The 72,089-nt window shown below is 39.6% G+C and overlaps 1 protein-coding gene across 1 annotated transcript; it reads right to left on the reverse strand.

Moving 5' to 3' along the window:
* Positions 1 to 3,734: 3,734 nt before the first annotated feature.
* LOC121296230 (fatty acid 2-hydroxylase-like) lies at positions 3,735 to 48,440 on the reverse strand. Its single transcript, XM_041221572.1, has 7 exons — positions 48,049 to 48,440; positions 13,872 to 13,964; positions 9,562 to 9,704; positions 7,856 to 7,962; positions 7,035 to 7,207; positions 6,441 to 6,693; positions 3,735 to 5,715 (listed from the first exon to the last, which is right to left on the reverse strand). Exons 1-7 carry the CDS (start codon positions 48,322 to 48,324, stop codon positions 5,636 to 5,638), a joined length of 1,125 nt encoding a protein of 374 aa, XP_041077506.1. The 5' UTR covers positions 48,325 to 48,440; the 3' UTR covers positions 3,735 to 5,635.
* Positions 48,441 to 72,089: the final 23,649 nt, after the last annotated feature.

Here is a 72,089-nt window from a genome sequence, read left to right on the forward strand (position 1 = left end):
ACTCAAATTAGACTTTACATGTAGAATCTACACAAACTACTCCACACTGATAAAGTTACAAAATGCATATAGAATGTAAATAAGCAAGAGTTACAGATAAAAACAGATTAAAATCTCAGTTACATAAGTATTCCACCCCTATGCTACTGCAGCCCTAAATCAGCTCAGGTACAAATGATTTGTTTGAAAGGTCACAAAATTAGTGAAATGGTTTTAGCTTGTGTGTACTCAAAGTGGTTTAACTTGTAGATAATTTCCCTCAGATATATAAAGACTTTCAAGCTGCAACTCACATAGTGATCCAACAAAGCAACCATGAAGACCAAGGAGCTTTCGAAACAAGTCAGGGATAAAGTGGTAGAGAGGCACAGAGCAGAACAAGGGTACAAGAAATTTCAAAGGTGCTGATTATCCCTCTAGGCACAGTAAAGTCCATCATTAAGAAGTGGAAGATGCATCATACCACCCAGACACTACCCAGATCAGGTCGCCCTCCCAAACTGAGCAGCCGGGCAAGCAGGAAATGTCACTGGGATGTTTGGGATGTCACTCTGAAGCCAACAATGACCTTGAGAGATCTGCAAAGTTGTGCGTCTGAGATGGGAGTCAATGTTCACACATCAACAATAAGCCGGTCCCTACACAAAGCTTGCCAGTATTGATGGGTGGCAAGAAAGAAGCCATTACTCAAAAAGCCTCATCTTAAAGCATGTAATTATACTGCAGACATGTGGGAAAAGGTTTTGTGGTCAGAAGAGACAAAAATTGAACTCTTAGGTGTAAATTCCAAGCATTACGTCAAACATTGCACATCACCCAGTCAGCACCATCCCAGCTGTCAATCATGGTGGTCAGCATCATGTTATGGGGATGCTTCTCTTCAGCAGGGACTGGGGAGCTTGTCAGGTTAGAGGGGAGAATGGATGATGCAAAGTACAGGCAAATACTTAGGGAAAACCTGTTTGTGTCAGCCAAGACTCTGAAACTGGGAAGGAAATTCACATTTGAGCAGGACAATAACCCGAGGCACAAAGGCAGTCACACTGGAGTGGTTGAACAAGAAGAGAATTAATGTTCTTGAGTAGCCCAGTCAAAGTACTGACTTGAATCCAATCGAAAATTTATGATGCGACTTGAATATTGCAGTCCATCCATGATCCCCAACAAACTTATCAGAACTAGAGCAATTTTCCTGTGAAGAATGGGCAAAAATTTTACCATTCTACTGTGCAAAGCTAGTAGAGACCTATCCAAAAAGACTCATAGCAGTAATTGCTGCAAAAGGTGCTTCTACCAAGTATTGACTTAAGGGGTTGAATAATTATGCAAACAGTACATTTCATTTTGTACATTTTCATGCAAGTTTTGTTGACATTTAGTCTCCTCCTCATAAGTGTTCAGTTTAACCACTACAGCTTTGACTAAGAAAAGTTTGATTGAAAAACTGTGCATACGTTATTTGTAATTCAACAAAATGTGACATTATTGGTAGGGGGTGAATACTTCTGCAAACTACTGTTTGTGGGTGTATACTTAAGCAGCAGACTCAGCCACAGAGTTTCAGCAGTTTGTGCACTTTTATTGAACACAAAAACAACACAAAGCAAAAAACTACCTCCCATGTGGAGTGCTAAACTATACATATTCTTCTGTTCTAACTATATCGGAGGCCCCCAGTAAACATCACTTGACAAACAATGTGTGTTTGTCCTGCAGGGGCAGAATCCACTTGCAAGATGTGCATGGGTCGGGTGAAAGCCTGACATTAAGGCTGACAAATGCTGAACCGTCGAGGCATCGAGGCCCTGGGGCACCAAGGGTGTCGAAGTACCGTGGAACTGGGGCTATGGGATGTCGAGTTCACCATTGCGCAGAGCTGACGAGCCTTGAAGGCACTGAAGCGACAAGGCGTCAAGTCCTTGAGGCACCGAGGGTGTCGAAGCTCTGTGGTACCGAGGCTCTGGAGCAGCGTGGCACCAAGTCACCGAGGGTGCCAATGCACAGGGCTGAAAAAGAGTCGAGGCACCGATGCTATGGAGCACCAAGGCATGAAGCCACTGATGTCAAGGAAGTACTTGAACACCAAGGGCGCTGAAGCACCAACGCTCTGGCCCAAGGGTACCACGGGCGTCGAGGCCTAGACACTGGGGCGCCGAAGCACTGAGCACCAAGGTACTGAGCTGTGTGTCTTTGTCTGGGCTGCTTGCAGTCACACACAAGGAACAGCACATAGTCTACAAACAGTTACAGTGCAGCCACATAACCAGTGCAACACAAAGCCTACAGTGGAGTGGAGCACTCTCCAATGTCGTCTGGATCTCGTACAGCACACAACCAGTGCAGTATATATTATTATTATTATTATTATTATTGGACCAACACACGGCTTTTATGGGTGAGGTTTGAATGTGGGTAGGGTCTGGTCAACAGTAGGACCAGGCCTAGAAGTAAGCACACGTTTTTTTTTGTTTTGTTTTTTTCACTCTTAGCAGTAATGAAAAAACAGTAATAACAAACAACCTGTAGGGGCATTATGCTGAGCACAGCGAGTGGGCGTGCCGAGGTGTTCGAGTCACCAGCGGCGGGCAGCAAAGCTGGGTTTCGCTGGAGTATCACGTTCTTTCTCAATGTTACTTTCAAAACAGCTGCAAAAAGCCGAAGAAAAGGTAGAAAACACATGCAGCAAACTGCAAGGTTAGTCAAAGCAGACTACAATCGCTAGGCGATGTAGGCTATTAAAGTTTTTTTTAATTTTTATTACTTATATATAAACAAAATGCAGTTGCGTAGCGTTAGCTCAGTCTTCAGCTGCAGAGTTTGATTCCGGGCAAGTGGCGAACCGACTTCCACTTCCAGCAATACAATTTCAAGGTAACTACAGACAAACTGTATAGAGAGAAAGTTGGTTTAAACCTTGTTTACTCATTTGAATTCAAGGAAAAAAAGAAATCTCCGTGTGGGGAGTAGTTAATCAGGGGCGGGACCGAGGACATGATGCAGTGAGGGTCTTAACGGCAGTTTTGATTTACTGCTCAGTAAATACCTGACAACCAGACATATCACCAAGTTACTGTTTTGACGATCATCTTCGAATTGAAACGGAACTGTGAAATGTTTACTTGTATTAAGTGGAATATCAGAAGCTAGTAACAGAGCAACTCAGTTAGCGTTAAAGCCTTTACCCACTTTTAAAACACAAAAGTTTCAGTGAAAACGAGCACGACCCTGGTGAGTGTTTTAATATTTTTCTGTTGATGCTTGAATCAAAGTGCATTTACATAGGCGAGGGTCACGGGAACTGGCTAAAGCATGGCACGATGCACTGTAGCTCTGGCTGTACAAGTGCACATCAATCCTATTCTAATCAAACCCTGCTGAATTATGTGGCAGTCGATGGCTAAATTGAGCTCAATATGCGAATATCACTTGACCAGATCTGTATTCGAACCCAGACCTCCAGTCGTGTAAACTAGTGAATTAGTCACAAACTTCCATGAATTAATCTCATTATTATTGTTCTGATGTTATTGTTTAAAAAAAAAAAAATTCAGAATGTAAAAATGAATAATCACACACAAACACAATGAACCTGCATTCACACGTAGGTTGTACAATCTTACGACAGAATGACGACACAATCTTAATAAAACAAATTCGAAATATACATATTTATTTACAATTGCGGTTTACCTTTTGCAAAGAAATTATGTTCCAAAAAAAAAAAATATATATTAAAAAAATATTTTGTAGTAAACAGATTATCAGAAAGTGATGTGAAGCTGTTGACAAATGACATACATTTACAATAGAGCTTTTGGAAATGTACACAACCAAAAATCCACTATGAAAGGTTTTTTTTGTTTGTTTTGTTTTTGTTTTTAATGTTAGAGCTTGGTTAGCCCTGATTTAAAGATGAAGGCTTGGTTTTGAAAATGGTGTAAAGGTAGACTCTCACTTTGCACTGAACATGCATGTAAGTGAACTTCAGGTTAAAATCTTCTACCACTTCTCAGATCTCAGCCTGGCTGTTTCCTAACTTTGCCCATTTTCTATATTTTTATTTTACTAAAAATATGTGGATATTTTCATCTTATTTCCATCTTATGCCCCTCCTCCATTCAATTTGCTCTAATGTTGTCAGTTTGACTAATAAGCAGATGCTAAGTATAGCAGAGGATGCATGACTAGAGAAAAGGAACAATGCAAGGTCCAGTCCTCACTGGGAAACACATCACACATGAAACGCTTTCAAATTTAGTTTAAGATTTAAGTAACAATTTCATTTACAGCTTATTTGCCATTATAAAACTCGGGACAAAGAAATAAAAACCTGTGGACATTTTTGTTTTTTGTTTGTTCAGTTTCTGCAATAAGCAACTGCAACGACCTTGCATTCAAATCCAATGCAGGCAGAGGGGTCAGCCATTTGTGTCAATTTCCCTGCAATAGCATTTCTCTAAGAGCCGCTACCTAGGACTACCTCTTGCCTGAAGAAGTAATACCCTGAACAATTAAACAATAAAGGTATATAAGAAATAAAATAGTTCAAGCCACCACTTTCCCTAAAAACACTTTCACATCATTTTGTAATTCAAGTTAGATGTAATGCAGTGTTGGGGACAGACAGCTCCTCAACCTTCAGGGGTATAGTGGGCTAAACTAGCCTATACTTTATATAAAGGAGATTTAACTACATCAGACTCCATGTCCTCTGCAGGTCTCTGCAGAATGTCTCCCAAAAATATCCACAGATGTTATGGCTTCTAATTTCCGACGGTTGCACACCCTCCCTAATTCTTAGTAGACACCCTTTCAGGGAAACGCACATCCACATAGAGTAATGATGCCATTCTGCTGCAGCCTAACAGAAGATGCAGTGTATGCTCTACAGCAGTACTGCTCAACATGCTATACTTTCAATCTTACTCAGTAGACTATTGTCTGTGCACTTTTGGCAAGTCTAAAAGATATAACCAAACAGTAGAACATAATGCATCTTAAATTAAACAAAATACATGAACAGATTGGTCAGAAATGCCCTATATCATGGGTATCAGTTCTTTTTTTTTGGGTGGTTGACATAACACGGGCTGGCTCTCATGTAGTGCCCTGAGAATTCAGAAACTTGGCACATATCCTGCATAGCCTTCAGAGTTGTGTTTCTTTGGTACTGCTTGTTTTCTGTATAAAGCCATGTTGCAGAGCAGTTGTCAGAGTTCTTTATCTACAGGGTAGCTGACTTCCTGTTTAACAATGTGTCCAGATTCACCACCACCACCATACCTTTATATTCGAGTGATTTCACGTTTGTACTCTCATGTGTAACCCAGTGGTTCAGTGTTGAAACTTTAACAGTACTGTAAACAAAAATAATTATAAAGAAAACTATTTTTAACAATAAATATAATATTAGACCCCAGTGGATGGGAGTTAGCTAGGATTGAAAGTGATTATGTGATAAAGAGAAGAGGAAGCATTTGAGACAGGAGAAAGTAGTAAATGCAAAGGCATGAACAGAACATAGATGGGTATCTCCTCCCTGGTCCAGCTCTTAGGGATGCCCGCCCAGTGAGACGAGTCGCTAGGAGGGTCTGGAGGAGGGAGGGGCTTGAGAAGGAGGCACAGTCCCTGGCAGTCAGTGATCTTTCCCGAAGGTCTCCTCTGGAATAAGGCTGTTGAAAGGGTGATCCCAAAAACGGGTGGTGATTCCAAAACCTGCCAAGAGAAACACACAGCTTACAGACAGCCCGCTGCAGGAACCTGGGCATCTCACTTTATTAAAGATTGTTATTCAAGTCGTCTTTGATGGAGTAAAATGAAGTTCTGTATGCAAGTAATCTTTGTAAAACAGTTGTTAAAGAAACAACAGTTTCATATATCAAAGTGTTAAGATATCTAGCATGAAATAACTTATTTTCTTTACTGGAATCTGTCTTGCATTCATTCAAATATAATGGCAGAACGACCTGACGAATAACATTCCAAATTATGCCGCATTCCTAAGCAGATGCAGAGCTTGATCTAAAGTGAATCTCTGAATTCATTGTCTAAGACTTGAACATACTTCTCCCTAGTTATCCTTGTTATTTAAAACACCACAAAAAAAGAATGCTGCATCAACATCAACATAGTGGTGTAGTTATTTTACTCATGAGGATAGCCATGAGAACAGCCCAGTGGGGTCTTTGGCTTTTCTCATTCGTGGAATAACTACAGTACTCTATGAACAATCATGGTGTATCCTCTATTTATTCAATTGATAAAAAAATATATTTTATTTCATCATTACTTATTCATCTATTTACATTGTTCTTTCAATAACAAATGGTTTGTGAAATGGTGTATAGTTAACTGATTTCTGATACAAAACATGTGAAGAGTTATATCATAAAACCTTACAATGATGCTTAATATTAAACCTGCAGAAAGCAGTGTCTCACCCAATCTTTGGTGCTCAAAGTGGTGTTTCACATGGTAGGCCTTGAGCCCATACATGTAGCTTCCTTTTTTTGGGCAACCATAGTGCAGGTAGTAGTGGATCATGTCATAAACCACATAGCCACAGAGTCCCCCCACAAAGATAGAGAGGCCCATGCCCAAGGGCATCAACACACGGACGAGGATGTAGAAACCCCCTATTACAAAGGAGGCCGGGATTGGAGGGAAGACCAGACGAGAGCCATCAAACGGGGACTGTAATGAGAGATGCATGGGACTGAGAAACATCCGGCTGTGAGTCCACCTTAAAGTAAGGGTGTCCAGTCAGTCCTGTAGGGCCACTCCACTCCAGGTTAAATAGTGAGAGCATTAACTATTTCTATCAACAAAATAACTGAAAACAATATATTTTCTTGTGTACACAAAACACACTAGGGCTAGCATCCTTGTTGGTTAGAAAACATTTTTTCACAGCAGCAGTGCAAAGATGCCACGTGGCTTTTGTTAATTATAAAAAATAAATGTATAAAAAATGCTCCCCCACCTATGTAACCCTCTGGTGCCATGGCAACTCCTCAGCCCTGGAGATGGCTTACCTTATGGTGCTGGCCATGCAAGAGGAAGTGAATTGTGATGAGGTAATAATTACTGGCTGGAGGTCTCATGTGGAAGAGGAAGCGATGGATAAGGTACTCTACTAGAGACCAGATGAACATGCCCAGCAGGAACAAGAAGGGGAAGCTGTACTTGTGCACGAGGATAGTGTACTCTGTGACGGACACAACATGAACAGACAAGGGGACTCAATCAAGGAGTTATGTGAGCACACATGGGAATGGAAAACTGACTCAAAGGCAGCTAGCGTGACCAGTGAATTACTTGTGAGCACGACGATGTATTTTGGAATTACTAAACCATGCATTTACTAAAAATACGGGAGGGAAGGGTTCATAGTATTTCACTCTGTAAATTGCAGTTAAACTACAAGACTTGAAGCAAACCTGGTATTTAGATGCAAGCCTTTTAAGTGCAGTTTTATTTTGAATTGTGTTATTTGAAATAGGGGTTTTTTTTGTTTGTTTTTAGAAAACGGCAGGCAGAGGTGCTGTTTCACCCTTTGAAAAATGTCACAACATCACCACGGCTGGAGCCTCATCACAAAATATTGATAATGAAATATGAATCCACTAACATGAAACCCAGATGAGTCAGGAAAAAGACATGCAACACTAACATTAATAATCCACTCTGTCCCGTACTAAAATAGATATGCAATCATAAACTCTTCAACTAGACTCAGGGTCCCTTTTATCTAATAGATTTTGGTTGAAGATCTGATAACATTCAGTGTCAAATATGCAAAAATGCAGACGGGGCAAATACTTTCACGGTACTGTGTATATATATTTTAACCTACCTGATGTAAAAGTAGTGAAGAGTCTTGTATCTCCCTGGGCCAGCAATGTAAAGCAGTACCAGCTCAGGTATAATACCATGGGTAACCAGACTGCAGGGACCATGTACCTGTACATGAGAGAGAGGAGAGGAGGAGAGAGCAGATTTAAAAACTGCCTCTTCATTTAGATCTTCATATACAGAAGATGGACAAAAATATTTTTTTAAAAGTGCTGTTATTTCTATACTGTTTGAATTATACAACTGTTTCTGGAACAGACAAAAAAGTAGTCAGTGTTGAGGCAACGTGAGAACTGCGTATATCAATATAACACCACAGACAGTACTTCAGTGAACATAAAATAAGTAATAGTCTCTGGTGTGTTTTAGACACTAAGAAAAACACTAATTTGTTTTATTCCAGGATGTTTTATCTGATTATTGGACCAAAGCATAAAAATAAGAAACCCTACACACAACTGAACAGAACAACATAACAATAGACTGTTTCACTAACATGTTTTACTTTTAAATATTTATCATGTTTTTGATGCACATTATTACATAGTTATATCAGTTTAACGTGTTCGCAGATCAAACAGACATTAAAACAGTGAATTTAAACACAATATCACAACAGGTAAATATTACCTGTGTGTTATTTTTACAGTGAATTAACAATTTTGCCTCCTAGTTTATTACGATTTGTTCCATCATCAATCAACGATATAGTTTGTTGAATTAATTGGAATCACAATGTTAAAATTACCGAATTAAAAAACAAAAAATAAATAAATAAATAAATAAACGAATTACAGCTGGAGCCAGCTTTTTGCTTTTGTGCGCCTCAGTGGAACTCTATTCTAGGCAGGTTGAAACATTCGATTACTTTAAGTCTAAACAAAAAACATACTTTTTTAAAATGTGCTTTTGCATAATTGGTTGTAACTGCTGTATTTTATATCTATATTTTTGTGCAAACTGACTTCAAAGAGCCCAGTCTAAGCACTTCAGACCATGAGATCAGCAGCACATTGTATTAACATGATTTAAAAAAAACAAGAGTTTTGTTTCACTGGAGCCGGATCATGAGGTTTGGCTGTATAAAGTGAATCAGGCTCCGATTCTACTCACCTGTCATTATCATCCAACAGTAGAGCTGTACGTACCGCAGCAAAGCAAATTAACCAATGAAAATCAACTATGTAAACGCCATTCACTTGCTGTATTTCAACCCGTTATTTTTTATTATTATCAGAAGTGCATACTATACTAAAAAAAAAAAAAAAAAAAAAAAAAAAGAAAAAGAAATGGTAGAGGACACCAAAAATCCATAGTAATCCATAGCAAATCGCACCTGGCTTATGTGTGAAATATTCATAGCAGATTAAGATGTTAAAAACTGTACGTTGTGTTATGTTCCATTTATTGTTGTTACACTCTGCAGTTATCAATGGGTCTTTTGATACTGTATCCATAAACATAAGAACTGCATTTGTCCTGCATTATGGCAGATTTGCCAAATGTGTGATTCCTAAAGATTTTTTAGCAGTTGATTCAGTATAAATTTGGTGATTCTCTTAACTGTTTACATTGTGTAGTACAAGTGTATCAAGGCTTGCCAGGATGTTTTGCTGTTTGTCTACTTTATTCACCACCCAACTGGAAATTTGACAAATTGCACCCGGTCTAGCTGAACCACACTCTCCCCGTCACCCCCTTTCCTACCAGGAGGTTTTGGAGCAGGCCTCGATGAAGTCAGAGTGGAAGAGGCGAATGGGCCGGTCGACGGGCTGGTGCACCCACTCATCATACTTCTCCCCCAGGTGTCCTACCTGCCACAGCAGGGGCTTTGTCCAGTTCACCAGGTCCTGTAGAACAGCAAGCCCGTAGCATTGAAGGGGTGGTAGAGTGCTTTGACCTCCGCATATGCAATGTAAATGTTAATCGTTGTTAACTAGAACTGGATGGTTATGGCTCACAGAAAATACAATGTGCTGTTTTGTATTCATATATAAAAAATGAAACTGATTCAGGACAACCAATTTGATAAATACATGCACTAGAACATAAGCTGAAGCGAGTTATCTTGAAAAAGTTTTAAAAGTATACATTTTGGTAGGTTTACAATATTTAATTTGACCATTCTCTCAAAATTATGAAATGACTATACTATAGCATGTGGTACTGAATCAAAGTGTTTAGCTAGAACATGAATGCAACTGAATGACATTCACCCCACAAAAACACTGAACTTAACAACTTTAGTTTTTTGCATGAGTTAACTTAAATCAGTACATGTTCTCTTTTGAGAATGGCAATAGGCTGTACTATATTGTATACAGTGGGAAGTTCATTAGTGTCCTCATTACTGTTTTAGTGGTATACATCAGATACAAAGCCCTAAAAGCCAGTCCAGTTGGCATTACATGTTAATATGTTTTCACAACATTATCAGTCCTCTTTTGGATGTCAGCAGAGGGCGCTATTGTTTTGATTTACATTACTGATTTCAGTATCCCTGCTGGGATTGAGAATACAGTTGGTACCGTAAATCTGGCTTAATGTTCTTCATTCTAAAAGTTTCTATACATTTTTTATAAGCATGTTAAGAGCACCTTGGTTTGGGTCAACAGTTCTAGTCTTCAGTTTTGTCATTGTTAAGAACAGATGCTGGAGATGGTTGAAGTCCATGCATCTCCTGCAAAGGTTAGTAAAGGCAGTACACGGCTTGTTTTGTTCTAAAAGTAGCTCCAGGGCAGTGACTGATACAGCACTGCCATTATCAGTTTATAGCTCTGCAATAACAAGACTTGAGATAAGGACGTTAGTCTGTGGGTAAATGACCAGAAGAACTGTTACCTCTCAGCAATTCAATTCCAATATACAGGGCCTCCCTCACAGCACACTGAACAGGTTATCAAACTCACTTATCTTCTAAACAAAAAAAAGCCTCATTTAAAAAATGAGCTCCTTTCTAAATGGCTTGTATTTAAAATAAAGTGAATAGGTTTTTAATACTGTTGAATTCTCACAGTAACCTGGAGAGTCCACTTCTATCCAAACCCAGACATGTAAAACACTGTGTTTTGAGAGTCATTGCTCTTTTCCAATTCCTAATTGGTGTAGAAACCATGTTTGGTGCAATACATGTACTACAAATAACGCATCAGACCAAACTGCAGTTTATTCATTCTGAAAACAGAATCTATTTCTCTACAATGTCAAAAATTGTATTTTATATGCTGCCTCCAAATCATAATCAAAAACTTTAAACACTCAATCTTTAAATAGACTGGGCGATTACATCAATGGGGCATCTATCTATACAAATATCTTCACTGCTGAAGGTTCCTGTAAGATTTACTGTTAATTCAAATCAGCTTGGGTCACAAAGCATTTTGCTGTCCCAGGGACTTTACATAAAATGTACAGTTTTTTTACTTGCTGTATTTGATATTTCATATTTCACCACAGTATGGGAATACTGTCCTGTTTTCAACACTTATGTATACTTTGCATCTCAAACCCACAACACATGACTACAGGGGTGTCCTGTCACGGTCCTGGAGGGCCACTGCTCTCCAGGTTTAACAGGTAACATGATATAATTAACTACTTCAGGGTCTGGATGGATGTTTCATTGGTCCAATTAAACAATTTATAGAACTGAGCTGGAACAAAGATCAGGAGTGGAAAGCCAACTTTGGCCTTACCTGCACTGCTACAACACTGCCTGTCTACACAGAGTTGTAGGGTGGATATAACCACACTAAGGAACTGTTCCATGATGTTACTGAAGCAGGTCTGGCAGTGACAACTGAATGCCAACTTGTCTCTTTTTAATAAACCAGATTCCACTCAAACACTGCATTCAGCACCATTGCAGACTAACCGTCTAACCTGTTCCACAAGAGTCCTAAGGAGTGACAGAAGTTCAACTTTAACCCAGTTTTAGTGAAACTTAGATAAAGCAAAACTAAGCAGACAAACATGTCAGCCACCGCCTTCTTTCAGTTTGAACTGGATTTATAATGATGCATTTATGGGTGGGTCTGAAGAAGCACCTGAAGAAGGTTAAAAGGCCAACCACTCTATTTCAAGGTCTTCATTCAAAATCGCACACCATACTGGAAATTCAACATTCTGGGTCATTTTTATGGTCTCAACAGCAGAGGTTGTTAAGGTCTTTACATCAAAATGCAATTTGCACCAGTTTTTGGTGAAATGAAAAACAAACTGGAAAGAAACAAACTTAACTTCTGTGTCAATTACAAAATTAACATTTTTATTTTACTTTCACAAAATAAGTTTAGCATTTTGGCTCTGTGTGTGAATAGGGGTGTGCCGATATTGATATTTTCCCAACTAATTTCCTTTAAGAAAATCAAAGTGGTTAGGTATTAATGAAATGGAATAAAACGTGTAATTTACTTAAAACAAAACAATGCAATCGGCTTCTCTTGTTTACTATTAGTATTAAGTATGAATCAATAGCAATCCGACAGTGCTATTTAAATATAGACCCTGCTGTGATCAAACTAACTAAAACTTATTTATATTTTATAAGCAATTGGGGCTCCCTAGTGGCGCATCCAGTAAAACCGCTCCACATGGTGTGCAGTATGTGCCCTATATTCTGGGGATCGCAGGTTCGAGTCCAGGCTATGTCACAGCGACCGTGACCGGGAGTTCCTAGGGGGTGGCACGTAATTGGCCAAGTTCTGCCCAGGTAGGGAGGGCTTAGGTCGGCAGGGGAATCCACAGCTGATCGCAATAGGGTGCCTGTGGTTCTGCAGTGGAGCTGCCAGATTTGTGTTGTCCTCTGGCGCTATAGGTCTGGTGGCCTCGCTGTGGATCCACAGTGCAAAAAATGACAGATTGGCAGGAACACATTTCAGAGGACAGGTGCTCCAGCCTCTGTTCCCCAGGCTGGCAGGAAGGTTGTGAGCAGTGAGCTGAGGATACAGATAATAATTGGGCACACTAAATTGGGGAGAAAACTCGGATAAAAAATTGGAGACGACAAAATTTATTTTAATTTTTTTTTTTTTTTTTTTTTAATAAGCAATTATTTGTTTTACCTTTTCATCCTTTTGATATTCCTTGACGTTCCTTAGAAACCTGACTACGATTGAATTCAATTCATTAATTGTGCCTACTGTTAGGGGAGGATGAACCCAGGGTAATTGTAAGTTTCCCAACAGATATGACATGTTAATGATCTACACATGGGAATGTGCTGCATCATTAGTCTATTCTCAGCAGCGTCCGTAATGAGGCTCAGTCACGGTAAACCCTAATCCCCTCATATTAAATTCTGATGAGCTTACACACATAAAGCTGTTACTCACATAAAGCTATTAAAGTTGTACCTGGCATTGCAAATCAGCATGTTCCAGCATTGAGACATCCTGCTGCAGCCAGAATAAAAGCCCTGCTAGAGTTCAACCCATTGACTTTACCTCCCTTGAGTCCAACTAAACAACAGGCTCGTTTGGACCTGTAGAGCCTCCACATACCTCGCCACCTCGTGCAGGCTTTCCAGCTGTAAAACTCTTCTGCCTTTCTATGATCACCTCCCCTTTAACAAAGGGGACTAAAACAACAGGAAATCAAGGGCACAGATATTTTCCTGTAAATTAACATTTAGAGTACCCAATTATTTTATCCCTGATTTTCTCCCCAATTTGAATGTCCAATTCCGTTTCCCTGACTACAGTAACATGTCACAACAAGTCAGGGGAACTGAAGGTCAGTGGTCGTCCTCATTAGCCATGAATACACCCAGTTACACCCCGTGACATTAAACCCCGAAAAACATTCACCAACTTTCCCATTTATTCCTCCTCATAATAGAATAAAGGCCACCTCCCAAAAGAGTAGTGTAACAAGAACATGTGTCACTGGAATTATAATTATTAATGGTGTAATGGGAAGTATTTGTAAGATGTGCAACCAGTTCGAGTTTCTGTCTCTGGTTCCCGATTGAGATAAGGATGTTAAGGTTTGTAGTGACTGTAGCTGCGCTCCCTTACCGTCTCTGTGTTGACGCTGCTACACCTGCTGGCTCCTGTCTGGTCTTCCTTCATCTGTTCTGACTCTGTGGCTTTCCTTCTTTCTCGCACCGTCTGAAACAGAAATATATAGCTCTTAATGAAGTATTCAAACAACTGAAGAGCTCTTTGAACAAAGAAAAATGAGTCTGTGTACCCATAAATGAAATTGAAATTGCTTTAGAGATCTAGTTCCAATGCCTTCACTATTGAAATGATTCCTGTATTAATAGCAATACAAGATAAATTGCTTGCATATGCTATCCCAAGATGTACTTTAAACTACAATGGTACACCTTGAATAATAGTTGGTAACACTTCATGCAAATTTAGTGTAGATAAAAAGCCACATCATGAGAACCTCAGAGGGAGTGGGCTAAAGATAATATACTGAACTGGCACCAAGTTGCTCAGCCTGTGCTAGTGTATCCACACTTGCTGTGACATTAAGTCACCTGCCTAAAGGGGGCACTGCTGATGCCCATATTAGGACACCATTTAGGAGTACATAATGTAAAACACTGTGCTTGTCACACTTGATCTTGAAACACGTCAGTAGCCCTATGAATGCTTCTGTACAGATAGCCAGGTAGGGCTTCTGTAGAATTCATGCAAAATAAGTACCACCGCTTTAGTATTTCTGTGCTGCTGGGGGCCTTGAAATTGAAGAATGGTCCAATTGCCACATTCCTGAGTGATTTTTACTGTATGTTTCTTCTAAAGTAGAAGAGATATCACTTTCAAATTGCTTAGGCGTGCTCATAATTGAACTGCCTTTCTGTATGCAGCTCTGCTACTGTCTGATTTAATGACCCCGCAAAAAGGCTGCAGGATGAAAGTATTGAAAATGGCCCCACCTTTGAAGGGCTAAAACCCCTTGTGGGACACAAGTTAACAAACTGACCTTTAGTGGGCTTATAGATGTCAACTGCGGTTGAGCTGACATGGAATGACCCAATGTTGAATGGAAGTGTAAAAAGCAATGTGGGAATGTAAAATGCTGTTCCAATCAGCACATTTTACATTTCATTTTTAGGACCTTATAGTCCCCCAAGTTTTTTTTTTAATTTTTTTATTTAATTAACTATTTGTTAGCAGTAAAATACCCATTATTATAAAGTACTTTCATTTTACTACATAACATAGTACATTTTATATATTATATATTATATATAATGTTAACTGCTGTTACTGCTGTGTTTGGGAAGCCAGCTGGCTTGGGAAATAGATCCACAATGCCTAAATCACAACAGAAACCTACACCAGCAAGGCACTGCGACCAACAGCACCATTCCTGCCAACGACAAATCAGTCATAATGTTTGGCTGCAGAACTAATTATGAAACCCTAACCCTATGTGACAACACACATTGTTTCCACCCCTCATCTTCTCCTTCACTGGAAAGGAACGCAATGCACTTAAAATCCAATTTCTCAACTGAAAGGGAAAACAGGTTCTCCATGTGAGCGCCACAGGAATCGACACTGGAATTGAAAACGCTTCCACGTCCACCCTTCTGCTTAGCATTCCTGCACACTGAAGCTGGATCCAGCAGCAGCCCTTAGCACAAGTCCCTTGAGTCTATTCAAACTGTGGATGTCTCCCAGAGAAGCTGGGCATGCAAGAAAAAAAAAATTGTTCACATAAAACATATTGAAACAATATACACTGCTGTGCAAAAGTCCATAACAACCTTGACTTGCATAAAGAAGTAAAAACATTCAGCGATATAGCTCTCATCACTTGATTGTCAAGGTGTGGTATCCGAAGCATAATCAATAATTACAGAGAAAAAAATCATCTGTAATTGACAAACCTAGTACTGGAAGACCCACAAAGCTATCTAACAATATTATAATACCAATACTTGAAAATAATATCCTTAAGGAATAGAAAGAAAACAAGTGTTGATTAATGACAGAACTGGCAGAAGGCACACATGTCCCTGTCCATCATCAACAGTCCAAAGCACCTTTGACCATTGTTCCATAGTCCAATTTCTGTGTTCTTGTGAATATTTTAGCATTTTAGTCTTGTTCCCCTTTCTTAACAGAGGTATTCTTACTTACAACACATCCTTTAAGTCCTGATTTCAAGAGTGACCTTCATATTGTTGATTTGATGGACAACGACACCGGTGCCTTATGCCAGTTCTGTTGTCAATTCAACGCTTGTTGATCAAAGTGGATGTTTTGAGTAAACTGTTGATGCTCATATGCATCAGAGTAGAAAAATGCAACATGTCTAAGACTTTTGCACAGATGTTGGTGTGTATATATTTTTTATTTGAAAATTTATAGTATCAAATTTAATATCTTATTTTTGATCATCATGATGCCAATTTTTGATCACAGCTGTATATTTCCCCATGGACCGAACCATGTTATTAAGGAAATCAATGTTTTGACACCTCTGGTGTAACCACAACAAAACTTATTATCGGCAAAGATTCACTTGTAACTTATCAGCAGGGCAGACAAACCCTTCTGCACTCATTAGACTGCCACCAGAAAGTCAATATCAGCATAAGCACATAAGTGGAATAGACCTGCATCATTTCTTAACATTAGCACACTCCATTACAGCAGTTTGAGTCCTGTTACTTTGTCCCACTCTTTCTAGATTAATAGCATGGCTGAATCCCAGTCCAATAGGATATATTTGTGCCTTGTGTTATCTTTTTTTATTTATTTTTGCAATGCTCTGTGTTGCCTATAGCTGTAAAACTAACACAGGCTTGCCACATATAATGTCTGAAGGGAAGGTCCTGTTTATTTAGCATACAATTCCACTGGCTTATCAGGCAGAGGAAATGTATGCTAGTAAAGGATAGACATTATGGGTAGGCATCCAACGCAAAACACAAAAGGTACAAAAGGTTTTCTTGACCCGTTCTACCCAACAATTATTAACAGTTTTCCACAAATGTCATTTTTTCAGGTCAGGACAATAGAAAAGTACTGATTAGCATCTTCTGACATCAATGGCATATTTTTTATTGTGAGCATGTGTAATAATTAAAGCAATATATAGATTTCTGGTTCACCGGTTTGTAAAAATCCAACTAAACACTATTTTACTATCTCAGAGATGACTTATTGTATCTTGTGATTGTTCTCGGTTTTTATTACACAATACACAGTCAGCCTTCAATGATATAGAACACAGAATTATAATTATGTACCTTTGTCCCTTTAACAAGGTATTCTTGAGGCAACAAACAGTAAAAGTTTCCATAAAAATTGCATATAGCAAACGTCTTTGAATCATTTTTATTTAGTGGTGTCTGCAGCTTTCCTCACAGATCTTTGAGTGTACCTTAATCCTGACCTGAACCAAGGTAAAATCTAATGAAACAGTGGTACAAGTACATAAGAACAGAAGAAAACATACAAACGAGAAGAGGCTGTTCGGCCCATCTAAGCTCGCCCAGTTACCAGTAGGTGATTGATCTCAAAACTTTGTTAAGTTGGGTCTTAAAGGATCCAAGTGATTCAGGTAACTCATTCCACACTCTCACCACTCTGTGTGTAGAAGTGTGTCTGTCTCTCTGTGCAAAGTCTTTTTCCACTTCATTTCCAAATGTGTCCTCTGCCAACGCTGTCTGTGCTGTATTGATAGTTTTGGTTCGGGTAAACTTTGTCAACTACTTTTAAAGATCTTAAAGACTTCAATCATGTTCCCTCTAATTCTTCGTTGTTCAAGGCTAAAGAGATTGAGTTCTTTCAGATGATCTTCATAGCTCATTCCTTTAAGCCCTCGGATTAGTCTGGTTGCTCTTAGCAGACTCACTAAAGGGCCACAATGGCCCTTTGGTGCTGTGGTGACCAAAACCGGACACAGTACTCTTAACTGCGGTCTCACCTTAGCCTGTGCAGAACTAGAGATATCTTAATTATCTTAATCTTAATTCTTCTGTATGGGGTTTGTTCTTCCAAGTCACAAGATCATAAAGAACTTCAGTGAACCATGCATTCAAACCATGCAAGCCACTCAGCCTCTACACAGTGTAAAATCGATAGTTTGAGGAGGCCTTTTGAAGTAGTCACAACATGCTTTTTGCATTCTAAAAGATTCCAAAACTGGAAAGGATACCCTATCTCCATTGCTCCTAACCACCCATCCAAGCAGATTGTATTGGCAACATTTGTTACCAACATTACTTGTGCATGTCAGTTATGAAAACCTGCAAAGCTATTGAAAGCTATGCATTGGAAACCTGTAGCCCACAAGGCAACCCAACTACTGCTACACAAAGCCTAAAAAACAGAGGCAAACATTACACATTACTAATATTACACCACTATTAATGTACATTAAGCCTGTGTCATAAGTTCACCTGTTGTGGCATTTTCATAGCCTTTACAGTGCTCACTAAATAAATGTGGCGACATAACCTCTTGAGAGCGGTTCTTTTGCAACAGTGGAGGAGGGCATTATTAAGGCCTGTGACGGAAATATAATGAGTTCTGGTTTGAAATCTCCCTCCTGACCTGTGAGGGCACAAAATAGCGAAAGGAAAAGTTTGTTTTGGACTGTAAACCAGTTTGTTTGGCTCTGTGCATTACATATTGTTGTGTATTTTCGGAGTGTTTTCTTTTTGGTCACAAGACCTGGATTATAATTAAAACCCCTTCCCTACCGGATTACAATTGTTTGTGATTACTCCTGCACTGCATCACCTCTACACCTGTTCACAATCACCAGCCACTTTGCCACAAGGCCTTACTGGAAATGAGATGCTGATATTGCCAGGTTATTGCAGGGAAGAACAGTGATAACAATTCTAAAGAAACTGCAGCATTTTTGTTACAGTGTGCACAAAGGAGGTTTGGATAAATGTTCTAAGCAAATTGGCAGCTATCTGGGAACAAGTCTCCCTGGAGACGGGTCCAGAACACAAAGCTGTCTACTGTATATTATTTCCAACGCAACAGGACTGGGCTAACAAAATAAGAATACAGTAGGTCCCTTTGTATGCTAATGTACACTGTGGGATCTGATGGGCAATAATGGCAGCTTTTGTGCATTTCATACAGACGGATGAGGCCTGCCCAGTACCAGTGTACAGTAAATGGGTTCAATGTGTGTACAGTCCACAGGCAACAGAAGGGCAGTGGGAGGAGGCTTTGCATTGTTCAAATACCAGAGTAGACAGCAGTCTTACACATTCCAGTACAGACTAACACCATTTTCTAAACCCTGCTGAATACAAGAGGTACCATTTTCAAAAGACATACATTGAGAAGAATTACCGTACAAAAGGACTACACACTTCCCCACAAAGTACAATATTCCATCATCATTTTTCAGATTTAAAAAAAAAAACCTACTAAATAAATTTACACCAATGTCTTCAAATGTACAGGTGAAGTTTAGTTTACTCACTTTGTGCCCACAGGTCCAGCACAGGTACATTTGTGGTCAATTTGCAGTTGTCTTCAACAGATTTTCAGTTAATGCAAAACGTGGCAATTTACTACACTCCACCTGCAAATCTGTAGATAACAATTGTAAACCATTTTGAGAATAACACCATTATTTTAACTCTTTCACACATTCGCACATACAATACAAAAAGCATTTCAAAAAAATAAATATACAAATGCATGACATCAAACACAAGCCTTTTAGTTACAGAAAACTGAGGCAACATTTAGTGCCAGCTCAAACAAAAATATGTGTACTTTTCAGACAACTGATACTTGTTTGCCAGAGTTTTTAGGTGTAGCAATAGCTGGATTGCCTTATGAGCTACAGGTTATTTAATTATTAGGGAGTGTGCGGTTCCTAATGTATAGCTTTCAATAGCTCAGTAGGTTACCATAACTGTACATGCACTAGGAAACAAATGAAAACATTACCACTAAAACCTGCTGTCCGCTCAAACAAATCAGTTTTTGGGATACCCACACAATGAGACCCACAGTTTACTGTCACCCACATAACCTGTTCTCTGATCTCATGTTCCATCATTTTAAAAGACCCACAGGTGCACCAAACACCGCTTAGGAAAACAATTAGCTTACAGTAGATGCAAGCCAACATTTTTTACTTGGGAATGGCTGGCAAGCAGACTAGTGCCTGCAATATGGCAAAGAGGGTCCAGTGGGCAAGGAAGTTCCTCTGGAGTTAAAACTATCGCTGTGCAACATAAACAAACTGGAATACAAGGCTTGCAAGTTGATTGCACCCAACAGCTTGAACTATCAGTCTACTGTATATTGAAAATGTAGTACATTGATCATTTAATCAAATTAAACTGTACTATAGAAAATTGGGAAGTTTGAGTACTCCAAAAGTTAGTGTTTTTTAGGATTAGGTATTAAACTGTATTTGTAGAGGCCTTCTTTACCCAAAATAGCTCTCACATAAGCAGTGTAGTGGTTATCACAGTTCTCATCCCCAAGCACTCATGTTATAATGTACTCAATTTTATTCCTCACCCGTCCTCTAAGCTCTGGGCGCTGCAATAACACATTATTGTAAAATAGTTTCTATATGTTATGTTCCCCCCTCCCTTCCCCTTTGAAGATGTATTGTTTGACATTTGCAATATTATTCTTTCCTGGTTAGATAAAGGAATTGTTTGACTGAACAGAGGGCACGAACTGGTGTCACCTTTGTAACACTGAAGCTTAAAAGCACCATCTTTCATGAGGGCAGCAACAGAGGCTTTGTGAGCACAGGCTAACACAGTGTTTAAAAAGGCAACATTTGTTTTTTTTGTTTTGTTTTTAAAGAACAGGGGTGGAGATAAGACTCTCGTTGCATAACAGTTTGATCCTATTAATACTATTTGAACATTCACTTTGATGGTCACGACACTTGCACAGGACCACAGTTGGTGTCCAGAAGGGAGATTTACAAATGGACCCAGCTACAATAGCAGCAATGTTGGAGCGCAGGACTGGAGACACCAGGTGGGTATGGCGGCCATGATGGAGCGGATGCACACCATGTTCCTGGAAGCCAATATAAGGGGAGAACCGGGGGTGAAACCAACAGTACCCCTGCCAAAGGCAAGGGTGGTAAAGATGATGCTGGAGTGGTGGGCTACCCAGTTGGGCCCCAGTTTGATTGGGGGAGGCCCAGGCAGCTTGCCAAGCCCTGACACATGAGGGAGCTCTCATCTATGACTAGGTGATGCAGGCCATTCTCCAGCAGCTAGACATCACCAGCAACCATCAGGACTGCGACCCCGCATGGTGGCGCAACAACTGATGGATCACGTGATCCAGTGTCTCGGCCCCGGCACCAATAACGCAGACAAGGTGACAGAGTTGATTTCTATCAAGCAGACACATTTGATAAATACACTGGTATTTAAAATATAGTACGCTCCAATTTTCATATTGCTGCCGTCACTAGCCTTTGCCTTGTAAAATCTGACAAACTTCCAGTGTAAAAGGTCAGAAAAAAAAAAAACAAATTCAGAAAAAAAACAACCCCACTGTCCTAAGAAGGAAAAAACCATTTGAAAACTACATTAATATTATTGTCTTTTCACATGGAAATAACTCGATCTCTCTTTTTTTTAATTTGCTGTTGGTTACAATTTATGAATTTCATGCCCCCGCTTCAGCGTGTCGCGGCTGAAGAGATGAATTTCACTTTTTGCTGTCATATTTTAATCAAAACTTTGCATAGCCACTTCGATTTGCATAGCCACTTAGACTAGCATTATCTTCAGTGAATACAACTATATCGTCATTTTTCCAAACAGCACATTCGAGGTAGCCGACCCTTTCCTGCAACGGAACTTTCGACAGCAACAACTCTGGTTGATAATTTTATTTTACGAATCCATACTTGAATATGTATAATATCTCTTTCATACATGTATGTGGATTCATTATTAATTGACTTCCTGCCCACATCGCAACTAAGACATGTAGAATATATTTCATACATGTATAGGCCAAATCAATCTACGTGTCACGTCGCAGCTAAAAATGCATCACATACTGGAGTGCTCAGAGAAGGGTTTCGCCCATGTGGATTCGCTTACACTTATGCAGTACATTACTAAAGCCCTACTTATTTCACTGCCACGAAAAATGTGACACAGACCTTGAAAACTGTCTATTTTGTGTAATTTTACCCTGCACTTAAATCCAGTTAAGTCATGAGTATTGGTCCAGGTTTCTGGTGTGTTTATAAGCTTGTTTCAATCTCAAAAAGAAAACTGGACAAGATTTATTGATTGACACTTAACAGCAGCCAATAACCACGCTGGGCTCTCCTCACTGACTGGTAGGGAGGGTTTAGTATCCTAGGAGATCGTCGGTGGTTGCTATGGAACTCCTCTTGTTGCTATATGACGTCTGCCATCATCCCAAATACGCATATAAGAGCTGTGCACCGACAGCACCTGCAGCTCACTGACTGGCTTTGCAGTGGTGATAGCCAAGAGGAAGGCTGTCTTCACAGACAGATGTTTCAATTCTATGACGTGTATAGGCTCAAAACGTGGCTTTCATGAGAGCCTCCAGTACAACATCAAGGCTCCATTCGGGGAAACCAGCCCTCCTGGGAGGGCGTAACCACCGAGCACGGGTCGCTAGTATATACAAGCACCCAGGACACTGTCAACGGGAACATGGAATGCAGATATGGCTGCTAGGTATACTTTCAACATAATCATGGATCGACCCGCCTAACAGATCTTGCAGAAACTGCAAAATAGATGCTATAAGGCAACAACTGGGGTCATGAGCTCTGGCCATGCTCCAATTTTGAAAATACTTCCATATGTGGCATGTAACGTCCCTGCGGAGGAGGCTCCAGCATTGTGCAGTGTAACTGCATCTGAGAGCCCTAAGGCAGACAGACCCACAGTTGAGTCTGCCCGGTCCTGGGTGACAGAAGGTGCCTTGCGCCTGACTGAGGAGATCCATGCGCAGCAGGATACCCCAGGGCTAGCCTTGCAGCAGCTAGCAGAGGTTTGAAAACTAGAATCTCCTTGGCCACCTAGGGGCCACCAGGAGAATTGTCGTCTTGTCTCTCCTGACCTTCTCGAAGAAGGCATGGAGCAGCGGTATCAGCGGGAAAGCGTTTGGGCCACCCATGAGCTGCTCTCATCTCCCATGCATTTATGTGCAAGGATGTCCAGCGATCCGACCAGGGTCCGCGAACTTCTCTGCCTGCCCAGACCGCCCCCCACCCAGAGTTGGATGCATCTGTCATCACCAATTGACAGTTGTGTATCACTCCCATCCTTATGCCTTTGCTAAAGTGAGAGGCTTGCCTCCACACCAGCGTAGAGCTTCCCAGCATAGGCGAGACACAGTCAGCCGACGGCATCTGTCGCGCTTTGGGTGCAGCCGAAAGGCATTGAGCTACATTTGGATCAGGCGCATGTGGGGTAACCCTTATTGGGTGGCTGATGAAGCTGCGGCCATCAGACCCAACAGTTTAACACAACACCAATTATACTGTGAACCCTTGTTTAACAGGGCCAGACAGTTGTGAATGGCAGCTACTTTATTGTCTGACAGATAGGCTCGCATCATAAGGGAATCCAGTTGGAGACCGAAGTAGACCATACTTTGCACCGGTACAGAGGCGCCAGCATCTCGTTCTCTCCCGTACCAAAGTACAGGAGGGGAGCATTGCGGATACCTGCCGAGACGCCTTGAGTTCTCCATAAGAACTCTGCAGCAATTCCTCAACTGCTGGTCCAAAGGAATGGTCAGGGGAGGTAGGAGTTGCTTCTGAAGGAATGAGACACCTTCAGGAGGCCGCGATCGAAATCGCATAGTGGTCCTCCTCAGCAATGTTGACATCCAGATCTGTAACATATGGGGCGACCACCGGTGCAGGCGGGGTCAGCGTTATCGGGTCAGCTGAGCCTGCTGTCTGGTCATGGCCTCCCAGCGCTGTGTACGGCTCAGCCATGCTAGCATGGGACATTATCCAGGACATGCAAGTGTGGACTTTAGCCATGCTTGATGTCTGCACAGTCCCAAGGGTGTTATTTAAACATCGGAAGATGCAGACCTGTGTATTGAAGCATTCAGGCACCAAGGGTGCAGAAGCATTGAGGACACAGAGAGGTAGAATACTGTACTGGTGCACCAATTAATCGGGTTATTGACATGCTGTGGCGCTAAGCACCGAGATGCACCTAGCCTTAACCGCGTGTAGTCAACACAACCTGGGGCAGCGCAAAGCATACACCAGGGTGGATACACAGGCTCAAGTGGCTGCAGTAGGCAATCAGGAGAGCTGTACAGGAGAACGCACGGTGTTGCACCATGGTGCAGAGCGGCGATGACCTGGTACAGGACCACATGCAGTCACACAACATGGCAGCGCTTAGCGCATACCAGAGTGGAGCACAGGCTCAAGGAGGTATGTTAGTCAGGAAGAAAAATACACTGCCTTTTTTTTTTTTTTTTTAAAACTGTAAAAGGCAGGAATAGGAAAAAATAGAGGCTTACACACACAGCAATTCAGCTATGGGAGAAACACATTCACCATGCCAGGAGGGTGACCAAGCGCGCCAAGTAGGTAGGCTGAAACAAGCCGGCTGATTCAACTCAACAGCAGGACACATCAGACCTGGGTCCCGGTTTACATCACATTACTACTACTTTTTCTTTTTAAACTGCGAGGCAGAAAAGAAAAAAACACATACACACAACAGCAAAGTTGTGAGGGTAAAATAGCAGTCACCACGGCAACACGTGTACTGTTTTTTTTTGTTTTGTTTTGTTTTTTGAACCAGAACACGCATCCATCCTAGCAAGTACTAAAAAGTATTGCAGGTACAGTATTTGAGTTCAGACAGGGGGTGCCAATACTTATTTCTGCAACTCAGGAAGTTCCCTGATTTTGAAATATGATGGTATCTTATTTTTAAGAAAGTACCTCTACAAAAGGTTACTGTATTACTACTGTGTCAAATGCTATTTGGAATGCTATCCGATATATCTTTCTAAACCTACACGACACCCTGCTCGAGGAAATGATTCGGATTCAGTAGTGTCCTCTACGCTAGCCTCTGCTGCACTGTCATTTATGCTTTTGTGATATTTATAAGATTCTCGCAAAATCTGTTAAATAAAACAATTTATAATAACAGGACTAACAATTACTCGCAGACATTTGTTTGTAAAACGTGTGGATTTCCGTTTACCCTGTGGGGAAGATGCAATGACCTGCACTATAGCGGTGTAAAGCGAAGTAATCTGATCAGCGAAGTAAAGTGAGAAAAAAATGACAATAGACACACAGCAACAAACTTCCATTTCATGTTCCATATTCCATTTCCCCCCATATTCATATTCCATCCCCCCCCCCACTCCCCCTGCCTAACATTGCTTCAAAACTAAAAGGTAAAACAAAAATTTAAAAAAACTTTTTTTTCTGAAACAGCGGCACCAGCATGTGACAATGTAGTAAAGTTAATATTACTTCGCTCAAGACAGATGGTTACAGCTGGGACTGATTTAAAACAAAATAATATGTATAAAATACGTTAACAAGGCAGGTTAACTTCATCTCTGTATCATCATCCTGTATTTGTTCCAAGCAATAAATATTTGGATTATTATTGTTAATAGCCCTACATACTATATATATATATATATATAATATATATAGTATATATATATATATATATATATATATAAATTAGTTTAAGGATTTTAATTTTTAAAGGTTCATTTGCCGGGGAAAACCAGACCCACAAATCTGGGTGTTTAACCTTACACCTTTTTTCCCCTCATGTTACTTACTATGTTGCACAGCTAAGCCATTTACAACACACTCTTCTACACGTTACAGCACACACAGGCTTACACAGTACCTTTACACAGACTGCCCAGTACAAACATTTGGTTTCTGTTTAAATACCTAACTGCTGATTACAGACAGGTGACATCAATTTAACTAAATAAAACAATTACACCTGTGACTGCAAACACAGCCACACCCACACTTCTGGCAGGGACAGAAATTAAACCTATCCCTGCCAACCACCACCAACACATATTTAAAATGTCTGACTAATATATATATATACATATATATATATATATATATATATATATATATATATATATATATATATACACACACACACACACACACACACACACTGCTGTGAAAAAGTATTTGTCCCCTGTCTGATTTTCTGCATTTTTGCACATTTTTCACATTGAATTTGGCCAGATCTTTGTGGGTTGTAGTAGTATATAGAGGGAGTCTGAGAGAAAAAATGACACCAAAGTTTGGTGCTTCTTTCATTTGTTTGGTGTACAAGGATATCAAAAATGCAATCTTCAGGTGTGAAAAAGTTATTGCCCCCCTAGATAACTCAACCCAATTAAAGGGATAATTAGGCTCAGCTGTTTGAATACTTTGGTTAACAATCAGGCCTGATTTGGGCCAGCCCTGTCCAATATAAATCTGACTAACTTTGGCCCTTACCATCAGAGTGAAGTTGTCAGCACACAGGTTCTAGAGGCATATCATGCCACAGTTAAAAGAAACTTCTGAAGACCTCTGGAAAAAAAGTTGTTGATGCCTATCAGACTAGAAAGGGTTACAAAGCCATTTCTAAAGCTCTGGGGCTCCCATAAACCACAGTCAGAGCCATATTGTCCAAATGGAAAAAGTTTGGGACAGTAGTGAATCTTCCCAGGAGTGGCCATCCTGCCAAAATCTCTCCAAGAGCAAGGCATAAAATTGTCCAGGAAGTCACAAAAGAACCCTAGAACAACCACCAGGGATCTGCAGGCCTCTCTCGCCTCGGCTAAGGCCAGTGTTCCTGACTCCATCATCAGAAAGACACTGGGCAAAAATGGGATTCATGGCAGAGTAGCAAGGCGGAAACCACTGCTCACTATGAACATGAATGCTCGTCTCAAGTTTGACAAAAAGTACCTGGATGATCCTCAAGTTCTAGAACAATGTTCTATGGACAGATGAGTCAAAAGTTGAACTTTTTGTTCACCAAGTGCCCAGTTATGTCTGGCGAAAACCAAACACTGCATTCCACAGTAAGAACCTCATACCAACAGTCAAGCATGGTGGTGGTAGTGTCATGATTTGGGGATGCTTTGATGCTTGAAGACCTGGACAACTTGCCGTCATTGAAGGAACCATGAATTCTGCTCTGTATCAGAGAATTCCACAGGAGAATGTCAGGCCATCCGTCCGTGAGCTGAAACTGCAGCTGGGTCATGCAGCAAGACAATGATCCGAAACACACAAGCCAGGCTACATCAGAATGGGTGAAGAACAAGAAATTTAAAAAGTTTTAGAATGGCCTAGTCAAAGTCCAGACCTAAATCCCATTGAGATGTTGTGGCAGGACCTGAACCGAGCAGTTTATGTTCAAAAACCCACAAATGTCACCGAGTTGAAGCAGTTCTGCATAAAGGAGTGGGCCAAAATTCCTCCACGCTGTGAGAGACTGATTAACTACAGGAAGCGTTTGGTGCAGTTATTGCTGCTAAAAGGTGATGTAACCAGTTATTAAGTCTAAGGGGGCGATTACTTTTTCACACAGGGGTATTGGGTGTTGCATAACTTCCTTTAATAAATAAATGAAATAAGTATCAAAATTTTATGTTATTTGTTCACTCAGGATTCCTTTTATCTAATATTAGATTTTGGTTGAAGATCTGATAACATTCAGAGTCAGAAATATGCAAAAATGCAGAAAATCAGACAGGGGGCAAATACTTTTTCACAGCACTGTGTCTGTCTCTCTCTCTCTCTATATATAATGAGAGAAAGGGGGGCAATAGGTTTGCACATTAAACGTCAGTATCACAAAGTAGAATGACTGATTTACAGTATGGGGAACAACTTATTGTTTTCTTAAGATACACGGGAAAATGGAAGTGTGATATACTGGGTCCACAATCTGACACTCAAAATAACTTGCTAAACACTAAATGGTGGTAAAGTGTCATCACAATCCCATTTTCCAGATGTATGTGACATTAATACGTATGGATTTCACCCCCTACAGGCGATAAGAAGGGTGTTTTATTACAAAGCGGTTTTCTAAATGTTTATTTTAGTGGTTTCAATATGTTTATATTGTTCTCATCTTAAAATAAAGTGCTCTTGCTTCCTGCTTTCTTATTGGAAACAGAACAGCCTTTTAGCTATATAATTAAGTAAAGCCCTTCGGACAAGACAACAGATCACATTTAAACTTGGCAACTTTGCTGTGGCCAAACATACAAGACACTTCTTAACAACTGGTAACATGTGAATCAACCCATCTATATTGCTCCTAATAAATTATGGAGGCATTTTTATCACTTCCATTGTAAAACAAATCTAAGGGTCTTTGTACTGCCGTGTGTGATAACTAGGCCTATCACATACCAACAGTTTAATGAGGCACCCCAGTAGCAAGACTAGAGATACAATTACAGAAGTTAAATTGCTATTGACAAACTTAGAACTGCTTTTTTCATCATTTGGGATTGCTCAGAATATACAAGTCAGGCCCATTTACTGAACAATTGTGAAAGACCATGACACGCTGCGTGAGGTTCAAGACTATATAAAAAGGCACACAAGAGGCAGGAGTCAGGAAATGTCATACCATTTAATGAGAATTCAAGGTTGTAGGTGTCAGAAGGCACTAGTGGAAATTTACCAGTGGTTTCAGAGTCTGAAGAAGGTGCAATGTTCTTACAACATGTCAGAAATTGTGTGGGCTTTTCAGGACTAAGTTACAGTATGTCATATATATATATATATATATATATATATATATATATATATATATATATATATATATATATATATATATTGTAAGGTACCAGGGAGGGGGTTAAAATCCTTCCCTGCTAAAAACCTTGTGAGAATGCACATTTGGGTATTATGGGGTTTAATTGTGTAATGGTTTAATTGTTTAGTAATCCCCTGCACCTGATGGTAGTTGTAAATTAGAGCCAGGTGCAGGGTATTTAAGAGAGGCAGCCAGTCTGTTCCAGGCTGCTGTGTGTAGGGAGGCAGAAGGTGTGGTCTGCTTCCAAGCAGTCAAGGTAAAGTGCTGTGTTAAACCTTGTGAGTTGTGTTTGGGTTACAGGTAAACAGCTTAGCTGTCCTGGTTGAGTTAGGTTCCAGACTGTATAGTTAGTGCTCCAAGAAGGAGCTAGGTGTTTGTTTGTTTTGTTTAATTTATTTGATTGGTGTTTATTAAAAGTGTGCGTCAGCACTTAAATCAATTCCATTTCTGTGTCCTGGGTCTATTTTAAAAGGGGCAACGAACCGTGTGAGTGCAAGGATCGTTTACAATATATATATATATATATATATATATATATATATATATATATAAAGTATACTTATTATAGCGTTTTAATTATTCTATAAATAATAAATAAAAAAATCTAAAGGGGGGAAAAAAAGACGGTCTCTCCCACAGAAAAACTGTTGCCACAAACAGTTTGAAACAGGTGTGCTGATTTAAAATGCTAAGTCACTGTGACAAAGTGCCCGCCCCTGTGTATATTATCTGTTATATGTTGCGTGTGGTGTGTTAAATGTTGGTGTATAGTCATTGGTACACAGGATATAAACGTGCAAGTAAAAAGTAATAATGTGTGAGCACGGGGAATTGCACTTTATTAATTCACGTGCAGCTGTACCAAGACTTGTTTGATAATCAATCATTCAATTGGAGTCTCGGTACAACTGCACGTGAATTAATAAAGTGCAATTCCTCGTGCTCACATATTATTACTTTTTACTTGCACGTTTATATCCCATGTACCAATGACACACCACACGCAACATATAACAGATAATATACACAGGGGCGGGCACTTTGTCACTGTCACTGAAAAACTAAATCAGATACTTAAAAACAGCAGCAAAGCCACAGATAACCAGGCAGCTTCTGCTAGCACCCTGATTCCAGCTATTGAGTGGGTGGCATTGTTATCCATACATCCCAATAGTCCCAATATGGTCAGGACAGTTCCAATTTCCTAGCAAATGTCCCACGTCCCGATGCATAGGAAGAACATCCCGATATTTACACATAGAAAATGTTTTATTTATTCTGCACAGTAGAGTTAATGAAAATCAAATGCTGTGCTCTTCGTGCAGCTGACCCATCTGCTGATCACTAATTTACCGGTATACAAAGGTAAGAACGCATCACTGTGTCTGCATTTACTGTCATGCTGGTCAGGTGGTGTTGAGTTGAGGGGATACGTCTATTATTATATGATAGTGTTTTTGGCGTATCACCCCTCCCAAGTGTATGATGCGTATAAGTGTGCAAGCACTTTGTGACTGGTAGAAACACGCAGGGCTTTCTGGTTGACACATACAGGGAGCTCTGTGATAGGGAACAATGGGGCTCTTGTCGCATCTAATAGCTGGACAGCATGTGGTAAGTAAACTCAGTCTTTTGATTTTATTTAGTTCCAGTTTGTCAGGACAACACTGGGAACTGGTACAGCCCAGTACTGCAGCTTGTTAGACTAGGGTTAACAATAACCGCACAGGGCAGAAATATCATTATCTGTTGTTCTGGAAGTTAAGACATGGGACATTCCCAATAAATCTGTGTTCTTCACTTGATACAAATGCATTCAGACCAGCTGTCCCTTGTTCAATGTTCACAGATGAAGCTACCAACCGTCCCAATTTTCCCAGGACAGTCCCCTTTTTAGGGAGCTTTTCCAGAAGCTCCATGGCACGGACAAAATGAGAAGGAGGCAAGCTGATTTTTATTTTATTTTATTTTATTTTTTTTTTTTTTAATCGAAAGAACAGGGTTTTACAGGGTTAATGAAAAGAATAACGTTTTGCTGCTGCCACCAGCCTCTCATCTACCCTCCTCATTTCCCCCCCCCCCCTTTTTCCAGGGTTTAGGCTTCACAAAGGCAGTAGCTTTACACATAAAATGTGTGCTGTTTTTAAGCTAAGGCAATAATTAGGCACCCCAAACATAATGATTTCATGTGGTACATTTGATTTATGCCTAGTTTAAAAATTTATACAAGTTTTAAAAATAAATAAATACATAAACAAACCTGGGAAAGTACAGAATTAAAATGTTTGGCTAACATACTTGGGTGAAGTTTGTATACTTCTTTAACATTTCAGTCTTTTAAATGACATATTCAGTGAGGCTGTCTCTTAGACTGACCTGCCCAGCAAGTTCTACTTAAAACCCAACATAAACAGCTCCTTCCAGGTCAATATTTAACTAAACCATCCTCTAATAATGACACCAACTAAGCCACAAGCTGCCTTCATCCTGCTGGATCTGTAAATGCTGGGAAATATTTTCAAGACATGAACCCTTCTACCAGCTCCTGGTTGCTGAGCAGACACTTCACTGGGTCTTCAAAATGAACACTGGGTTTTCGTGTTTGAGAGGGAGTTAATCACAGATTCAGGTAGCAAACAAGGTCAGAGGTCCGTGCATATTAATGACTTCATCCCAAGCGTGGGGAAATAAATAGAATTCCACAAATGTTTGTAAGAGGGTTGAGGGAGATAGAAATCTACATTTCTGTATTCCCATGCTAATCATAACCCATGTTTATTTAACAGACCGATAGATTTACCTAAGCTTACACCTAGAGTAAGTAAATATTTGTGTCTCGTTAGCAAACACTGATAGATAATACACCGACGTAGCCAGAACATTTTTGCTAATAGCTCTACAAACTTTCAATTTTTGCCAAGAGTTCCTGTTCTGATTCAGTTTAACTATGGTCAAAAGTTATGCAGCACCTCGAATTTTAGAATATATAATAAATAAAATACATAAATAAATCATCTTTTTATATAGCGCCTTTCATAGTGGACCACCACCACAAAGCGCTTTACAAGATACGAGACTAGGGTGTGTGAACTATGCATCAGCTGCAGAGTCACTTACAACAACGTCTCACCCAAATGACAGGAGGTGAAGTGACTTACTTACTCTGGGTTACACAAGCAGTCAGTGGCTGAGCTGGGATTTGAACCAGGTATCTCCTCATTACAAGCCTATTTCTTTAACCACTGGACCACACAGCCTTGAATATTTATATTACACACGCACGCACTCACGCACGCAAGCACGCATGCACGCACAGTACAAAACTACAAAGCGGTATGTAATTCAATATGTTTAGGTAACATTATTCAGCAGGTTTCATTCGACTTTATTAAGCAAAATCATGCAAAACCTCAATGCTTAAGGTTTAAAAGTTCATAAAACGTAACCAAAATGCATGTCCCCATATTAGCTTATTAAATAGCTAATATTAAAATACATTTTCATAACTTACATGAATAAAGATTAATATTCATTAACCAAGCTGTGTTTATTTTTTTCCTGAAAACACCCAGATTGAAAACTATAAATCATTGGTTTAAATAAAGCTTAACAGTTTTATTTATCACAGTGTGGCAAAGTTGAAAAATGCTTAGAATGAAAACACTATCTGTCGGCTATTCACACCTTACAAGAACAATGTTTCACAAGTTGGATGGTGCAAAACGCCCATGTTAAAAACGCAGATAATGCATACGATTTCCAAAGGAATTAACTATAATTTTAAACTACTGCCACCTGTGTGTATACAAGGCAGTAGTGACTGAAAAAAACTGCCTTTTGCCCATCCTACCGTTATTTCCATCATGTACCATTTTTTAAAAACTATTAACTATTCTGAAAGCACAAAATAAACAATACATTCAGTTGTATTACAGTTACAGGCAAACTTACAGGCACCAGGTAAAAAGAAGCTAGCATAACATTTAGTCTTTACTTACAATTTTTTTTTTTTGTCAATAATGACCTAAAAATATGTAGCCTGAAAAAATAAAAAATAAAAAGAAGAGCACGGTATCACGCATCCAGTAAACGGCACTGCTGGCAAAGCAACGCCGATAACAGGACCAGCTTGTCTTTCCTTGCGATGCACAGCAGTTCTGAGTTACCTTAAAATAAGTTATAGGAACTCTGGAAGCCACACTCTCCAGTATTGCTTTTCTGGCTAACTATCTGAATAGGTCCATGTTTATAATGCTCTCGAATGAGGCAATCTTTTGGCACTAGATCACATTAAACAAAATTCTAATCATGCACATTTGACCTAAGTCATACTGTACTTTGTGTAAATATTTGTTTTTAAACTATGGAGTCGGCGGTGAACGTATATCCCATGTACACCCAGCCAATCAGATTAGCAGTCACTTAATAGGCAAGCGGGTGGAACGGTTTCCCTGTCTGAGATGGGGATATCCAGCCAATGGGATCACTGCTATCCCCACTCCCCCCTCACCCAGAAAATCTCACGGACCCCTAGCAAAATAAATACATAAATTATTTAAAAAAATAATAATAATAATTAAAATTGCATGACTCATCCTCTTGTGGCAACAGTCCCAGTCGGGCACAGTGTAGCTACACTACTGCTGATACACACAATCTACAGAAATGCTAAATGCATGTGTCGTTCATTGAAAAAACAAAAAGATCTGTGGATAAAACGCACCTAAAAGGGCAGTTACTGATTTAAATACAGTAACTGACCAACTAAACTATTATCTGAATCGATTATCATTATATGTTTGCAACAGTAGGGCAGGCAGTGGTTATTGCATGGTAAACAAAGGGGACCAAGAACAAAGGTCATAGTAAAAAGTTGCTGTAAAGGTAATTTGGGAAAACTTAAAAATAAAACAAGTATAGTGAGGGAAATAGCTTTACTTACTGTGTGAGGCGGTTACCATGTTTAAACCAAGCCACATTCACCTTTGTTTTTAGTGGGTTTTTTATTGGTTAGAGAAAAAAATCAGTCCTTTGTTGATGTAAAACAAAAGTGGGGAAAAGAGAAACCAAATAAGATCACCCAGTTGAGCTTTAATACTTCTAATAGTGTCCAGTCTTCAATAAAATTGTGCCAAACTGGCATTTCAGCCCAAAACCCCTGGTCTTTCATCTTCTTGCTCTCCAGCCCCTCTGCTCCCGTCACAGATGGGCTTATCTCCTTAAAGAAATGTATCTAATGATTTATTTATTATATATATATATATATATATATACACACACACACACACACACACACACACACACACACACACACACACAGTACTGTGCAAAAGTTTTAGGCAGGTGTGAAAAAATGCTGTAAACTCTGTGGATGGGGGCATTGTCATCCTGGAAAACCCCCCTCCCCGCATGAAAGTAATGATGCAACACGGGGTAAAGACGATCCTTCAGTAGCATTAAGTAGCAATTAGCATTGACCATGCCTTCTAAGGGAATGAGTGCACCCAAACCATGCCAGGAAAATGCGCCCCACAATGTTATGGAACCACCACAACCCTTCACTGTTGGAACCAAGCACTCAGGTTTGTAGAGTTCTTTAGGTTGGCGCCACATGTGCACTCGTCCATTTGTCAAGAACATGGTGAAGAATGATTCATCTGATCATATCGTATTTCTCTACTGCTCAGTAGTCCATTGCCTTGCTCTTTGCACCACTGGACTCGCAAACGTGCATTGTCAGGTGTGATGAGCGGTTTGTGCACTGCAACCCGACTATATATATATATCTTAATTAAAGGGTTATTTCCTTCTTTTACACAAATGGATGTTCTCTTCGTGCATTTGGTGAAAAGAATGGAAACGCAGCCGCAAGTATTGCTGCTACTGACTCCTGTTTATTAATATTGACTGTGATAGCAAGAATAAAAGAATTCAGGCGTGTGCAACTTTAAACTCGCTTAGCCCTGGCATTGTGTGCTTTGGAGGCAAACGTGCACATTCACCTGGCTACACTATCTTCATAATCATTAAACCTGCACTTAATGGCACTTCCATTCCCAATCCATAAATCCTCTTTGTACACACAAAAACTGTTACACAAACCCCAGTAACATTAGTAGTGTAATGATGCATGGGTATCTATTAACAATGAAGATGCATTCTTTACAGGATTGTACCGTAACAGAGGTACATATCGATTACACTGTGGTACAAGACCAGAAACACAACATAGGTCACTACAGTTCACCAAGTGGTTCTTGAATGAATAAGTGTGTTTTAAAGTTAAAAGGATACTCTGCCTAACTCATATAAGCGTTGTCTTTTTACACAATAGTCATTAGATTATCTTATTATCCACCATCCAAGTAGCCCATCAGGACCATGATATATATCGTGACATGTATCGTATCATTAGTGGATTATTAAACCCCTAAGAAACATGTGGTCGACATCTCAAATTGCTTGAGATATTAGTAGTTAGAATAGGAGGCGCAGCCTGACAACTGAGGTTAATCCTGTCGTACTGGTTTGTATAAATGGGAGTTTTAAAAAAAAGTGTCTCCTTGCCATGCAATAAAAACTAGTTCAGGCATTCCTGAAGGGCACCTTGGGGTGTTTTCTTAAACCGGAATGAATGAACTGAACGTTAAATTTAGGGAAACACCTGTAAAGAATTTGACAGATGTAAAAGGTCTGTGTGAGCCGATCATGCCGCTCATGCAGACCAAGGTGAAAAGAAAATACAAAAAAAAAAAGTTGGTCTTGGACATCAAGTGGAATACCTATAAACCTGTCAGTATAGGTGTGGTGATGTACTGTGCGTGGGAAGAGCAAGGTTGCTAGTTCACTTTAATTTTAGGAATAAATGTATCATATTCTACTGTAAAAAAAAAAAAAAAATCCTCCACGACAGCTGTAAATTCAATATCAGAACTATCACAGCATTTCCACTTGGAAAAACTACTGCCTCTCACAGTGACTGGCCTCCAAATGTTTTACCACTCACAACTCAAAGCATTACCATCATTCGTGTGACGTCTGTTCACTGATAAAGAGACACCTACACAGTTATGGAGAATAAATAGGCAAATGTGATTTTTTAATTTTTTTATTAATTAGGCAGAAAATGAAAGAAAATAGTTTAGAAAATACAAAAATAAACTGTGCTTTATGCTTTAATTTCAACAAACACACAAGGCAGGTCAATCAGAATCATGGATTCCTCCTTGAGGAACAAAAAATGGTTTACTAACGCATGGTTTATGGTTTATTAATGCACATAAATTATGTTTGATAAATCTGATGGAAATGATCACTATTTCCCCCCCGACATATTTCAATATTTATCCTAACATTAGCACACTAAAAAACATCTCAAGGAGCTACAAAAACAAATTGTTGGGTTTTTTTTTTGCAGAAATGGTACCCCCCGTTATAGGACTGTACACGGTCTCAATCTTGTGGAATTACAATTTTAAAGAAGGTCCTGTCTGATGTAAAGATGCCTAAAGTGCACCCCTCACCTCTCCCATATTGAACATGTGTTTTATTAATGCAATTAAACCAGTAGTTATATTGCTTGTTATTTCTTTAATGTCTTTGAGCTTGAAGTTCTAATCTGAGGCACAACTGCTTGACCATGTGATGCGTCACATTGTTTAGGTCCTTTGCATAGCTGTATGATATGTCAACCTCAATCAGGCTACTGTATTATGCAACTATAACAGAGGCTTTGCAAGAACCGATGACCCTGTACACTGCAAGCGAGTGTGTTAACCACTGTGCAAAGAAGCTGGGCTTGTCTGCATTGATGGTTATAGCACTTTTAACCTCAGTCAGTTGGGAAACACAGAAAAGATTTCAACAATATTCAATGAATCAAACAATGCAAAACATCAGGCTTTTGTATAATTTATAAATGAATTCACATACCTTAAAACATTTCTGTGACAGCATAATACTCTCATAACTAACAGCCTTATGTTCTGCTTACAAGATTTATTTTATCTGTAGTGAGAGATTTGATGCCCACCTTTAGTATCAGTACTATTGGCTAGTTTAATACTAATTTCTGCTAGGACGGGGGACATAAGTGTCATAAGTGGGAGACAATGAAAAGGTTAACCATCTCTGAGGATGAAAGGGTCCATTCTATTACCCACACTTCCATTAAAAGCCTTCTGCATTTTCTGCATTCCAGCACCCTCTACAGTACCTCTGTTTTTCTCTCTCCCTCTCTTTATATTTTCTTTGCACACTTTTGTTTTCTGTATCAAACCGGGGTTGCCACCATTAATCTCCAGGCTACAATCCAGTCTGCAACCGGACCTTAAACAAAGGAACGTTATCATGTTTGTGTACAGTATAATTCCCCATTTATAAATGATGCAATACAGTATATTAGCATTAATTCGCAGCCCTCCGTTCTTTTTTTTTTTTTTTTATAATTTCGTACTGCAGTTTCTATTGGACACCTTTAGTGTACTTCTTTCTGCAATACGTTGGGCTGATCGATTCCTAGTTTCAAACTAGGTTTACTCTGGTGTGCTGTTTATTGACACAAACAGGACTGATTTCAAAACAGTTTAAATGTCAAAGCAAACATTGACATACAGAAATAACACAATCAATATAAATTTATAAGTATATAAGTTTATTGCAGCTGATCTACATGCTGTTTCTAAGGAAACAGTGGGCTCAGTTTATGCATCATGTAATATGTATCATAGAGGCAGTCTTTACCAATGAACCAAATACAGTTGCCAAGGGGGCTCCCAAGTGGCGCATTCCTAGTGCAGGACGCGCCCTATAGCTTGGAGATCGCTGGTTCCAAGCTATGCCACTGCTGACCATAGACAAGAGTTCCCAGGGGGCAGAGCACAATTGGCCAAGCACTGCCCGGGCAGGGTAGGGTTTAGGTCGGCTGGGCAGTCCTTGACTCGCCACACATGAGCGACCCCTGTGGCTGGCCAGGCACCTGCAGGCTGGCCTATATGCAATTCAGAACTGCGTGGTCCTCCAACGCTGCAAGTTCTGGATATGGCTGCATGGCGGGCTTGCAAAAGAGGATGGCTGACTGCACTCGTTTCGGAGGACGCAAGTGTTTGCCTTTGTCTCTCCCGAGTTAGTTCGGGGGTTGCAGAGGCGAGTCAGGTTGAATAATAGTTAGACATTCCAAAATTGAGAGAAAAATTGGAAAATGACTAAAAATAATTGTTAAAAAAAAATTGTTATGAAAATGTAGGTCAATAATTATATCAATTGTTAATTTATCAAAAACAGTATTAATACAAACTGGAGAACATATTTGGGTAATTGCACACAAGAATTGCAGTTGTTTTTCTAAACTGTGTTTCAAGCAATTTTTGGACAACATACACTCAGCCACAGTCACGTTCATGATTAAACACTATTTCCCTTGTTTTCCATACCTTTCTGTCCATCCTTTAACTGTTTTTACAATAGGACATTTTAATAAACTTATCAGGATACACTTTATTAAACAACTTAATGTAACGATAATAAATTAAGCTGCAATTAGCTATAGGTTGCATCACACATTTATGTTATAATCAACTGCCAATGAGATTAGACAATCAAGTTGTGCTTAATGTATGGAAGGAATATATTTTCTCAGACAACAACCAACTAGGGGATAATGTGAGGGGACTGGCATCTTCAATATAATTGTTCATACATATTCGGTAGATGTTGAATAAGTAAAAAAGGATGTGAACATCAGTGTGATTGCTACAGCAAGGGGTTAAACGAACGAGACTGTCACACAGTTTACTTTTACTGCACCAACACAATCTGAAAACCAAAAAAAACTCCATTACTATAACAGGGTACCATATTAGGTAAAAAGCAGCATTATACTTTGCCCGAATAGTTTAAATAACTCTGAAAAGTCGGCATCTCAAATGAAGATATTTTCATTGGAGAATTTCTATACAAAAAAAAAAGTAATGTTAACAGCAAATACACTACTTCTTTTGTACAGCTGTCTGTGTCTTCAGAACCTTATATTGTTAAAAAATAAAATCACGTAAAATTATCATCAATGTACAACGGCTTGTACAAGGTATTTTCTGAAAGCCACTACCCAGTGTGTGTGTGCCAGCATTGTCTGTGCCAGGGGCAGGTGCATGGGAACTCTAACAGGATCTTGTTTATTGGGGATTACCCTTTGTCACTATTCCTGTCTGTTGATAATGCATAAGGAAGGCTGTCTGCTACTCTAGCGAACCGTGGGACACTGAATCTCTCTGGGGAGCTAGGAACAGCTCCCAGTGACATCAATGGCATGACCCGGCATGCGCCCCACAACATTACATGACACCTTCCCTGTTTTCTAATGGGTCCTGGCCCACAGCTGCAGAGAAAGCCAATTAATGCCTGATAGATTAAGGAATGGGCAAACAGCAGGCAGCCTTGAAGAGCCACTTCATTTATGTTTGTTTATTCAATATTGCTATAGGTGGCCATGTCCCCAGAGGAGTGGAATAATTTCCTGTGAACTGATGGAAACAAGAAGTAGCATTCTCATTCACAAGTTATACACAGGCCATGAACCCTCTGTGGTATTTACACCACAATATCAAGAATACACTGAATATCATTTTATTGATGTACTGCAATGTAAAGACAATGAAAACACATAAATTAGTAAGTTGTCTTAGTGATGGGACCCTAAATTTTGTGCCAACTTCATGCTTTTCCAATTAATTTGTGTCCAAATTCATGTTCCCCAGGATAAATCCAATAGATTTTATACTAGAGAATTACAGTGAATGGTGTTAAAAAATGCTAGTGATAAATAGTGGAGTAGATTATTACCCAATGAAAATACTTCCTTTTATCCAACAATTTCACTAACTTGCTTTCAAAAAGATCAGATACAAATGCAACTGGATTGGTGGAAGGAGTTGCTAAATTTAATTTGTAGCCACGGCATAATAGTCTACTGTACAATATATCGCCACGTTTAGACTTCATTAAGGAATTTGCCATTTAATTAGAGTAGACGTGAAGAAACTGCACTCTATGAATAGTGAATGACCCAATGTTTTATTAAGAGGCCTCTGTTCCAACACTAAGCACCCCAAAGCAGATTGTGCACAACAGGAAAATGGTCTGGGGGACCCTTCAATGCACAGCCTGCACATGTGACAAGGGACTGCCTGTCCTAGACAGTAGTTCATTGTGGGATGGAGCATATACAACCCTTCCATACATTAGAACACCCCCTCTTTGCATGAGTGGTGCCTCCATGTAATGTCAGCTTTTCATTAATATATTCAGTTCTATAGGATAAAAGAAACGCTTCTAATGCATTAGCAGAGTAAGAAAGAAGTGAAGAATTTCAGAGACAAACTCCCTTGAAATACACAATCACTTAATAATGCAGAATTACTGTTACTGTAATTTATATATATATATATATATATATATATATATATATATATATATATATATACACACACACACACACACACACACACACAGGGATATGGGGATAAAGGTGTCTCCACCATAATAATAATAATAATAATAATAATAATAATAATAATAATAATAATAATAATAATAATAATGTTAAAATGGTTATACATCCTTTCAGTGGTTAACAGAAATGTGTGGAGTTGGACAATCTAAAATAATGAGATTTGCTGAAGTGGCAGAGGTGGGATGATGACTACGTATTCTAAAACAATAAAAAAAAAATAATAATAATCTGACTCAACACTGAAGGGAGTAGGAATGGGAAACAGGGATGGAAGTTTGTGAAAATTGATCAATGGTACTGAGTAACAGGCAATCGTGTTTCCAAAGAAATCAAACATAGTGCACAGACATTAAGCAACAGCCTGTTCTGTATGCGGTTAACTTCAGGGAGCATATGGGATGGGATGATTATGAGGGCTAAACTGCAATTTAAAATTTTGTTGCCAAAAACATTTGGAACTACAGATCAATTTTATAAAATAAAAATACAGGTCTGCTACAACAAGTATCTTCTTTCAAAGCTGCATTTGTGAGATCGACAATAGTGATTCCTTCACTCTTTCATTTGCCTCTTTATAGCCTATTCAACATAAATATCATAATTTGCTTTATCCAATAACGACAGCCACAGTTCCTCTTTGGAAATTATCATATACACACAAAGCAGGGACAGGTCGACTTTCTATTTCTACACACCAGAATGGAGGCAGGGCCTATGTGTAAACAAACAAGCAAGCATAATCAAAGTTAAACCCAACATCTTCCAAATAAAATATTAAAAACACATAGCAGCTTCTCCATTTGAGTTACTCAGCCTGACCAAAGTGAATTCACCTTCTTTTTTTTTTTTCTTTTTTAATTCAAATTTACGAGCGCACCACTAAGAAAGGGCCTGAGGGAATGGCGCTATACACAAAGATATTATTCATAGAGAATGCAAAAAATAATCGCATTCAAATAGCAAACAGAAATATTCCAGCAATTAAGATTTTAATCAGTTGTGGTGAGCTTCAGAGTTCACTGGCACACAACAGTCATGGTCCAGCACTCCTTTCAATCTGGAGTACTGTGAGAATAGGAGATACAATAACCATTTACTGTGGAACCAAAGATATGATTATGTCATTTTATCTGGCTTTCTTTAGATATTAAGAGTAAGTAGCAGGGTCCCAAAATAATATAGCGTTACGTCCCCATGTGTTGCTACAACTGTTTAAATAATGTACCTGTCATTTTTCTTTTCAATGTTAACATCCTGACAACTTTTTACACTAATACCTTTAAAGTCTGTTTCAAAGCTTGTTTCAAAATGTCCACAGATCGTGCAAGGATTATTGCCCACATTGTCAAACAAGTAACACAGCAAAAACAATCGATGATTTGGTATGGAAAAGAAAAGACAGCACTTGTGCTATTTATTTATATCATCCTGCAATGATTTTAGAGGACAGATCTCAAAACGCAGTGCGCTAAAGTGGCCATTTTGAAAACAGCTTTGAAACATACTTTAAGGTTATAAGTGTAAAAAGTTGTCAGGTTGTTAACAATGAAAAGAGAAATTGCAGGTACATTATTTAAACAGTGTAGCAAACGTATAATGCTACACTTTTCAGAACCCCGCTACTTACTCTTTAAAACATGTCAGGACGCATCTTTAATTAAAGTTGTAAGTAGTTTCAGCTTAAATCAGTGGATATTCTCACAGATATCTCGCATTTGTCAGGGGTATGGAGAGTAAAAACTGCCGTATTTTGTGCTATTCGTTATTTTAAACTGAGATAATGCAAAAAATATTCCTAATGCTTTATTGTTTCGTATTAAATATGAGCACTATTCATTCTATTTATTTGGATAAAGCCACGCTACAGCTGGATTTTGTGCATTGAATCTGCCCACCAAGCCTGGCGTGGGCATGCTTTGATGTAGATTGCCACCTGGCAATAAGATACCTCTTACTTAATCCAGCATATTCCTTTTTGCACATGGTTCTCTATCAGCTTAAAAGAATCTGCAGTAGGTCCTTGCTAAATATGATTTACAGGGAACCCAGATGACCTGTCCAGATCCTAGAAATGCTGAATAAATGCGATACATATAGACTTCAACGAAAGCCCCCCACCCCCAGAGATTCAGCACTCTGCATAAGCCAGAGAAGCCACAGCATGTGTGGGTATACCCTATGCCCAGCAACTTTATGCCAACCCTGTCTTGTAAACTTTATTAAAAGCATTTTTTGCACAATGAGAACAGTCTTCCAGTTACAATTTCTCTCAAGTTTTACCATGCTTCATGGCTCTGTCTAAGTATCAGTATGGCTGGCTCTCTTTCAAGGTGGAAAAGGAGAGTAAACCATTTACTGCAGACCCATAGCTCAGCTGAACAAGAAAAATAGAATCAGCACATCCCCATCCATGGTCAGTCAAGCAATTTCATTTTACTTAGTCTTCTGTCTAATAGTGACCATATTTAAATGCTGCATATCTCTGAAACATTAGAATAATGATACATCAGCAGTTGTGTATGCAGCCTCTAGAAAACTGAACATTACAGCAGTTGTCTAGCACTGAGAGCATCAGCTGAGTATAATACCTTCAAAACTACATGTCGCAGAGGACTGTGCTAAAGTGTGAAAAATTTGAAAATATTTAAAAACATCAGTTACACCTTTACATTAAAAACAAAAACGTAAATGTAGAATTACCACTAGGCCAAAAGAGGGACAGGAAACTCTCCACAAACCATCAGTATTTATTAAATATCCGAGCAGTACACTTTCTACTGTAACAAAATGTGTAACTCACAATAGCACGCTATTCAAGTTTAAAAAAAAAAAAAATTATAAAATTATTACTTCTTAGCAATTATATCATTGGTCATTGAAGATGCTTTGGTTTTGCGCTTGTATTTTATGTTTCGATTTGGAACATGCAGGCGTTTCAAAAGACAATGAGAAGTTATTGCTTCTTCCCGGCACCAAATCAGTGTTGTAGGTCAAACTCACTCTAATTCTCTGTCTGCAATCGGTGACCTAGCTAGCTATGGATCTGAAATATTCCTGTGTCTTGAACTAACGTAAAAATACAACAGAAGAATGAAATGAATCTCAACATAATAAAAGCTTGAAGAGTAATCACGTTAACAATGCTAGTAAGAGGTAAGCACATCTGAAACATTGAACAGAAGGAAATGTACAGACAAAAGGAGGCCATTCGACCAATCCATGCCTGTACGGTCCCAAGGAGTTGATTAATCTCAAATCTGTGGCAAGCTATGTCTTAAAACAGAGGTGGCCAAAGCTGGCCCTTCCTCTCCTGGTCTTTGTTCAAACCCTGTTCTACGCTGTTTAATTGAACCCATTAAACTTCCCTCCAGACCCTGAAGTAGTTCATTATAGAATTTTACTGGTTAAAGATGGAGTGTAATGGCCCTCCAGGACCCTGACTGGACGCCCCTGACTTAAAGGATCACTGTGGCTCAGCAGCAATAGCATAGGTAAGCCATTGGTTTAATGAAGCAGAGGAGCAGCAATTAAAAATCAAACCTATATGCATTATCTGCATTTAGGAAGTTCTTAAGTAAGGTGAGGGTCTCCAAAGTCAACTACACTGAGAAAAGTCATCTAAAAGTGATCAGTTACTAAACTTATTTAAAGAAACTAAGAATCAGCATGTGATATGTCAGTGTCGTGTATGCATCAACAGTTACCAGTATATACCGGTATACATCCGAGCCCAATGTTACATAGCACAATGTTTTAATTACATAAATGAGAAATTTCAATGGACAATTACATAAAACAGAGCAACAGGGGAATCTTTAAAACATGGAATGCCTTTTTTGACAGCCACTGCCTAATAGGAGCACCCACTCCATTTACTCATTAAGTAAACAGTAACAAAAACATCATGAAGCGATACCAAAGGTTAGTGGTAAGCAGGACAAAGAAACTGACAAACTGGTTAGTCAGGTCTGTGTGTTAACCGGATTGCCAAGGTTAAAACCAAGCAAAAGGATTCAGCATATATCATTTAGATCAATACCCTGCCATGGACTGTTATGGCTCTGGCAACATTTTTACATGCTATCTTGACAAAAACTGACACCCCAAGGATATTTGGAATCAGCAAATAAAACAATACACTGCTTAGTTTGTTTAATCAGAGAGAGAGAGAGAGAGAGAGAGAGAAATGCATTTAAATGATTCTTGGTTGCAAATCACCCTTCCGACCTATGAGGTTGCCAAGCAGCGAGAACAGAGTTCCTTGGACAGGCTGGCCAGACAGTTCTTTCCCAGGTTTCAAGGGAAGTCGGCCAGCCAGGAAGGGGGCCAAAAGCGTATTGACCCGGAAGGGAAACGACGTGGCAGCCGCAGATTGGAGAGGCGGTTGCACTCGTTTACCAAGGGGTCATGTGTGACAGTATTAAAGGGGACGGAGAATCGTAATCTTGCAATTGTCTTGTCTTGCACATTACAGCTAGCACAGTTCCGGAGCTGTCGCCTAGGGCCAGCACCAAGCTGAAACAGCACTTCATCAACAGTCACTAAATAACCTGCATTACCCACCACGAGCACTACTGCATGCACCCAGGACTGGTGACCGTGTGTGTTGTGGATCAGACATTGTGTTAATTAGTTGGGACTGCAATCCTGTTATTGTTTACCCCATGCAGTACAGATTGTTGTGTATTGCCGGGGGATTATTGTTTAGGTCACCAGACCTGGAATAAAAATAAAAGTTCACTGTTCCAAACTGGATTACAACACTCTGTCTGTTTAATTACAGCACTGCATCACTCCTGCACCTGTTCCCACTCAGCCATTCTGTCACAATGAACCAGTTACTAAATTGTTGACTAATCTAATAATTTTGACTAAGTAAAAAATGTAACCACTGCATTTCAGTGCACATCTAATGTCTTACTTATAACTGAACAATTTCAGTAAGACATGTTGTAAAGAACGAATATGTGAAATGAACCAAACAATTCTCAGCACAACGAAAGAGGAACCAGTAAGAACACAGGATACTTTAGGCTAAGGTCGGTGTTGAGGAAGAGATCTTCTAAGTCAACATCAATAATTTATGCGAGAGAAAGTAAAAACATACAGTTTTATTTATTATGCTGGGAGATAAATGTGGATTCATCAAACTCATAAAAAAAGTGTTAATTTAAGTCTCCAACATCATTTTCACACAGGAATGCAGCCACTGTGCCGTCTCTGAAAAGTTTTAACGAGTGTGTAAAGTACCCTTTCACACAGCATGAAATTGCGCAATCTATGCTGGTGTAAGGCCTTCATAACCCTTTCACACAGCCAAAGAGATTGCGTGAGTACAACTGGCAAAAAGGCTGTTCTTGTGCAATCTGAAACACTGACAAGACCTAACACATGCACGCAGTGCTTAATTTGTAAAGAAAGAGGTGCCGGGGCTCAAGCAATGACAATAATACCAACCCTAAGAAGCACATTTTCAAACTCATAACACATTTACTTGAAAGAGCATTGCACGTACTTGTGTTAGATGTTTACAATCGTGTATTCTATATCATATAAAAAGTAATGATGCGTGCAGAGAAATTAAAAGGCGCAGGACAAATAATTAAAAATAAAAAAAAGTCCGTACACATGTTTTGTTATGGTTTTGAATGGTTTAAAAAAACAAAAAACGCACCCCAACAACATTGGTTTGACACACGGTCTGCACTATTATCAGTGATGTGTAATCGACAGAAGCCGCTGGTAGATTACAAAAACGATGAATTAAACTTAGGCTAGGTAGTTGTTAACTTAGTATGCTTTTATTCTCTGTTAATTAAATTATATTCATAAAAGGCAAGAGAACCAGATCGTTATTTTGGTTTAATATAATATAGCAGGTTATAAGTTGCCGTTGTTCTTTGTTGAAATTAATGTTCAGCTTTCTTATTTTGTTGTGTACAACTCACTTAATCAAATGAAGTAGCGTAAGAAGCTGCTTGTATCGTTCACAACATTTTTCTAATCCAGTATTACTGTAAAAAAAGAACAGAGTTGCAGCCAGTGTCATCTTACTTAAAGGCACTCAAACTGAAATCGTAAAGTAATTTAAAGTAGGTTACAAACATAGCAGGGGACTGGCTCTGTTTAGCGTGCGAAAAGAACTTGCAGGCTTAATACAACTGTATTGAGATTTTAAAAAGAAAGCATTGTATGAGATTTTTAACTAGAGGTACCGGCGCTATGAGTCTGCACGTCCACAGGTTCCGTGGCTGTGCCTCAGCACTTCATGCACGCCCCTTACCTACCTACGCTATAGTGACGTGCATGTTGACTTTGAAACCACACCCACTGTAGCGCTTCAGTGGCGGTACAGCCTTTCACACAGGCAGTTATGACGGTTCAGTGCCATCTCTGAACCACCTCACATAAAATATGACGGTTCTGTGTCGGTATAGGCAATTCACACAGACCTATAAGCCACTTTAGTGGCCGTTCTGAACCGTCATAACTCCTCTGAGTGAAAGCACCTCAAAGTAGGTTAGCTTTTATTTAAAGTCGACCACAAAGGGCTACTTCTACCTGTTTTCTAAAGTATAGAACGATGTTTTACTTTTCAAAGGCTAACCCAAAGCATATTCTTCTATCATGCAAAGCACAGAAGTAAACAAATAGATATTTTTCTATTTCCACTGTAAGATATAGAAGCAAATACAAAAATACTGAGAGCAATATTTTTTTGTACTTTTTTTTTTTTTGGGGGGGGGGGGGGGGGGGGGGGGGGGTTATACACTTATACACACAATAGTGTTTGCAAGTTACATGACTACTACAAGTCTAACAAAATAGCTTAATATCTTCACAATATGTTTTTGTAATTGAAGTAAATTGCAGTTCTTTACAACAGAGTGTTGTGTTTGTATGCCACTCAGCTGCCTTACAACTGACAGTATTATGGCAAGTATTTATTTTATTTTATTTTTTTTATTCTATTATACAGTGTATATGTAACAGTGGTTTGATACTTCACCAACCAAAAATAGCAAATAAAATACCGATCTGATCTATTATTGGACGTTATTTGGACACAATAAGACATTCGTGTAATATTACACATGATAATTTTTGAAACTGCTTGTGTAAAAAAATCAGCTTTGGCGTTTTCACTACAGCCCCATTCTTTCATATGACTGGGTGCAGCCTCCTCCTTCGGAAACTGGTTGTAATGTTCCTTTCTCTACTCGCTCAGCGAGTCCAACAAGGAAACGCCCAGCTCTGATGCACCTGCTTAAAACTGAAGAACAGTAAGAACTTTCTGGTGCCTAACCTGTTCCACTGCACCAGTACTGCTTTTACTATCTTATGCTATGAAAATCGCCCGTTATGAATACTATCTGACGCAAAAAATAACATGTACTTTGCACAGCCACTATCCACTCAGCAAACCACCAAATTTGACATAGAGAGGAAGATTATTTTTTCCCCAAACTTTGTGAAGTTTCTTTTTTGGATGATTAAATTAAAGAACAATCCGCCCTAAAGCGGATCATGTTAAATGCCATAACTGAAACGTACAGTTAGGTTGCTACTTTCACAATGTTTATGTACTTTTGGTGTTATATATATTTCAATTTCAACTAATCATTTACATCTAATTTACACAGGTACCAGATGTGTTTATTTACATGTACATTTAATGTAAAAATGTGTTTTTGATATTGTTTGTAGTAACGCCAACAAGGTCAGGGTAACGTCCGAACTTAAAATGCATACACCGGTATTTGTGTTTGGTGCAAGTTACATACACAATGTCCTTCGACATCTTAACATACTGTTGGTATACTTGTGCGGCATGTTGAATATAAACTCACGCAGTCTCGATTTCGCATTTCATTGACTTTACCTGTGGCTCTGCAGTGTGCTTTACCAGGTCTCCTATATAATATTGCTCCATCCACTTCCTGGCATTCTTCGAGTGCCGATGTGGAGGTCCTTCCATCTCCCGGCTCACATCGCTCCCTGCCTGGCCCAAAATCAGAGCTTCTCCGCCTGGGTGTCTTCTGAGGAATCCCGTCACATCGTAGACCCTATCGGACACAAGCACCCAGCACGACTCCTTAGAGCGGTGCTGAGATAGCTCCGACTCCAAAATACACCGGACTGACGCAGGGGAGGACATGGACTCACAGGCACAAAAACTGGAACTATAAAACTGAGACCCAGCGCGGCAGACAGTTCACTGAGCCTTTCCCAAAGCAGCAGAGCTCCCCAGTCACCCACCTGCTCATTAGCATAGTCTCATGAATCATGCAGCACGCAGAGCACAATTGAGTATTAATAACTCAGAAGCACCTGTCTTCTGCGGAACTAAAATCATCGCTCATTAGAATATGTATTAACACAGATGTGGCCATCGCGGACCGTTTTGCATAAAACTTAGGAGGGGCTATCTCGCAATGCAAATACGTAGGGAATCGATCAGCTTTTGTTACGGAATGTTGTAATTAATTTATGTTATAAAAAAAGCGGCGTGTTTATTAATGATTTATGGTATTTTATTTTTGTCTTTTATGGCATAATGTCGCCCTGTTTGGTAGTATGACAGTGTCATTTGGCTAATAAATCTGGTGTAAACGCTAGTATGCTTCTGTTATACACTTTTAACAGGTGTAAGCAAAGACAATCTGTAGTTGGTCAGACAGCCACGAGCGTTTCATTCCTTAGCGCAAACCTGTGGAAATGCAGATCACAACAGAAATACGTTCTTGTGAGTAAGCAAATAAATGGGTTGTTAGCAAATGTATTGTGTAAGATATAAAAAATGCGGGATTAAAATACTAAGCGTGTGGTACTGACCAAGGCTCAATATGAATGACCAATGCTCAATATGAAAAAGATGTTGTTGTGGCCTGTCCCAGTCTTGCAGGGCTTCCCAACCTCTCTCCTGGGGACCCCACGTGTCTTTTGGCTTTCAATCCAGCGGCGCTCTTAACTACTTAACTAAAGTTGCTTAATTGGACGTTTTTACTTGTTTTCAGGTCTTAAACAGTTGCAGATTTCAAGTTTGCTATAACATTTTATAAGTAACTTGAACTCTGCAACTTTTTAGGAGCTGAGAACAATTAAAACGGTCTAATTAAGCAAATTATTAATTCAATTAACGGTCTAGTTAAGTAATTGAGAGCTCAGTTGGAATGAAAACCAGAAGACACATGGGGTCCACAGGACTAGGGTTGGGAAGCCCCGGTTAGGGGAAAGTTTACAGAATAGTTGATTATATGTAAATAAAACCTAGAGTAAATGCAGGACTGTACATTACAGTGCCCCTGGTGACACTGCATTTAGAATATTGTGTTCTGTTTTAGTCTCCACACTACAGAATGGAAAAAGGAGAAAGCTACAGAAAATTCTGAGAAAACAGACTAGATTGTCTGGATTGGGTCAGAAAGCCATTCTGCTGCTGATACAAACCTTGAAGAGCAACCTGTTGGAGACTGGAACTGGACCAGCATGATGGCTTGAATGACCTCTTCTTATTTATCAACATACAGCCAGGTTCTGATTCACTGAATACCTTCTGGAAGTCTCATCACAATTGGATAAGCTGTTCTCCAGACATATCTAAAATATTAGTGTGCCATTCAGACAGATAAGGAAGAGGGGAGAAATCAACAAAAAAACAGAAGGGAGACCGCGTCAAAACAAGGACAACAACTCAGGTAAGACAACCATTAAATGTATTTATCTAAATGCTAGAAGTATCAGAAACAAAATTCTATAACTTGAAGCTACTGCATTAACAAGTAACTATGATGTGATAGGTGTTACTGAAACTTGGTTGTCTGAGAGTGATGTGGACGAATATAATATTTGTGGGTATACACTGTATAGGAAAGACAGGCAGGACAGAAGAGGAGGAGGGGTAGCGCTATACATAAGAAACAGTCTTGAAGCCCACGGGTTAAACCTGGACAAAGAAAATAAACCAAATCAATATAGGTCAGAATAACGGACAAAAATTCAAAGGGCATAATAATAGGAGCATGCTATAGACCGCCAGATTCAGACGGTGAGCAAAATAATCTGTTATACAATGACATTAGAAATGCGTGTAGCAAAGGAGAAGCCATACTAATGGGGGATTTCAACTTCCCCCATATAAAATGGGAAAACCCGGTGGGTAGCACGAAGGATGAAATAGAAATGATGTAAATGACAAATGACTGCTTCCTAACACAATTTGTCAAGGCATCGACTAGAGGGGAGGCATGCCTTGATTTAGTCTTTTCAAATAACGAAGACAGAATAACTAAAACAGAGGTCAGAGAACCACTGGCAAATTTAGACCACAACATGGTCTCATTTGAAGTGTTTTTTAAAACCCCAAAAGTAAAGATTAAAGCTAAAGTTTACAATTTTAGAAAAGCAAACTATGAAGGTATGAAACAGAGACTAACAGAAGTAGATTGGAGTAAAATAGAGAAAACACCCACAAAAATGTAGTACTAGAGGCGCAAAACAATTACATCCCTAAAGTAGACAAATCTAAATGTTTAACTAAATTGCCAAAATGGTTTAATAGATCAATTAAAAAAAATATTCAGCGAAAAAAGACACTTTACAGAGCATTAAAAAAGGACCAAAAAGAAAGTACACAGAAAGAGTACACGGAACTGCAAACGCAAGTCAAAAAAGGAAGTTAGAAAGGCCAAGAGAGAAATAGAAATGAACATTGCTAAGGGGGCTAAAACCAATTCCAAAATGTTTTTCCAATATTACAACAGCAAGGGAACATTCAAAGAGGAGGTTAAATGTTTAAGAGATACAAATGGCAAAATCGTAGATGAAGAAAAAAAATAGCAAATATATTAAATGATTACTTTTCACAAGTTTTTACAAAGGAAGATACGGACAACATGCCCCACATGTCATCCAGTTCCTATCCAGTTTTAAATAACTTTAGCATAACCGAGGCAGAAGTGTTAAAGGGACTAGGAGCTCTTAAATGGGCCGGATGAGATCCTCCCAATAGTACTCAAAGAAATGAAAGAAGTAATTTACAAACCGCTAACCAAGATCATGCAGCAGTCTCTTGACACAGGGGTGGTACCGACAGACTGGAAAACTGCAAACGTAATACCGATCCACGAAAAGGGAAACAAAACTGAACCAGGTAACTACAGACCAGTAAGCCTGACTTCTATTATATGCAAACTTATGGAAACTATAATAAGATCCAAAATGGAAAATTACCTATATGGTAACAGGGTCCTGGGAGACAGTCAACATGGTTTTAGGAAAGGGAGATCGTGTCTAACTAACTTGCTTGATTTTTTTGAGGATGCAACATCGATAATGGATAATTGCAAAGCATATGACATGGTTTATTTAGATTTCCAGAAAGCTTTTGACAAAGTCCCGCACAAAAGATTAATTCTCAAACTGAACGCAGTTGGGATTCAAGGAAACGCATGTACATGGATTAGGGAGTGGTTAACATGTAGAAAACAGAAAGTACTGATTAGAGGAAAAACCTCAGAATGGAGTGTGGTAACCAGTGGTGTACCACAGGGATCAGTATTAGGTCCTCTGCTATTCCTAATCTACATTAATGATTTAGATTCTGGTATAGTAAGCAAACTTGTTAAATTTGCAGACACAAAAATAGGAAGGAGTGGCAAACACTAGGAGTTTTTGTTGACTCAGAAATGTCTTCATCTAGAAAATGTGGGGAAGCTATAAAAAAGGCTAACAAGATGCTCGGATACATTGTGAAAAGTGTTGAATTTAAATCAAGGGAAGTAATGTTAAAACTGTACAATGCAGTAGTAAGACCTCATCTTGAATATTGTGTTCAGTTCTGGTCACCTCGCTATAAAAATGATATTGCTGTTCTAGAAAGAGTGCAAAGAAGAGCGACCAGAATTATTCCGGGCTTAAAAGGCGTCATATGCAGACAGGCTAAAATAATTGAATCTGTTCAGTCTTGAACAAAGAAGACTACGCGGCGACCTAATTCAAGCATTCAAAATTCTAAAAGGTATTGACAATGTCGACCCAAGGGATTTTTTTGACCTGAAAAAAGAAACAAGGACCAGGGGTCACAAATGGAGATTAGACAAAGGGGCATTTAGAACAGAAAATAGGAGGCACTTTTTTACACAGAGAATTGTGAGGGTCTGGAATAAACTCCCCAGTAATGTTGTTGAAGCTGACACCCTGGGATCCTTCAACAAGCTGCTTGATGAGATTCTGGGATCAATACGCTACTAACAACCAAACGGGCAAGATGGGACAAATGGCCTCCTCTCGTTTGTAAACTTTCTTATGTTCTTATGATAGACAGCTATAAAGACTCTATTTAACAGCAGACTCAATTACACGGAATAACTTGTCCTAAAGGAGGTCCTTTCATCATAACTGTACAATATATATGAAAAACTAAGAACACAAGAATACAAGAGAAATTGCTGACAAGACTGATCCCAGAATCCATCTGGTCGATTTTTAAAGGATCCCAGTGATTCAGCAACAACAACACTGCCACGTCACCATGTACTTTTTGAAATGCATCATCACAAACTGAACAGTGTTCTAAGTGTCTTTGTGTTAACCTCATCATATGTTCACCTTTAACATATACAGTAACCAAACATTTTATTGCCCTTTTTAATTGCCTCCCCACAGTGCCTGGTTGCTGACAGAGCACCGAGTGATCTACAGTGCCAAAGTCTTCTCTATATGCAGTCTTAATCACTTTGGATTGCATGGGTACAGCATACACAGCAATCCATGCTGTTTTGTGTTATCAGCAACCTTCACAAACTTATCATGCTATCTAGTGTACGTTCCCTTTACCCAGGATACACAACCCAAGCAGGGGATAATAAAAAAAGGCACTTTTAGATTGAGAATGTGGAGGGCTTCGGTCTAGTGTAGCCTTAGGGGAAAGTGGGGCAGAGTGAGACAAACAAGTTTTAAACAGGCACAGACCTGTAATGCTGAGAGATTAAAAACATATTTCAGCATCAGGCTGTATACTGTGAAGTTATTTATATGTAAAAGGGACATTAGGTTTGTCAGATGGAAAACAAGCTTTGGCCATCCAAATTGGCCATCCAAATGAGTGACCACAACTTGTCTCACTGCGCCCCCCCTAGTGGGTACTTTGAGACAGTACATGGGGCAGAATGAGAGTGTGTGAGAGAGGCTCAGATACAGTAGATAGCAATTGTTTAAACAGGATGCCATCAGTTTTATTCATATAACACCCTTTATTAAACACAAAACAGTTTACAAAATTAACAAAAATTAGATTATGTTACCACCTTACATTGCCTTAGACCAGTGGTTCTCAGTTGAAATAATAATTAGCTTAGTGTGAATTTTTAAATAGTGTAGCTTATAAAAAGTAAGTTCTTTATATAATTTTATATCTAAATTGAAATCTTCATCTGTTGAAAATAATTATTAGTTCAATTATGTAATTGAGTGCTTGGTTGGAACAAAACCCAGCCGGACGGTGGTACTCCTGGACCAAAATTGAGAATCACTGCCTTAGAAATAACTATAACTCAATTACAAAATCAAAGAGACAATTAGCCAACTGGCTTTCTGTCTAGCCTAGAAATCTACTACTCTATGACTAGTTTGGGAGGAAGGCCTCCACCTAATGCTGGCTCCTCTTTAACAAGAAGGCATGAAAACAGTTCTGTCAAGAGAAGATTGCACTGTGGAGGACTACGTTTTAGCTGTTGGGCAAGTAATGTGCTATAGAAATATGAAATATGCTTCCAGAATGAACAGAGCTGTCATGGGGTTGTTACGTATTGAAACTGTTACTGTTGCACCCTTTCTGCTCCTGCGATGAAGGTCACCATGTCAAATGTCCCTCCTTTCATTAAAAATGAGCAGATCATTTCTGAACTGTCACGTTATGGAAAGTAAAACCCTTCCATCAAAACCATCCCTTTAGGATGCAAGACCCCCCCGAAGTGAAGCATGTTAAGTATTGTATCATTATCATATCAGTTAAAACTGTCCAAATTTAAGAGAATGGTATGTGGGACAGGTCACAGGCTGCTGCCTCCACTGTCACTCCACCAAGCCGGGCCACAGCAGTGAGGAGGACTAGGATTGCATAGACTTCTCTCACTCATTCCAGACATCTCTTGATTTTTAGATGACACCCTCTTTTATAACCCAGTCTCCATGTGGAATCTTTTACTTCACAGAGTTTCGTTTCTGCTTTTATCAGAGCTGGCACAACAAAGATCCAGGGCATCCTTCTCTGATCTCAGGTGGTGTGGGTGCAGCTGCTTGTTGGGTGTATTAAATTGCATTAATTTCAAGGATAGATATGTACCCATTCCACAGCCCCGAACATATTTTACAGGGCACAAACTGACAATTCATTTTCATTTTCAAAAATAATAACATAAAGGCAATCAACAATATTTATCTGAAGAATATGCACACAAGATTAAAATTCCAAAAAATAGCAATGACTGATGCTGTATGCATTACATATGGAGAGATTTTCAAAAATATGACTAGCCATCAAGCCAATATTTTACAACAAATTTAATTGAATGTCAATTTACTGTAAATATTTAGGGTATTTTTAATTATTGTAATGATTATGTTTTTTTGGATTTCAAAAAACTGTGTATATTATTATATCAATTATTATAAACATACTATTGATATTGGGTTAGTTATTTCCTTAAAATATAACTAGGTATGAATGTATCTGTGTTTCTATGTCTGTATTTAAAATAAATACACTATGTGTATAAAGTCTTGGAAAACATTTTACATTCTAACACAAAATGCCATGCAGCCATTACAGGAAGTTTGTGAGACGTGCATCTGACCGTATTGTCCTTAATGTGTAATACAGTAAACAATTGGAGTGATTCGGCGACAGGCACACACAGCCCATTCACGATTTGTCTTTTGTTGGTATCTGTTGTTTGCCTTCGTTTTAAGCAACGTGCTCCAATTTTTCTCTAGGAATTTGCTACGCCTCTTTCTGTAAACAACTAGTCACCAACAAATAATACTGACCTGGCAAGCAGCCTACAGCAATCTACCAGTATTACTTGTGGAAAATCAGACAGAGCCCTCTTCTGGACACATTGGGGTACTTCCTTCACCTCACAGGTGTACGGCTCCTTAGTGCCCTCGTCACTGACACTCACTTCCTATATATGGTTGCTACCTGGTTCCAAACAACATGGCAAAGGGAAGAACAAATAATTAAAAAGAGAGAAAACTCTCTACATGAGGGGAATTTCAATCATTCTTATATGATGGTACACTTGCTGCCTTGAAAGCCAAACTTATGGGAAGCTTATCCCATCTTATGTTATAAAATTATTATTTTTAAAACTATTTTTAAACAAGAATAATAATAGTAGTAGATAATATCAATGAAAAAGACGTAGAACAGCTGCCACCGATGTATTTCTCTGCTATACATTTTACCGCAGTTTCACTTCGTTGTTCTCCGTGTGGACACATTGGCCTGAAAATCAACTGCCTCCTGACAGTTCGAAACTTGCTGTCTAGAAATGAGAACCTGTATGTAAATTAGATAACTTTCAGTTTCACGTCACCGCTGCTCAGGAAAGAAGGCAGGCAAGGAGCATACCCTCTTCACCTGGTCAGGGAGCGACATAGCCCCCACAGGTGAGCGCAGACAAATCTGGAATGAAATCACATCCAGAATTAATTCACTTGGCTATGCTAGGCAAACGTGGACACAAATTAAAAAAAAAAAGTGGCATGACATTCACATTCAAACAAAGAAAATTGTTGCATGTAACGCACGGGAGGACACAAAAAATAGAGGAGGTCCGCCCAAACAAATAGAGCTGACTCCCCTGCAGGAACGACAGTCCAGTCCCAGCTGTACAGCAAGGTGGCCGTTGGAGGTGTGGAGAGAGCCCACGACGCCCTACCGGTGTGTACGTAAGCAGCTGCATCATGATGTAATTTTGTTAAGATATGTTGTTCAGAGTTAATACATTTATTGCCACATATGCAAGTTTGTATTTTACGTAAATTTATAGAAAATCTTGATTCCATTATCTAGGATTATATAGCCTATTAAGAAACTGATTTATTCTATTTTCCAAATGTAACGCCGAGTCTACTTGAGAATGACGACTTCGTTGATGAACAGGAAGCAAACGTACAAGAAAAGGACTACCATGATGAAGACAATGAGCAGTGTGGTGTTGAACAATTGAAACCCCAAAAGAAGAAGAAAAAACCCCACTTGGATTCAGAAAGCAGCAAAACGTCCTCCCAACAACAACATACTGTCAATGACAGACCTGTTTCTGAAGCTGTGCAGGCCATTCTGCAGGCTAATGAATTATTAACAAAGGCAATGGACCAGCACAGGAAAGAACATTTGAGGGCACAAAATGAATTGATGAGACAACAGAACGAAATCCTAAATAAACTCACTACCTATCATTTAATGAAAATGGTATCAATACAGGACGCAATGGCTGAAATGAACAATAATATATTTTAAATAGGAACCTCAATGGATGTTTAGATCACTTAAATAAATATGTTTACAGGGATACCCAGCTCTCTCGTCTACGTTCAAGGGGCACTTCATCCAGTCGACCATTAAACCCCCCCCCCCTACATTCTTCATTAGTTCCTCACACGGGAAAGGCAGAAGAGACAGTAATATACCCTGCTAGTGTGGAGCCTGTGCAAGATGTTACTAGCCCCCCACAGTTAGATGTTCCCAAGGAACAATCCGATCATTCTTCAAGAAGTGGCAGAGCAAGGCGTCCTGTAATCAAATTAGATATATGAAATAAAAAATGAAAACTGATCAAAGTGTTTTTGTGCACTGACGTGGCAGGCTGGTCGGGTGTATTTGTTAATAGACAAAATGTTTGTATAGGCTACATTTTTGATTATTTGAAAATCCATGAATTGTATGTTTATTTCCCCCTTTTTTTTTTTTGTATCTTTATTTGTTGTTTTTGTTATACCGACAAGTAATAACATGTTCATTGTCAATTGTATCGTTTGTCCCAAGTTGTTATCCAGACATGTTGATAGGGGGTTATTGATAAATGTACATATTTCAGCATTAACATAACCAAGGGAGGGGGAGGGTTAGTGTAATAACCCCAGATCCAAGATGCAAGAGTATAACTTAAATAACTGTCTTTATTAGAACCATCGCTTGTGCCATGCTTTGATTGTCCCTGCCCACCTTTGGGGAACTCCCAGTTTGTTCCTCTGGTTTCAAAGCAAACTGCTCTGAGACAGTGTCCGCATTGTTTGGAACAAGTTTCTCTGGCATGGTTACTCTAGCTGGTGGTTGTAGAACCTCTGCAGGTGTGTCCTGCACAATATCCTCTGACCCAATGGTGTTGTCCTGTTGTCTAGACAGGATGTGATCTATGTGTCTGCGTACTATCCTGCCATCTCCCAGCATTACCTTGAAAGATACAGGACCAGTCACTGTTGCAATGACTCCTGGTATCCACTTGGGACCGTAACTGAAGTTTCTTGTCATCACAGTGTCTCCGTCTCCAAAACTCCTCCCTTTGTGTGCTTGTCGTGGTGTTCCTTTTGTTTATTCTGCTTAAGTTCCACTTTTCTCTTTAAATCGGGATGCACTAAATCAAGCGTAGACTGAAGTTTCCTCCCTAGTAACATCTCTGCTGGGGAGAGTCCTGTGGTAGTTTGAGGTGTTAACCTATAGCTGAATAGTACCCTTGACACTTTCGTTGACATACTTCCTTCTCCCGCTTTATTCATCATCATCTTGAATATTTGAACGGCTCGTTCTGCGAGACCGTTGGAAGACGCATGAAACGGGGCTGATGTAACATGGACAATGCCATTTTTGTTCATGAATTCCTTGAACTCTGAGCTGACAAAACAGGTGCCGTTATCAGAAACTACCATTTCTGGTAATCCCTGATTGCTAAAACTTTTTCGCAAACAGTCAATTGTAACAGCTGATGTTGCTGAAGTTACCGGGTAAACATCCATCCATTTGGAATGAGCATCTATGAGTATCAAAAACATCTGCCCCATAAATGGTCCTGCATAATCTATGTGTAATCGCTTCCAGGGTCTGTCTGGCCACTCCCAGGGATGTAGCGGGGCTGTGGCTGGTGCTTTCCGGTGTTCCTGACACTTGTTACATGCCTTTACCCATGTCTCTATCTCCTCATCTAGTTTGGGCCACCAGAAATAACTTCTGGCCACAGCCTTCATGCGCGAAACCCCTGGATGGCACTGATGCAGGACAATAACTCTCTGGCCACAGCCTTCATGCGCGAAACCCCTGGATGGCACTGATGCAGGACAGAATCAGCTCTTTCTCACTGTCGTAATGCACAAGTATATCTGTGGATTGCATGAGCTTTTTAGATTTCTCAAAAACAGCCTCCTGCTCTTTTTTCTGGCCAGAGCCTTCATGCGCGAAACCCCTGGATGGCACCGATGCAGCTGTTCCAACACAGCCTGTCGTCCTCGCTGTGGGATGATGACATGTGCCCCCCACAAGACGCAACCATCTTGCACACTCAATTCTGTCCTCCTAGCAGAATAAGGTGTAAAATCTGTTCCTTCCCCCTGCTGTGGCCACCCCCTTAAAACGTACTCTCTCACCCTAGACAGTATGGAATCTTTACCTGTCCACACTCTCACCTCCTCTGCGGTCACCATCGCTATGTCTTCCATCATCAGCACCCTGTCTTCCAGACCTGTGGATTGGGAAGTGTCCGGCAGTGGCACAAGACTCAAGGCGTCTGCGTTGCCGTGGTCCTTACCCGCCTTGTAGACTATCGCGTAGTTCTGTGGAACAGCCTTCGTTTCGTTGAAGAGTGAAAGAAGCGGTTTATGATCTGTGCATATGGTGAACTTTCTACCATAGAGATACTTGTGAAACAGTTGCACCCCGAAAATCACAGCCAGTCCCTCTTTATCAAGCTGCGAGTAGTTTCGTTCAGCTGATGTGAGTGTTCTTGACATAAAACCTATGGGTCTCTCCCACCCATCTGGCATGAGGTGTGAAAGTACTGCGCCTATCCCGTAGGGGGAGGCGTCACAGGACAGAATCAGCTCTTTCTCACTGTTGTAATGCACAAGTATATCTGTGGATTGCATGAGCTTTTTAGATTTCTCAAAAGCAGCCTCCTGCTCTTTTTTCCATTGCCATTTTGTGTCCTTTCTCAACAGTTTGTGCAGTGGAGCCAACAGTGTTGACAGGTTAGGTAAAAACCTGTTGTAATAGTTGAACAGTCCTAGGTAAGCCTTAAGCTCTGTTATGTTGGTAGGTGCAGGTGCATTTTGGATAGCTTGTACCTTGTTCTTAAGTGGGTGTAGTCCTGTGGCATCCACTTTGTGACCCAGAAACTCAGCCTCACTTCCCAGAAAGGTACACTTCCTTCTCTTTAGCCGTAGGCCTGCCTCCTCCACTCTCTGAAGCACCTCGCTTAGCATCTGCAGGTGCTCCTGATCATTCTTGCCCGTCACCATGATGTCGTCCAGGTAAATGGCTACATGGGGAATTCCCTGCAGCAAACCCTCCATAATTCTCTGAAAGATAGCTGGACTGGATGAAACCCCGAATGGAAGACGGTTTACAGTAAATAACCCTTTGTGTGTGTTTATAGTTACGTACTTTTTTGATTCCTCATCCAATATTACCTGTTGATAGGCATGACTCATGTCCAATTTGCTGAATTTTGCCCCTCCTGAGAGCTTTGCAAAAAGATCTTCAATTCTGGGAATGGGATACTGTTCCAGTTTGGACACCCGATTTACAGTAAGTTTGTAATCTCCGCAAATCCTCACAGAGTTATCAGGCTTTAGCACTGGGACTATGGGAGCTGCCCACTCAGAGAATTTCACTGGTTCAATTATTTTGTCTCTCAAGAGGCGGTCCAGCTCAGCCTCCACCTTCGGTTTCATAGCATAAGGCACAGGTCTTGGCTTAAAGAACCTTGGTGTTGCCCCTTTGTCAACATATATTTTAGCCGGTGGGCCTCACAATGTCCCCAATTCCTCTTTGAATACATTCTCATGTTTCTTCAACACATCCTGGAGTGTTGTTTTGTCTCTACCTATCTGGTTTACAGTGCCCCAGTTTAATTCCAACTCCTTAATCCAACCGCGGCCCAGTAGGTTTGGTCCTTTGCCAGACACTACTACTACTGGCAGCTGTTTAACAGTCTCTCTGTACTGTACAGTTAAGTTTGCAGTACCCAATGTTTTCACTCTTTCGCCTGTATAGGTTCTGAGATGCAGGGAACATGTCTTTAGCTCAGGTACTTTTGCCCCATTCCTTAGTTTGGAGTACTCTGTTTCATTCATAATTGTAACACTGGACCCCGTGTCAACCTCAAATTGCACATCCGACTTGTTCACTTTTAACTGTAATGTGATAGGCGCTACCTTGGGAATGCTTGTCTCTGTTACGTTATTCATAATGAACACGTCTTCACCGTCACTTGCATCTGCTTCAGGATTTTCGCTAATGTGATGAGCCCCATGTTTTTTTTCCACTTTTCCCTGCTTTTGTTTTCCTCCCCCTCTAGGTTTGGTTTTCTCCACAGGTGAGTTCGCCCTGCACGCCTTTCTGATGTGCCCCTTTTTTCCGCATCTGTGGCACATTTCCTTAAGAAAACGACAGTCATTCGCCATGTGCTCACCACCGCATCTATAACATGCCCTCATAGTTCCGCCAGTTCGTGGTTCCCTCCATGTTTTTAGCTTTTGCACTGTAGCCTGGCTAGCATGTTTCCAGTTAGCACCATTGCTTCCTTTGCTTTGCCCTTGTAAATCCTGAACGTCTTTGTTCGCTGTCTCCAATGCCTGAGCAAGTTTCAGTGCTTTTCAAATGTTAACTCGGTTTCTGCTAACAGCCTGCGCTGAATACGATCATCGTCTATACCACAGACTAGCCTGTCCCGTAACATTTCCTTTAGCCTGTCTCCATACTTGCAATGTTGAGCCAGTTCTCTTAGCACTGCCACATATTCAGTCACACTCTCATTTGCCTGTTTGTTTCTCGAGTTAAATTTAAAGCGTTGAACTATTTCGCTGGGCTTTGGGTTGTAGTGCGTTTTCAACAGTTCAACTAAATTGTCAAAAGATTTGTCCCCTGGCTTATCTGGGCTTAACAAATTTCTCATCAGACTATATGTTTGGCTTCCCACCGAACTTAAGAGAATCGCCCTCTTTTTACTGACGTTGTGAATCTCATTTGCTTCAAAAAAATGCGACAGCACTTCGCAATATTCCTCCCATGTCTGTAGTTGACTGTCAAACGGCGCGGTTGTTCCTACCGTGGCAGCCATGTTCCGTTGTGTGTGAGCGCTCCCGCTAACGTTAGCAGGTTGGGCCGAAGCTATGCAGCTACACTTGTCTTTTCTCCTTCGTTGTCTCCATTTTCAACGAACTAAGACAACTTGCCCGATTTCCTCGTCGCCATATGTAATAACCCGAGATCCAAGATGCAAGAGTATAACTTAAATAATAGTGTCTTTATTAGAACCATCTCTGTTGAAACCTACACATTAGTGTTCTCTAAGGACTTCCTCGACCCCACGGTATCCTACATAGAGGGTAAGTATGTAGGGCACTACTGACCTCTAGTGGCATAACTTGAACTGCATTATATATATAAACATTCACATTACTACAGTTAGGAAAACAATTCTTGGCCCTCGGAGTTTGTACATGGATGTACATCAGTGGGTTCGTCATCATTGTCTTCATCGTCCGGTAAAGTGTTTATTTCAGGCTCATCAATATGACGGGATGAAGCGATGTTGTGCAATATACAACAAGTCAAAAATATATTTGCTACTTTTAATGGGGTGTTTTGCAATGACCCACCTGACCGATCAAGGTATCTAAAACGTGACTTTAATATGCCAAAGGTTTGTTCAATGCAGGCTCGAGAAGCTGTATGTGCATTGTTATATTTCTGTTCGGCTTCTGGTCTGGGATTTAAAATGGGCATCATTAACCAAAGCTGTAAACTACAGGCACTGGCACCTATGAGCCATGCATTGACACTCGTGTTTGCCTCAAACCATGTACTAAGTAATGAATTGTCCATAATGAAAGCGTCATGGGTCGATCCTGGAAATCTGGTACATACATACATAACGTAACAGGTCGAATTGCACAACACCTGCATGTTTATTGAATGGAATCTTTTTCCATTCTCTTAGACCGCAGGTAACCCAGCATCCACAAGCAAGTTGCTCAGTAGGCTACTGTTCACCATTTCAAGCCCCGGGTCGCAGATTCCATCTGGGTTTGAAATCTTGCTGCTCAGGGGATTAATGGAAGTCAGCCTTACCAGTAATTATAAAATCCCCATTGTTTTTTGTATTTTATTTTATTATTATTATTCCTGCAAGACTTACTTGTACTTATGGCTTCAATTTCTTTTCTCAATAACAGTAAAATTGATTTATCTGACTTAATCTGAATGACATACACTATAATTCTGCCATTCAAATAATATTCCTTACAACCCAGCTGTCTTTACCATTTTTACATGCCTGTAAGGGTAGGTTTAAATACCCCACAAGAATGTTCAGCTGAAGACCCTTAAAAAAATTTACCACAGAATATTAGATCACATGGGACTGGGGGCAGAGTTTATCAAACGATATAAAAAATGTATGTGCAAATCCATCGGCGATGGTTCTTACTGGCACCAAATGCTTCTCCCAGTTTGATATTTCTAGAGGTACTCGTCAGAACTGTCCTCTCGCTTCAATCCTGTGCTAGGGGCTCACTGGAGCCCCTAGCACAAGCAGTCCATCAATCTGGTCCTTTTAACCCCATTGATACCAGGAAAGAATACGCAACACTCCATCTCACTATATGCTGACTGTGTACAATTATATATTGAATATTTCCCAATCTCTCCCCCTTTGAGGAGTTTGGTGCAATACCGGGATATCAAAATTTGAACTGATGTCTTTGAATGCTGCAATCTCAGATACAGCGCTGCTCAGTCATACGGGTTATAAAACACTTCAAATATCTCGGAGTTGAAATGTATTCATCTTTGTATGACTGTAATCACTAACTTTATAAGATATTCAGACAGGAGGATGCTCTAAACAGGACACAGCTCCCTAACTCATTTCAAGCCTGCATTTCCATAATAAAAATGAATATTCTTCTACGTATACATTTCTTCAGTTCAATGCTTCCACTCCCTCCCTCGGTGGGTTATTGGGACAAATTGCATTCAGCGATCAAAATCCTCAGGTCGACTGTCTTTGCCAAATTTCACTTCTGGTCTTTTGTGTTGCGACTGTATACAGTCTGGTTTGATGCTAATACTCTTGTATTGTGGCGACAATTAAAAGAAAACATAATATCTCCTTTTAGAGTACAAGACTTGGTTTATACTGGCATTCCACTTGCGTTTCCCATAATTCTTATTTGATCACGGTGTGGCGTTTGGTGGAAAAGCACAATAAATCTCAAACGAAGTGGTTTCCTCGCTCGCCTATCTTTAATAATACTAAGCTCTTATCGGGTGGCCGCCCTTTCCTTCACTGGAGTGAAAAGGGGGTTCATACTCTAGCAGACATTACTAAAAACAAACTATCTATGTACATTCCAGGACTTACAGTTTCATTATAATCTTCCAGGTACCTTTTTTTTTTTTTTACGTTCGACTTTGTTCTGCAATGCGTGCCTATGGTGTTCCTTGGGAGACAGATATTTAATCTCATACATGATATGCTGAACACGGGAGTGGAGAGAGGGGTGGGGGTTGCGGGGTAAAACAAAGTTTTGCTGTCTACACTTTATAAGAGCTTAGTATAAAACATTGGTGATTAATACTGTCTGGAATAGGGCATACCTTCTGCACATAAAGACATTTGCTGGGATAATCTGTGCTGTGCTTCTAAAAACCCTAATCACCAGCTGATACATTTAATTAATTAATATGTAGCAACGCGCCTGTTATGTAATTGTTGTTTTGTTTGACTACGCCATTTTGGGAATTTCGCCCAAAGAAATAGTTTTTTGTTAAAACACTTCTATAAGGTGTACAGCCAGGTTCCCCAAATTGCAGACCCCTTTCAATCATATGAAGGTAAGCAGAGACATGAATAAAGTTTTAAAATATGTCAATAATTTATTATAAATTCAAAACACTTTAGAATTTAAAAATCAGATTAAAAGGCAAAGTAATAATGCAAAATAATAATGCAAAAATTTTACTCTAGTGCAGTACAAGAATTCGCCACTAGGAGGCCACCAGAACCCACACCAGCCTGGATTCAAGGAGATATAAAATAATAATATTTTAGTTTCAAGTACCGCAAGAGAATATACAAATTATAATAGTTTAGTCTCAAGTGCCACAAGGCAGACAGGGGTTAGTAGTGCTATTCAAATTAGAACAAAGTGAAACCAACTACAAACCAAAATAAAAATGTGCAAACAGAATTGCTCCGTCTGCAAGAACAAAAATGACAATGAAAAGCAATGTCAGCGGTACATTTAAAACAAGTTCTCTCGGGAGCTCTTTAACTCGCCCTACAGTTACCACTGCACATTAACTAAGATATCTTACAAGTTACCTCGGACAGCGCTAGGCTTACGCAGTACCTGTATACATCAAAATAAGTTGAACATTACCTCGATGAGCAGCAATATTGGCAGCGACCTGCACAGTTCAACCTATAAATACCATTAAGTGGTTATAGCAGCGATTACAAACAGTTTAAAATAAAATAAAACCAATATTGTACTAAGACACTGGAACATACGTGCAAAAACTTGCTTCAAACAGTAGTTAGCAACCCCGGCTTGCGACAAAAAATGAATACTTTCTACTGAGCAAGCCGAGACGCTAGCTTATATGCACAAATAGTGGAAAAGAGCGCGTGTAAGCAATCACGAAACGAGTCTCACCTGTTACAATCTAACCCCAGTTTTTGCATCGCCATGCCCACGGTGGCTACCACTACTGCCAAGTTCGAAATATGGCAGAAGCACTAAGACAGCTACTAGAACCAGGTACCCGAGGATCAGTAGCCCCCTCTAACCTAGTTCCCCAGACTGCAGAGACTGTTCTAGGAAGGTGGTGCACTGTGGTGTCTTCCAGCAGCGCTGCCAGTTGTTCTTCTCAGGTTCACCTCTCCTATAGGGGGATGCTTTATTTAGCCACAGGTGGAACTTCAGGCTGTGCACCAGACTCATCTTGCGTCATCCACAGCCACAGGTCCTCACCCTCAGAATTGTCCTCCTCTGCAACACCCGAGGAGTCCAGGCCTGGATCTGGAGAAATAGCACATCTCTGCTCTAAGGGTATAGATTTAGCTACTGGGCACATCCGTGTTCGGTGCACATGTTTAACATTTCCAACGTTATCCAAAGGTACACTAGTGTAAACGGCCCCTCCATCCTTTGGAGCTTTCACTACTCTGTATACTGTTGGGCTCCAATGATCCTGCCCCGTACACTATGATTATTCCTTCCCCGTCAGCTATGATCCCTTAAGTATACCAGCTGCCTTTCATGTATTGTAACATCCCTCACCTTGTCGTTGTTCCTTTCCCCTCGTCCGGCTTCTTGTCCCTTTATCAGCCACCAGTCATTCTTGATGCTCTGTCATCCAATCTTCCACCTGCCACTTGTTCAACCACACCCAGCAGGAAATCTACAGGGAGTCTGGGTTCCCGTCCAAGCATTGAAAGATCAGGGGACTCACCAGTGGACTGGTGGACTGGAGTGTTGTAGGTTGTTACCACCTGGTGAAACGGGGGAGGGAGGGGGGTATGGGGGGAGAATAGGGATGTTCTTTTGTTACATTTTGATGTATTATGTATATCTCATTTCTCAAATAAATATGTGATCACAAAAAAAAGTTTACCACAGTAACAGCGTAGCAAAGTGTGATAAAGTATAGTGAAAGCATGATTAATCATTGTAAAGCCCAGAAAAGTATGGTAAAGCTCATTATAAAGCATGAGAATAGCATTGGAAAATTGCAAATGACTGTGTTTACATGACACAGTTGAATATATTAAGGGGATATATATATAAATATATTATATATATATATATATATATATATATTATAATATATATATAGTATTTACACAGTGCCCTGCCAAAAGGGACGGACAGCAAAATCCTTGTCGTCCCTTGAAACAGGGTGGGGACTTTTTTGTGACCCTGAGGACCACTTTATTGCTCCTCCCTGAGACCCCTCACTAAACACTTACTAAAGAAAATGCAATCTTCTCTTTAAAAAGATTTCAAGTCGTTCCTCATAATGTTATCCATTGTCTAGGAATACAAAAAGATACCTTTTTTTGTTAACCAGTTTTTACAACCTTTAAACAGTAATAAATACAGTTTGGATAACAAACAAAAAAAAACAAAAAAGAAAAAAATACATTTTTGGAAATATGAAGCCCTCTATCTATATTTTGTTCAATTTGCATTTACATTTAATCTGAACACTGTGTTAATCTCAGTTGCATCATCCAGAAACAACAGCGTCTGTTCTTACCATATGATGTAATATCATCTATCATGGAAGATTTTATGACAGTCACTATACATTCTAGATTATATTATATTTCACTACCGTTAATTAAATATAAGCTGATTGCTTTATTGGTTGCTATCATGTAATCCTTTTTGAATTGTTTCTTAGTTTTGTTTTTACTGGAGGGCTGTTGTTTGTGAAACGCAAGAGATTCATTCCACTCAACTAGGGGGCAATGCGCTTTAATCCACAAAAGGGGTGTTCCTAAAGGTAATAACTATGTGAAAATTGATTCTGTCTAGAGATTTAATTTCCAGCTAATTAATTTCAAAGTAATCGAATGTACCATCATGTTGCAGTAGTCAAAGGGTCCCTTCCTTTAATTTAGATAGGAAACAAAAAAATGAAAACAGATAACTAAATAGACCCTTATTGACTTGTGCACCCTGACACTGTGAAATCATACTTTTAGGAGAAAACTAATGTTTAAAAATACTGTTGCATGAAACAAACAAAAATATGCTGGACTCTGCAGGGCATTCATTCATTAGGTACTCATTTAATATTTTGTACATCTTTTAAGCATGTGGAGAGATGCTAATAATGAGCTATTCTATCATCTAAATGCATTTATTTCATCCTGATATGGGTTGATAACTGTCACACTGGTTTGAGTCTAATTGTGTGGATTAACTCAGAGTGCTTCTCTCAATACAACAGTTAATCAGTTTAATGCTGATGCTTTATCAGACTTCTAGAATAGCATACAATATAAAAAAGGCATAAGAGTTAGCATTCCTCCTGTCTAACAAAAGAACTCTAAATAAGCCTTTTTATACCTAACCCGTGGTGACATCGTTCTTCAACAGTTTTTTCATTTTGTAGCTGTTCTTCCATACAGCTTGGTAAAATGTAAAAGGTAAAATGTTTCATTTTTTGTTCAGCACTTGTATGCAAAATTCACAACTTACAGTCTTTTCCTTTGATAGTGTAATTTCAAACTGTTTTACCACAGACTGTTTGCTACCTAACTGTATGCATTTTCAGAATGCTTTTGAAAATGATATGCCAGTTCAAATAATTTGAATCAAGTATTAAACTAAGTAATGGAATCCCCAATGCACTGTTGATATATAATGCTTATCAAGATTTAAACAAAAAACGAAACTCACAAAAAACTAAATATCTTTACAGAAAATAAATGTTTGTTTTTATTTAAAATGTATCCATTGAATTATATGGGTTTGTTTCCATGACAACAATGCAGTACATAGTGCAATAATACTATTCCAATGGAAGATCAGATCAGATCAGTAGATTTCTGACACGGTTACAGTACAACAGTCATTGACAAAGACAATTAATACGCTCAAGACCTTCACAATGGCTTCATCAGTAAGCACACGTAATTAAGAAATGATAAGGTCAACCTTGAACAGACTATAGATATTTTCAGGTGAATGAACAAAGGAATTCTATTGCTTTGCTCCAGTGAAATGGTAAACTCTGGCGATCTGAAAGATAATCTAACTGTTTTTATTTTAGCAGCACCAGAGTTTGAAGTGGTTGTAGCTAATACAATATTTTCTTACTTTTTCCACGCCATGCACATCCATTCACTAAATGGGTCTCCAAATGTGCAATTGTGAAAGAAATGACACCTGGTACAAACCTGCTTGAAATAATCCCTGTCTTGCACTTCCTTGATTAGTTCATCAATGCTCTGGTCTATGGTTCTACTTGTGATTCCTGAGGATAATGTACTGGTAGTATGTTATAAATGGCTAGTTTCACAGATGATAATTATCGTTAACCTTGGACTATCAAGTAACCTAGTACCTGCTTTGGGCTAATCAAGGTTTGTGAATCTAGCCAAAACTCTTGGGGGTAAAAGCAGCCCATTCTCATTGCCCTGAGGTGCAAGGTCATCTGCTGGAGGATCACAGTCGTGGCAATGGAAAAACCCCTTGGCTAACTGACCTGCAGTTAGCATTGTCACACTAGAAGTCAAGGCTGACTACCTGCTGTTCCACGTCAGGTCAAGCTCTTTAAATTCCTTCTAATATTAATCCTCCTACTCTATAAACGTCAGCCTGTTTGTAATTGCCAACAGTGATCACCAATGTGTTTATTTTCTCTCATCTGCCGGCACACTGAACATCTCTCCCACCCACTGCATCTAAATTTACCTCCATGACAGAAGCGGTGCTGAATAATGGATGCTGTATATTCAGCACAACTCTCCGGATCAGGAAACCTGATCACACTCTGTTGCTGATGTCCAGTGTTGCGGTAACTGGAGAGCGATGAGCTCACCTTGAAATCTGACAAGTACCAGATATGGGATGAGCTATCCTCACTTGCATTGGTTGCTCAATCAGGCCAATGGAATGGGCTGGGGTATAAAGGTGAGGTAGACTGAAAGTGAGGATAGAAAACAAACCATTTCTACTTTACCCATTAGAACTCAATGACATGACTCAGGACAACTTCAAGATTCATCAGCAAAATCTTTTGGAATAACTGGACTAGAGAATGGCAACCTTCATTCCAGTGAGTATCTGGTCAGAGGGATGTTCATTTTATCTTGCTGATGAAGCCAGTTTTATTTCATTTCTTCAGATCTTGTTTATTCTTCTTCCATATAATAAAAACAGCTCAGGTGTGAAAAATAGTGGCACTGCAGTATAACTAAATAACAACTGCTTTGATACAGCAATTTAAGATCACAAAAAATACATTAACTACATTTTGAGATCACAGCAAGTTTATTTAACTGTATTTCCTGTATTCTACAGCAACTATTTCTCTCTTCCTTCTTCTGTATTCCTTGCTTTATTCTGTCATTAAAAAACCTGTTTGTTTCCTTTTAAAATCCTGTATTTATTTGCTCTCTGTCGTCATATGAATATGGTATATGCACTGCAGAAGTTGGTATGCAATTGAATAATGTTATTTTGTGTGATCCAATACCCGGCAAACTAGATTGTGACTTTAAAACAAATGTTCAATTTCTGTACCTTCAAAATTGGTATAAATTCTGGAGAAGTTAAGCATAACTCCTCAAACCCTACACCTTTAAAGGTAGCATTATATAATATGATATTGTGCCTTGTCAGTCTTTTGTGGGACACAATACAGTTAAAATTTCGATCTCAGATTTCTGATGTAGTGCAGTACATTTTTAACAATGGTCTGATATACAGGTACTAGGCTTTTTTTCTTAGCACAGACCATCTAACTTTAGTTTCCACAAGCTTATTGTTTTTTCCCAGAAATGTATACCAAATACTGGCGTTGAGCTGTAATGGTAAATATATGATGTAGTGCAATATACACAATGCTAACTGTATAATAGTAGTCGTTCTGTATAATAGTAGTACTTCACCACTTAGTAAGTCGCTCCTCTAACCCCCTTTCCCTCTCCCTGGCAGTGTGCCTCTTGCTATGGGAGCAGTGGCCCTCTCCAGCTCTTGAGAATGGGCCACACAGGAGGCTACCTCTCCCTGCTCTCATACCATGCACCGAAAGGAGGGCCCCGTCCGCGTGCCACCTGCCACACACCCCGACTGACACTGCGCCAGATCTGCCGGCTCATCGACATGATGAGGCAGGTCCGGATCAAGGAGGCAGCCAAAGCCAACGCGGCTCGGTAAGCTCATACCTTCCACACACACACACACACCCTCCTGAGGTACATATCTAGCTACACAACAGACTCTAGTACAGGAATAATACATCTTAAAAATAGATAGACATTATGCTTGGTGTTTGTGCAGTTATGCATCTTGAAACATCAGATAACCAGACAGCTTGTATATCCATCCTTTTATGTTGATGCACATGCATGCTGATATACACAATAAACTTCATCCTTGCAACCACCACACCAGACTACCTGTCAGAGATCTCTCTCTCTCTATTAAGAAGGGCTCTTTATCAAGGCCATTCTAAGTCAATTTTGTGTTTGTAAAATATGGATTAAATCTGCCCCTTTAACCATCATAACAATCTATAAAAATGATCATCCCCTTACACCAATTTCTTGGTCTTTTAATCCAGGATTTATTTTAATGAATCTCTCGCATCTTAAAAAAGGGGGCAACTACAAATATGTTTGCTTGCTTTTTATATATGTGATTGCCTGACTGGGCCTCTGAGTCTCGCTCTTGTATCTGTTCCAGGATCCAGGCCACCGATCTCTCAGCTCCAGTCTCCCCGGTGAAAGTGACCTCTGAGAAGCAGTGCCTGTCCGCATGTTTCCGGCGTCACCGCAGCGGCAACATCAAGCGGGTGGGGTGAGCCCTTCAGTGGGGCCAGACCGTTAGGGGGTCTCGATTCCCGGAGCCTGAAGCCTCCCTTCTCCTGGAGCAGAGAGGACAGACAAATGCAGTTTCCTCAGGTGCAGTCGCCCCCGCCTCTCCCTTTCCGTGCAAGCGTAGATAGATGCAGGTCTCTGTGCATGCTCTCTCTCTTTCTCTCTCTCTCTCAACCCTTCACGCACTCACTCCAGGTGCCCATCGGATTGAGAACTGGATGCTCAGACCCCTCACGGGGTCCAATTGAATACAGAGCAACTTCTTCTGTGGCAAGCTGTGAATCAATGACATCCCAAGACCTAGGACTTGCATTGCTCATTGGAATTTGTATGTTTCGTACATGTTCACATAAATGCGTGAACGAATACGTTTTATATGGCTGTAAAAAAAAATAATCATGAAAATTTTGACATTGTTGTAATATAACTGAATAAAGATAGTACTTTAAACAGCGATATTGATCACTGTTACACACAGCAGTATAACAAATGACAAATCTGAAGCCCATTTCTATAAAAGGATAAAAACAAAACTAAAACTCAACTGACAAGTAGAAAAAAAAAAAACATTATTGGCTGGTTTTACAGACTCTTGAACTGCCTAAGGTAACAGTAGGGAAGAGTAGTAGCCAGTTGAATTTTATTTGCAGAAAAAAGTGAAGGAAAACTCTGGTCTTTTCTTGCCCATGTCTCCTCACTATTTGTACTTGTTTTGTTTGTGTAAAACCACAGCTTTCTGCCATTTCCACTGTAAAAACTGCTCGTTTATTATAATATTCTTAATAAAGATATGCCAGTGTTCTCAGTGACCTTTTAGAGTTGTGTTCAGCTTATCTTTATAATTATTAGTATTCATAATTTTGTAACAATGTCTGCACCTGATGGAAAATATAATAAAGAATTATTCTGAATCTAAGATGGACAGAAAATACATTTGTTGTAACCAATTTACATGGCTATAAATGCCAGTCATTAACTTCAAGTCTCTTGCTACTTACTAGGGTATTTCTTCAAAGGCTTTCATACAGTCAATTAGTCAAACAATTAAGACAGCTTAGACCCATTATTATCTAGGTCT

This window comes from Polyodon spathula, chromosome 21 (assembly GCF_017654505.1).
Source record: "Polyodon spathula isolate WHYD16114869_AA chromosome 21, ASM1765450v1, whole genome shotgun sequence".
Lineage (NCBI taxonomy): Eukaryota > Metazoa > Chordata > Actinopteri > Acipenseriformes > Polyodontidae > Polyodon > Polyodon spathula.

Coding starts and splice junctions, on each gene's coding strand:
- LOC121296230 (XM_041221572.1), bottom strand. CDS start 48,324: ATGTCCTCCCCTGCGTCAGTCCGGTGTATTTTGGAGTCGGAGCTATCT. Junction 6,694..7,034: donor TGCATGGCCAGCACCATAAG/GTAAGCCATCTC, acceptor CTCTCATTACAG/TCCCCGTTTGATGGCTCTCG. Junction 5,716..6,440: donor CTTTGAGCACCAAAGATTGG/GTGAGACACTGC, acceptor TTCTCTTGGCAG/GTTTTGGAATCACCACCCGT.